This window comes from Arachis hypogaea, chromosome 19 (assembly GCF_003086295.3).
Source record: "Arachis hypogaea cultivar Tifrunner chromosome 19, arahy.Tifrunner.gnm2.J5K5, whole genome shotgun sequence".
Lineage (NCBI taxonomy): Eukaryota > Viridiplantae > Streptophyta > Magnoliopsida > Fabales > Fabaceae > Arachis > Arachis hypogaea.
Genome location: NC_092054.1, coordinates 133,505,560 through 133,577,648, shown reverse-complemented (window position 1 = coordinate 133,577,648; position 72,089 = coordinate 133,505,560). Strand labels below are relative to the sequence as shown.

The 72,089-nt window shown below is 36.5% G+C and overlaps 3 protein-coding genes across 6 annotated transcripts; 2 read left to right on the top strand and 1 right to left on the bottom strand.

Annotated features, from left to right (window-relative positions):
* Positions 1–14,682: 14,682 nt before the first annotated feature.
* Positions 14,683–16,712, top strand: LOC112778797 (uncharacterized). The gene is made up of 5 exons (XM_025823083.1): positions 14,683–14,996; positions 15,109–15,730; positions 15,826–16,001; positions 16,074–16,420; positions 16,531–16,712. The coding sequence occupies exons 1-5, from the start codon at positions 14,683–14,685 to the stop codon at positions 16,710–16,712; spliced, it is 1,641 nt and encodes a 546-aa protein (XP_025678868.1).
* Positions 16,713–22,369: 5,657 nt separating this feature from the next.
* On the top strand, positions 22,370–27,788 carry LOC112778796 (uncharacterized). Its single transcript, XM_025823082.1, has 3 exons — positions 22,370–26,855; positions 27,181–27,584; positions 27,723–27,788. Exons 1-3 carry the CDS (start codon positions 22,370–22,372, stop codon positions 27,786–27,788), a joined length of 4,956 nt encoding a protein of 1,651 aa, XP_025678867.1.
* A 593-nt stretch (positions 27,789–28,381) lies between these two features.
* On the bottom strand, positions 28,382–39,959 carry LOC112775831 (DNA mismatch repair protein MSH1, mitochondrial). 4 transcript variants are annotated; one of them, XM_025819719.3, is made up of 22 exons: positions 39,787–39,959; positions 38,840–38,981; positions 38,599–38,696; positions 38,089–38,164; positions 37,778–37,897; positions 36,906–36,953; positions 36,707–36,771; positions 36,443–36,528; positions 36,123–36,287; positions 35,866–35,975; positions 35,664–35,769; positions 35,512–35,587; positions 35,086–35,144; positions 34,798–34,865; positions 33,779–33,952; positions 33,246–33,452; positions 32,068–32,324; positions 31,824–31,967; positions 31,165–31,222; positions 30,432–30,731; positions 29,607–30,326; positions 28,382–29,072 (listed from the first exon to the last, which is right to left on the bottom strand). In XM_025819719.3, the coding sequence occupies exons 1-22, from the start codon at positions 39,906–39,908 to the stop codon at positions 28,845–28,847; spliced, it is 3,429 nt and encodes a 1,142-aa protein (XP_025675504.1). In that variant the 5' UTR covers positions 39,909–39,959; the 3' UTR covers positions 28,382–28,844. The 4 variants fall into 4 exon arrangements, with proteins under 4 accessions (XP_025675504.1, XP_072083489.1, XP_029151364.1 ...); XM_072227388.1 differs by having other exon boundaries at positions 38,089–38,488; positions 38,824–38,981; positions 39,787–39,939; XM_029295531.2 differs by having other exon boundaries at positions 38,824–38,981; positions 39,787–39,939.
* Between the last annotated feature and the right edge of the window lie 32,130 nt (positions 39,960–72,089).

The window sequence follows — 72,089 nt, the reverse complement described above, 5'->3', positions numbered from 1 at the left end:
ATCTGATCTTCTATATTTATGTGTTGGCTGTTTTGCACTACCGACCAATTCAGCTAATATTAATTTTTTTAAGGATTTTGTGATCCAATTCAAGGAAAGTACTCTCACTTTTCTTTGACCAACTTCCTTTCATGAACCTTTTGACTAAAGAATCAGATTTAAGGTTATGAAATGTCATCAGTGGTCAACAAGTCAAACTTTGGATTATATTAATTATTATTATATCATCACCTCATTCAAAATAAGCTAGCCACACGCTTGGGTAGGCTTACATAGCCATCATCCTCAACGTAATCCACTTTCACTATCTCTTGTACATGCTTGTTATTTGGATGTCAAGAATCATTTAAAGGAGCTAAATAAAATTATGTTTTCCTATTCATCGTTAATTTATTGGTCGTGATAGTTTATTCTATTATACTATTTTCTTTGCGGCTATGAAGCTTCATCATTTCATTTAGAATGTGTGTGGAAACTACAAGAGTTTAATATTCTCAAAAATTAGAATTCTTTTTTATATTTTGACACTAAAAATAGCGTAAAAAAATCTACTAAGAATTCCAATTCGAAGCAAATACGGAAAGGGAAACAGTAGGGATATTTGATATCAATAATGTTACGTATAAATAAAAAATTAACAACTAAATTAATTATATGTATTTATTAAAGGTGTTTGTTACGGTACGATAATAAATTTATACGTACCAATACGTTTAAAATATGGACAAGTAGTAACAAACCATGTGAAATTTATTTTCTAAATTAGTATTTAATTTTTTCTTTTTAAATATATATTATATCACCATTTTTATTAATACACTCTTTTAATTAAATAAAAATAAAAAAATTTTTTATTTAATTTTATAAAAAATCTTAAACATCCTTACTTTATTTAATTAGACAAAAATACATTTTTAAATTAATCAAATTTTAGAATTCAATTAATCATAATTTTATAATTTCAAATAATTTAAACAATAAAATAAAAACATAAAAAAAAACCAAAAATTAATATCGTTCTTCATCTTCTCCAATTTCCCTAATCATTGATGCCCCTCTGAAACAAAACATTAAAAGTCCCAAACCAAAATGACAAAATCCTAGCCCTAGGTTCGTTGCCGCTGCCGTCCCCAGGTCCATAAAACCAGCAAAAGGGTTTTGGTGAATTGTGATTGAAAAGTTGAAAGAGTGACATGTTGAAAATTTGGCATGCCCAGATCAAAACCCATGAACGAAATTGAAATTGAAAGAGAAGGGTAAGTGGAATTAGTACTAGAAGAGCACCGAACAATTATGGAAGCGCGTTTGTGTTGTTTAGGGTGAAACTGAAAGAAGAGTTTGTTGTTGTTGTTGTTGAGTCAAAGCAAGAGGAGGAGAAGGTTGCAGAAACAGTGTTCCTCGAAGGTGGGAGTGCGATGATGATGATGATGATGGAATTGTTGAGTGAAAATTGAAAGGTTTAATGCACCAACAAGAAGACATTTTTTCGTGCTTCGTATCAAAACATATTAAATTTTTTAAATTTTGATTTTTTGTATTTTTAATATATTTTGTTTTGTTGTTTCAATTATTTGAAATTATAAAATTAGGGTTAATTAAATTTTAAAATTTGATTAATTTAAAAGGGTATTTTTGTCTAATCAAATAAAGAAATGATGTTTAAGTTTTTTTATAAAATTAAATAAATAAATATTTTTTATTTTTATTTAATTAAAAGAGTGTTTTAGTAAAAATTGTGATATAATATATATTTAAAAAAGAAAAAATTAAATGCTGACGTGGAAAATAAATTCCACATGTGTTATTATTATTTGTCTATATTTTAAACGTATCGGTACGTATGAATTTATCATCGTACCGTAGCAAACACCTTTATTAAAATATAAAATACACATTATAAATAAGACAAATTATATATTTAAATAAGAGTAATTATTTAAATCAGTTTTTGAGGATTTTAAAAGCGGACATTTTAGTCTTTAAAAAAAATAATACATATATCAATTTCTAAAGTTTTATTCCGACAGATAAATTAGTCTTTAATTTATTTTCTGGCAGAATGATTACCAAAATCAATCTCTAAGGATTTTAAAAACGAACATTTTCGTTCCCAAGAAAAATTAATATACAAATCAATCCCAACGTTTTTTCTCTATAAGCCATAACAGTTCCCCGTCTATTTTACTTTTACTATATGTCGACCTTTATTATTATTAACTTAGTTTTGTGCATGTAGTCAATGACAGTAGCATATTAATATACTCTTTTCGTTGGAAACAAGTAAGGTGAATAATAATGTTTTGAAATCTAAATTAAAACATTTTTTTTAATACAAACATGTTTTTTAAAATAGAACATCTTTTGAATATATTAAATACAAGAGTAAAGTATCGTTTTTGTCCCCAACGTTTGGGGTAAATCCTATTTGTGTCCCTAACATTTAAATCATCCTATTTGTATCCCTCACGTTTGTAAAAGTGATTCAATGTTATCCTACTATCAATTATACTAACAAATCAGATTATATTTTTCAATTATTCTCACTTGGATGTATTCATTCTCAATTAGGTCTCATTTGGATGTGTTCGATTTTAATATTATACCCACTATTTGTGTTTAGATTCAATTATGTCCATAGAAAAGTGAATTATGTAAATATTGTAAGAATTAGTTTCAACTTTTGATGAGCTATTTTTCGGAGTAGATCATCGATTCTATCTCAAACATTTGTATTCTAACTTCAAGAAGAGATTTTTAAAACTCAAACTAAAGCGTTCATGATGTGTAATTGACGGCAAGATAACATTGAATCACTTTTACAAACGTTAGGGATACAAATAGGACGATTTAAACGTTAGGGACACAAATAGGATTTACCCCAAACGTTGAGGACAAAAACGATACTTTACTCTAAATACAAAACTATCAAATAGTTTCAATCTTGAATTTCTTATAGAATAATCTCTAATAATTTTATTGATTATTATTATTATTATTATTATTATTATTATTATTATTATTATTATTATTATTATTATTATTATTATTATTATTGAGTGACTATGCATATATATATATATATAAAAGAATCTAACAAATAAATTTATCATTATTTTTGTTCAAAAAATACAAAAAATTATGGTATAGTATTATTGTGTAATTAATAATAATAATAATAATAATAATAATTTTATTTTACTTTTTTTTACGGAAGATTATTATGTCTGATGGAGAAAAACATTAAGAATTGATATGTGTATTAATTTTTTTTGGGACTAAATGTCTGTTTTTAAAATTCTTAGTGACTAATCTGGATAATTACTATACCAGAAAATAAAATGGGGATTAATTTGTCTGTCAGAATAAAACTTTGAGAATTGATCTGTGTATTAATTTTTCTTGAGGACTAAAATGTCCACTTTTATAATTCTTGGAGACTGATTTAGATAATAACTCTTTAAATAAAGTGCAGACCAAAATTACCCAAATATAATTTTAAAATGATTACATTTGTATCCTGTAGCTAATTTATATAAACCGCTACAACATATGTAAAATTTCAAAGTTTATACATAAATCCCTGCAGAGAATAGAGGTTGATGTAAAAACTAACCAGAAGCAGTAGCGATTTATGAACAAGCAATTTAAGGTTTTAAATTAAAGTATAATTAATTAAACTTCAATTAGCTTAAAATTGGATAAAAATATTATAACTTTTTTAAACCAATATCAATCGAGTGAACTATCAATCCGTTCTATGTCCATTTTTTAAAATGATAACGCGATCTTTTAAAATAAAAACGATCCACTTCGACTCCTGTCTCTTACTTTCATGACACAACGCGATTTCTGCAAATATTTCTCTATCAAGTGTCGACAGAAAATGCTAACAGGTACTCTAACCTGGCACGTTAGCTGGATGACGTGTTCGTTAGGTGCTTAATTGGATAATGTGAAATGCATAGAGGCTAAACTTTCCACATTCACATCGTTAAAAATGACGTCGTTTGGAATGGAGGAAACCTTTATATAGCCTCTTATACTATTGGTTTCTGGTGCGGTATTTGTAACCCACTAACTTACCGGCAAGTGCACCGGGTCGTACCAAGTAATACCTTACGTGAGTAAGGGTCGATCCCACGAGAATTGATGGATTAAGCAACAATAGTGTTTGATAAGATTAGTTAGACAAACAGAAAATAGTGTTGAGATGCAATATAAAAGACATTAAACAATATAAAGAATATTAAAGAAAGGCAAGTAAATACTTTGGGAAGAAAATATGGAGAAGATAGTTAAGGCTTCAGAGTTATCTATTTTTCTGAAATTATTTTTCTTACTAACTATTTTAATCATGTAGGATTTAATTTATGGCAAACTATATGTGACTAGACCCTAATTCTTTAGACCTTCCTAGTCTCCTCTAAAATTTATCAAAAAGCCAATTTCTTGGTCAATTAATTCCAATTAGAGAGTGATGATCAAATTTCAGTTTATATGCCACAAAAACTCTAATTACCTAAAAATAAAAGGATTATATGTCACATATCCCGTTAAATCCAGATAATTAAAATTTAGGAGAATATGTTTTCAAGCTGTTGTTCAAGTAAAGAGCTTTTCCAAGTTTTACAGGAACTCAAATAGAAAGAGGGTCATACTTCCGTTCCACCTAAATTCATAAAATAAAGAGCGAAAACAATTCTTAAATTATAAATCCATACATAAATTAAAATAAAAAAGTAATTAAATTAATCCATAGAAATAAACAGAGCTCCTAACCTTAACAGTGGAGGTTTAGTTGCTCATGGAAAAGAGAAAATAAGGATTCAGGTAAAATATACTCCTTAAAAATGTTCTGTTGGAACCACCCTATTGGGATCCCTTTTATAACTAATCCTAATAAATATAAAATCTAATTTTTTAAAATTAAAAATAATATCTTTTTCCAGAATTCAAATTTGAATTTAAATTCGAATTAATTTAAATAATCAAGTCTTCAATGGATGGATGGGGACCACTTGTTTCGTCCATTCTGCAGCTTCTAATCTGTGTTTTCTATGCTGAAAACTGGGTCAAAACAGCCCAAAAATCGCTCCCAGCATTTTTTTGCATTTTCTGCACGTGGCGCATGTCACGCGTACGCGTCGGTCATGCGCATGCGTCGATGGTCTTTTTCGCGAGTCACGCGGACGCGTCAGTCACGCGGACGCATCGCTTTTCAAATCTTCAAATCACGCATACGCGTCAATCACGCACAAGCGTCGCCATGGAAAGCTCCAAATCACGCGTACGCGTCAGTCACGCGTACGCGTCGCTCCTCACTGCCATCTCCTTTGATTCTTGTGCTGCAGAAACTCCATCAAATCTAGCCGAATGCTACCTAAAATAAACAGTATTGTACAAAACTCAAAATAGCATCCATAGTGGCTAAAATATAATTAATTCTTGATTAAACTCAATAAATTACATGCAAATTTACTAGGAAAAAATAGGAAAGATGCTCACGCATCACAACACCAAACTTGAATTGTTACTTGTCCTCAAGCAACCAAAACTAATATAAGCTTAGGATGTGAATTTGCATGAGAATGAGAGTTCGATTAAGCCCATGTCTCCTCTTATAGTGGGGTTTACACTGCAATCCTGAACAGTTTTGGCATCTCACTTTATCCTTTGATGTTCAGAATGATTGGCATCTATAGGAACTCAGAATTCAGATAGTGTTATTGATTCTCCTAGTTCAGTATGTTGATTCTTGAACACAGCTACTTTATGAGTCTTGGCCGTGACCCTAAGAATTTTGTTTTTCAGTATTACCACCGGATACATAAATGCCACAGACACATAACTGGGTGAACCTTTTCAGATTGTGACTCAGCTTTGCTAGAGTTCCCAGTTAGAGGTGCCCAGAGTTCTTAACCACACTCTTTTTGCTTTGGATCACGACTTTAACCGCTCAGTCTCAAGCTTTTCACTTGACACCTTCACGCCACAAGCACATAGTTAGGGACAGCTTGATTTAGCCGCTTAGGCCAGGATTTTATTCCTTTGGGCCCTCCTATCCATTAATGCTCAAAGTCTTGGATCCTTTTTACCCTTTGCCTTTTAGTTTAAAGGGTTATTGGCTTTTTCTGCTTGCTTTTTCTTTTTCTCTCTTTGTATTTTTTTTCGCCATTTTTTTTCTTTTTCGCAAGCTTTGTGTTTTTCACTGCTTTTTCTTGCTTCAAGAATCAATTTTTTAATTTTTCAGATTATCAATAACATTTCTCTTTTTTTCATCATTCTTTCAAGAGCCAACAATTTTAACATTCATAAACTTCACTATAAAAAATATGCACTATTCATGTCATGCATTCAAAATTACAGAAAATACCACCACATTTAAGTAAATAAGACTATTCTTCAATATAGACCCACTTTCCCATGCAATATATCACTCCTGTATTTTTTTTAATTGAATTTAAGCTCAGTGAGTAATACATGAGACATCTTTTTAGAATTAAAGCAATAGGGAGAGCTAAACTAGTCCTAGGATTCTAACTAATAAAGGATCATGCAGCAAACAAAGCAAAATAGCAGAAAACCGGAACATAACATAGAAAAAGAGGGGAGAAAAAAATGAAAGGAACTCAACAACCTTAGTTATCCTAGCGGTCGTTTATTCTTCAGGTTGTGCTCCTCAGTGAAGATGATTCACCTTCCTTTTGGTGCCATAGGAATAATAGAGAACCCTTAAGCGAAGGGTCAACACCAAACTTAAAGGTTTGCTTGTCCTCAAACAAAGAAGAACTGAAAATAGAAATAGACAAATATTATTATGAAAGTAAAAGGAAAGGGTAAAAGAACAAGAGAGAATTAGGATTGGGAGAAGGAGAAAGAAAATTAAAACTGGGCGGCGATGGCGACGTGTACGCGTACGGCACGTGTACGCGTGGGTCGCAGAACTTCCTTAATGACGCATCAGCGTCTGGCACGCGTCCGCGTGCCCTTGGTTTTGTGCGAATCACGCGAAGCCAGCCGCACGCACGTGCAACTCTCTGTTTGCATGGCTTGAGAACCAATATTTGCATACGACGCGTGCGCATTATGCACGCGCACGCGTGGATGGCCGTTTGGTCAATTGACGCGCACGCGTCAGGGACGCGTACGCGTGGGCACTTTTGTGCTTTTAGTACACTTTCAGCCCCAAGCCAGCATAACTCTCTGCCCAAACACCTTTTACGCCAATTTGCGAGGTCACGCGTACGCGTCGATGACGCGGATGCGTGGGGTGCCAAAATCATGATTGACGCACACGCGTGGGGTACGCGTACGCGTGAGTTTGTTTGTGCTAGAGGCATCATTTTCGCGTCATTTCCGCGCAAGTCTCTGTTCAAATTTATTTTTCACGCACACCCATCTGATGCGTACGCGTCAGCAACGCTTGCGCGTCGTGTGCCCCTTTTTTTTTTGCTCCTGTTCTAAAATAGTTGCATGATCAGAAAATTAGTAATAACTTAATAAAAATCAAATAAGTAAGAAAACTACTACTACGAAAAATAACTAAGGATACGAAATTATCGGGTTGCCTCTCGACAAGCGCTTTTTTAACGTCACTAGCTTGACGGTCAGCTCCTCTAAGGAGGGGGATCATAGGGGCTCAGCTCTTCACCTGTTACTTTGAACTTCTTTCCCGTGTCTTCATAAATTAGCTCAATATGCTCCAGAGAGAGGATTCTGTTTACTGTATAAATCCATGCTAGAGTCTTAGTCAACACCACCTTCATTCCTGGGGAGAAACCTTCAGTGGGGATCTTTTTGTTTCTCCATCTCCTGGGTATTTTCTTCTTTTTGGGAACCTCCTCGTTGGTAGATGATGCATTTCCAACACTAAACTTAGGTTTGATGTCAGGAGGAATTTTTCTGATTGTCACCAAAGGAGGTTTGAGTTGCAGACTCTGCTGTGCATCATCAGGGGGTTCTTGAAGGTTTAGATCAATAAGCTCAGCCTGCATGCACCTCTCTTCTTCACTTGTTGAATGTATATCTTTGAAGACATGAAAGACCAGTTGCTCATTATGCACTCTAAGCACTAATTCACCCACTTCTACATCAATTAGAGCTCTTCCAGTGGCTAGGAATGGTCTTCCTAGAATTATAGAGGCATTTTCATCTTCCCCTTTGTCAAGAATCACAAAATCTGCTGGGAGGAAGAACTTACCCACTTTGACCAAGATATTCTCCACCAATCCGTATGCAGGCTTCATAGATTTGTCTGCCATCTGTAATGCTATCTTTGTGGGTTGTGCCTCTTGGATCTGCAGCTTCTTCATCACAGACAAGGGCATTAAATTGATGCTTGCTCCCAGATCACATAACGCTTTCTCAAAGGTTGTGCTCCCAATGGTGCATGGAATTTGAAAGCTCCCTGGATCTGGCATCTTCTTTGGTAAGTTATTCTGAATGATGGCACTGCATTCTTTAGTCAGGACCACTGTCTCATTTCCCTTTAAAGACTTCTTCTTTAACAACAGCTCCTTCATGAACTTGGCATAGAGAGGCATTTGTTCCAAAACCTCAGCAAAATGAATATTGATTTGCAACTTTCTGAAGACTTCCAAGAACTTTGAAAACTGCTTGTCCTTGGTCTCCTTTTTAAGTCTCTGAGGATATGGCATTTTTGGTTTGTACTCAGGAGCCTTTGGCAATGTAGGATAAGTGTCAAGAGAGTCTGGAAATGGGTTGTCCGCACGCTTTGGAGGGGCGTGCTCTGTTTCTTCCTTCTTCTCCTCCGGAGCTTCCTTTTCAACTAGCTCTTCATTGGCCTTGGTCTCAGAGCCAGCTACTTTACCACTTCTCAATTGAATAACCTTGCAATCTTCTCTTGGGTTCACCACTGTATCACCTTGAAATAAACTCGCAGACCTCTCAAGTATTTGCTTGCTCAGTTGGCCCACTAGCACCTCTAAGTTTCTAATGGAGGCTCTGGTTTTCTGCATAACTTGTGCTTCCATACTTGCCACTTGTTCACTTATTACGGTGATAGCTTTGCATTCCTCTCTTGGATTTGGAATTGTGTTACCAGGAAGGCTATTAGTGGTCCTCTGATCAATTTCATTAACTTTTGTGGTTAATTGACCCATTTGAATCTCCAGGTTCTTGATGGATGCTCTGGTTTCCTGTCTAAAACCTGTCAATATTGCTTCCAAATCATTGTTCTGCTGGAAACCGCCCTGAGAACTATTGTTGAAATTCTGAGGTCTCTGAGGTTGATCTCTCCATCCAAAATTTGGGTGATTCCTCTACCCCTGATTGTATGTCTTAGAATATGGATCATTGTTGGGATTTCTAGGATCACTCCCCATGTAATTGACCTGTTCAGAAGAAGATTGAGCATAATCATAATTATCATTTTGCATAAAGTTACCTGCCATGTCATTGGAGACTTCCTGTGGTGGATTTTGGGTGTTGATAGCTGAGACTTGCATGCCACCCATCTGTTGAGTAAGTAGATTTATTTGCTGAGACATTAGCTTGTTCTGAGCAAGAAGAGCATTAACAGCTTCTACTTCCAACACGCCTCTCTTTTGAGGGGTCTCAGAGTTCACAGGATTCCTGTTAGATAAGTATAAATATTGGTTGCTTGCAACCAATTCAATCAGTTCAATAGTCTCCTCTGGTGTCTTCTTCTTGTGCAGTGAACCGCCTGCAGAAGTATCTAAGCTCATCTTGGACATCTCACCCAAACCTTCATAAAAGATATCTAGTTGGGTCCATTTGGAGAACATGTCCGGAGGGCATTGCCTAGTCAGTAGCTTGTATCGCTTCATAAAGAGTTTCACCCTCCTTTTTGCCTGAAAGTTTGGACCTCCAATCTAAGCTTAGTCAGCTTCTTTGGTGGAAAAAATTTAGTGAGAAACTCTGTAACAACCTTTTCCCAAGTATTCACACTCTCCTTTGGTTGAGAATCTAGCCATAGCTTTGCTTTATCCCTCAGAGCAAACGGGAAGAGCATGAGTTTGTACACCTCTGGGCTCACTCCATTTGTCTTCACAGTATCACATATTTGCAGAAAATCAGATATAAACTGATTTGGATCTTCATGAGGAAGTCCATGATATTGGCAGTTTTGTTGCACCAGGGTGACCAATTGTGGCTTCAACTCAAAATTGTTTGCAGCTATAGGAGGCACCACAATACTTTTTCCATAAAGATCCGCAATAGGGGCAGAATAAGAGCCAAGCACTCTCCTTTATTGATCATCCCCATTCGAATTTACCACATTGACATTAACAGCGTTATTATTTGCCATAGTGGACTCTGCAGCCTTGTAAAGTCCTGCTTGTTGTAAACGTCGCCTGAAAGTTCTTTCAGGTTCAGGATCAAAGTCTAAGAGATGTTCTTTGTCTCTATTCCTGCACATACACAAGCAAAAAACAAGAAAAAATGGGACTCTCTATGTCAGAGTGCAGAGAAGTCCCTGTGAGGTAACCTGTGTAAAATAATAAAATAAAAAAATCGAAGATTTAAACAGAAAAAATAAACAGAAAAACTAAAATAAAATTAAATGGGTAACACCAAACTTAATTTCAGAAATTAAAAAAAAATATTAGTGTTATTTATTATATTATTTTTTTCTAATAGAATATAAAAATTAAAAATAAAAAAAAAGAAATAAGGTAAAACGAAGAAAAAAATGAAAATAAAAAGAGAAATAAAATAAAAAAAATCGATGAAGTTTTTTTTTTTTTAAAAAAAATTTTAAACGGAAGTAAAAAAGATAATAAAGAAAACGGGGACAGGGGCGCTAACGAAAAAAACAAGGAAATTATATTTTTTTATTTTTATTTTTATATTTTTTTTTTTGAAAAATAATAAAATAATATTTAAATAAAATTAAAATTAAAACGCTTAATCTAAACAATCAAACAACTTAATAGTTGTTAATCACAGTCAATTTCCGGCAACGGCGCCAAAAACTTGGTGCGGTATTTGTAACCCACTAACTTACTGGCAAGTGAATCGGGTCGTACCAAGTCAGGGACGATTCTACATATAAGGATGTGGGGGCAAGCGCCCCCACTACAATTTAAAATTTTTTGAGTAGTATATAATAATAATATTTATTTGCCCCCATTAAATTATTGATTTTGACCCCACAATAAAATCTATTCAACTTTTAAAATTTGATATTCAATTTGAGAATTTCATATTGAATGTGTTATAATAATCAATGAAGAATTCTAGGGGCCAGCAATTTTGGTATTTTGTAACTATCAATTGGTCATCAATAGTATTTTTAATGGTGTGAGATTACATCTAATGGTGAGAAATCACTCACTTTTGTTTTGATGGTTAAGTGCTGGCCAGAAAATACAAAAGTTGCTGACCCCCTAGACTTTTCCATAATCAATTTTCAAATTTAAATGAGATTAATATTCTTTTTTAGAAATCGACTTGAAAAAATATTATTGATCCATTGATATTTCTTCTTTTGAAGATAGTTTTAGTTTTTTTATGACAACTGCATTAATTGAAAGAACTTTTTGAACTATGAATATCATTAAGACCTAATTGTATGGGATGTGAATTTTTAAATGATCATTTAGTGATATATGTAGATAAAAAGATATTTCAATTGTATTGTTAAAAAAAAGATTATTCAATTTTTTTAAAATATAAAACTTAAAAAAAATAAAATTTTAAATTATATGTTATTATTTAAATTAGTATTTTAGTATTTTAATTTGATAAATAAATATTTTAAAGATTGATCATATTCTATAATAATAATAATAATAATAATAATAATAATAATAATAATAATAATAATAATAGTTATAGTTATGCTACACGTGCATAAAAAATAATCATTCGTAAGAATATATATTTAAATATAAAATATATATTAAAACTGAGTTAAAAAACACATGCATTTATACATAAATAATTTGGTAGCTAATTTTTTATGTATATATAATATTTTTTATAAAAATTATTATCGTATTATATATATTCTGCCCTCACTATCAAAATTTTTTGGATCCGTCACTGTACCAAGTAATACCTTACGTGAGTAAGGGTCGATCCCATGAGGATTGATGGATTAAGCAACAATAGTGTTTGATAGGATTAGTTAGACAAACAGAAAATAGTGTTGAGATGCAATATAAAAGACATTAAACAATATAAAGAATATTGAAGAAAGGCAAGTAAATACTTTGGTAAGAAAATATGGAGAAGATAGTTAAGGTTTCAGAGTTATCTATTTTTCTGGAATTATTTTTCTTACTAACTATTTTAATCATGTAGGATTTAATTTATGGCAAACTATATGTGACTAGACCCTAATTCCTTAGACCTTCCTAGTCTCCTCTAAAATTCATCAAAAGCCAATTCCTTGGTCAATTAATTCCAATTAGAGAGTGATGATCAAATTCCAGTTTATATGCCACAAAAACTCTAATTACCTAAAAATAAAAGGATTATATGTCACGTATCCCGTTAAATCCAGATAATTAAAATTTAGGAGAATATGTTTTCAAGCTGTTGTTCAAGTAAAGAGATTTTCCAAGTTTTACACGAACTCAAATAGAAAGAGGGTCATACTTCCGTTCCACCCAAATTCATAAAATAAAGAGCGAAAACAATTCTTAAATTATAAATCCATACATAAATTAAAATAAAAAAAGTAATTAAATTAATCCATAGAAATAAACAGAGCTCCTAACCTTAACAGTGGAGGTTTAGTTGCTCATGGAAAAGAGAAAATAAGGATTCAAGTAAAATATACTCCTTAAAAATGTTCTGTTGGAACCACCCTATTGGGATCCCTTTTATAACTAATCCTAATAAATTTAAAATCTAATTTTTTAAAATTAAAAATAATATCTTTTCTTAGAATTCAAATTTTAATTTAAATTCGAATTAATTTAAATAATCAAGTCTTCAATGGATGGATGGGGACCACTTATTTCGTCCATTCTGCAGCTTCTAATCTGTGTTTTCTGTGATGAAAATTGGGTCAAAACAGCCCAGAAATCGCTCCCAGTGTTTTTCTGCGTTTTCTGCATGTGGCGCATGTCACGCGTACGCGTCGGTCACGCGCATGCGTCGATGGTCTTTTTCGCGAGTCACGCGGACGCGTCGATCACGCGGACGCGTCGCTTTTCAAATCTTCAAATCACGCGTACGCGTCAGTCACGCGTACGCGTCAGTCACGCGTACGCGTCAGTCACGCGTACGCGTCGCTCCTCGCTGCCATCTCCTTTGATTCTTGTGCTGCAAAAACTCCATCAAATTTAGCCGAATGCTACCTAAAATAAACAGTATTGTACAAAACGCAAAATAGCATCCATAGTGGCTAAAATATAATTAATTCTTGATTAAACTCAACAAATTACATGCAAATTTACTAGGAAAAATAGGAAAGATGCTCATGCATCAGTTTCCATAAAACCCCATCAATAAAACATCACAATTACAAGAAAATCCTAGGAGAGAAGCTTGTGATCGTGGACACTGTTGTTGATGCTTGGTAGGTCAAGGGAGGCACTAATGTCGCTGCTGACAAGGGTGCTGACGGAACTTGTTTGACGACGGTTGGACGGAATTGTTGACGGAGCTTGACGGAGTTCATTGACAACGTGTCACACGGTAAAGGTTAGTGATTTTCTCAACGCATGTGCTTGTCTCTTGTGCCTTGTGTGGTCTTACAACGTGATTCTGATTCTGACAAGTCACCATTGTTGTTTGCAACCTATTGTGGTATCAGTTATAAAAACTATAAATACAAATAAATATTGTGTAATTTAATAGAAAATAAATTAGTCTACAGTTCTGTGGGACAACACATTTTTTTAATAGGAAACTAAATAATGTTATCATAGTTAACTATTTGTTAAGATATATGTTGTTAGAATTTGTTATTAAAGTTGAAATAAATAAAAATTGTGCTACTGTGCTGTACTGCAGATGGCCGAATGTATGGTTATTCATGTGTTTCATCATGGAAGAAGGTTTTGTAGAGACCCTGAGGGAAGTCTCTACTACCTGCATGGTAAAGTAGAATGATTTTTTTCTTTGGATCTGAATTATATAAATTTTTTTAATTTATTGGTTGACATGAGAACACCTAATATGGAGTCTGAATTTTGTCATTAAAGGAGATTCAGAGATTAATCAGATGAGGGAAGCTAAGTTGAGGGACAAGAAAACTGATGAATTGTACATTTTTTTGTCACCATGTAGATATGCCTAAAGTGGTTGGCAAAGGTTTGGCTGAGAAGACTGTTGTGGTAAGTTCTTCATCTTCATCATCTAGAGATGGCTATGAGACTACAGAAAATGAGCCATACAAGTCTTCTCCACAGGATATGAGACAGATTCAAGCAATAGTGATGAGAAAAAAAGAAGAAAAAGAAAAAAAAAGGTGCCGAAGAAGGGAGTTTCAGGTAAGAAGATGTGTGATGAGGCTGCTGGTTATGAAACAAAAAATAAGAGTACTAATGAGAAGCTAAGAAGTAAGAGGAATAGTGTGTCAAAGGATGGAGTTCCACCTAAGAAGAAAGGGTGTAATAAGACTGGTCCATCATCTAGTACAAGGCCAAGGTTGTCACCAAGGACTACTAAGAAGAGGGATCTAGGAGATATTTTGGTGCTAGAAGAAGACATATCTTAAGGGATGGGTTGCCAAATAAAAGGATGGAGGGTCAGAACAATAGGCTTGGGCATAATCTTGGGGTTGGATCAACAGAGCAGAAAGCTGGGCCTATAGGTGAGTCAGAGGAGAGTGACGCTCCTAATGAGGATGATGGGCTTAATAACTGCAGTTCAGTCCCAACTAATGTGGAGATGGATAGCGATTATGATAAACCATATGAGTATGAGAGTAAGACTTTCAATAGTCCAATTTCTTTTGAGGATGAAGGGAGGACAGCTTATGACTCATTTAGTGAGGATACTAAGTATGGAGAAGTTGTATTTAAGATTGAACATATGTTTTCAACAATGAATTTGTTCATAAGGGCATTGAAGGACTACTTTATTTTTGAAGGAAAGAATGTGTTATACATAAAAAAAATGAGAAGCAACATGGTTGATATTAACATCATGAAATAGTGCTAATAGGTGTTTTCAAGTAAAGACCCTAATAGATGAACATACATGTGCTAGAGATTATGGTAGCAACATGGTTGATAGGGGTTGGGTTGCATCTAAGTTGATTAAAAAATTACTCATCTATCCTGACATGAAACCAAGACAGGCAATGGACCACATGATAGAGGATTATAATGTCCATCTTAATCCAAGGATGATTGCCAAGAAATTGAAAGTTGCTAGACATGTGTTTATGGATAATGCACGGGCACAATATAGCAAAGTCAGAAATTATTTGTCGGAACTGCATAGGAGTAACCCCAAATCTACGATACTAATGGACACAATTCCACAGCCTGAGTCCTTACCATTGTTTGATAGATTATATATTAGTTTAGACGTTTGCAAGAGAGGTTTTAAGCAGGGTTGTGGGCCTCTAATTGGTCAAGATGGTTGTTTCCTAAAGGGATATTATGGAGGTCATCTCCTTAGTGCAGTAGGAAAAGATGCCAATAACTACTTTTTTGTCATAGCATATGTCGTTGTCTTGAATGAGTGTAAGGAGACATGGAACTGGTTCTCAACTTTCCTGCAAGAGGATTTGGGAGACGTAACTCAACATGGATGGAATTTCATAAGTGATCAGCAAAAGGTAATTTATTCAACTTTCCATATAATTCTTATATACTATTTCATGGAAATATCAACTAATAATTGTTTTATTTTGTGGGTGTATGATGATTGCAGGGGCTGAAACTAGCTATCAAATATATAATGCCCAATGTCCACCGCAGAAACTGTGTGCTTCATATTTGGAAGAATTTTAAGAAGTACTTTAAGGATCAACAGGCCAAACAAATGGTGTGGGAATGTGCAAGGTGTACAACTTTTCAAGAGTTCAATCAGTCGATGGAGAAAATAAAGTAAGTAAATTTCGGAGCATGGGAGTATCTCTAAATATTTGATCCTACAGTGTGAACGAAAGCCTATTTCAGCCATGGACCCAAGGTTGATAATATAACCAATAATATATGTGAGGTGTGGAACGCCAAGATCGTAGAGTATAGAGGAAAACCAATCCTTACAATGTGTGAAGATCTACGATGCTACTTGATGAGAAAAATGGCCACACATAAGAAGAAACTAGAGACTCATCCTGGACATTTGGCACTGGTACAACAGAAGAAATTGGATGATATTATCAAGCCTAGCACTAACAAGTGGAGAGAAATATGGGCCGGAGACAGTGATAGAGTGTTGCTTGAAGTACATAGAGGAGGTAGCAAGGTTGGAGTCAACCTTGTCCAACGGACCTACACTTGCAATGTTTGGCAACTCACTAGTAACTTGCATTCAGATTTGGTTCATACTCATGTTAATATGTTAACTCCATGGGACTAACTTATAATTCACTCTCATTTTTAGGAATGCCTTGTTGTCATGCTATTGCAGTCTTGTACAAGATTGGTCTCAGGCCAGAGGAGCATGTGCATAAGTGGCTTACCATAGACTCTATTAGGGCAACATACATTCACTTCATCAAGTCTGTTAATAGTGAGGAGTACTGGATCCCTTGTGATGCTCCAAGAACAAAACCTCCCATCATTAAGAGACCAGCTCATCGCCCAAAATGAAGCAAAAATAGATCCAGTGGAGTCTGAAATTCACACTAACAAGGCTAAGAAAACCTTTGAGGTGACATGCAGAAAATGCGAATAAATTGGCCACTATTACAAGAGTTGTAAAAATGCCCCAAAAGATCCAAACTAGAAACCATTGACAAAGAAGGAAAGGGGAGCTGCCAAGGAAAAGGACTTACAGGTTGTAGCATATGACCTGAGTTAGAATATCCCACAGGTTGTATAGGGTTCGAATTGTGCCACTTAGTAGTTGCTTAAGGGTTTAAGAGTCATATGTTGAATTAGTGAAGGGTTTATATGTCTCATATTAAAATAGTCAGGGTTTGATTTGTCTTACTAATCTTGGGTTATCTTGTGCAGGACCAAGAGCCTTAGGGAAATAATGATCCAAATCAACCTGCACCAACCATAGATCCCCTGATAATATCTGTTGTAATGTGCTTTGTTAATGTTGTTGTTAATATAATGATATTTGATTATAATTATCCACTTTGGGATGTTCTACTGTGATAGACTAAGACAAAGAAAAACAAAAAGAAGATGCCTAAAACACTACCAAAGAAGGATAATTCAAAGTCTCAAGAACAGAGAGAGAAAATTCTCCTTTCACAAACTGCACCCCAAGCAGAAGAGGTATAATTTCTATTGTTACTCTTTTTTCACTTATCCAAATAAATAAATCATTGATTTTTTCTTACAGGTTGCAACAAATTCAATCAACCTCAATCAATCACCCCCTAACTCCAACTCCACACCCAACTTCAATCAGGCCGAAAGAAGGAAGTATTCCCTTGTTAGGCTCCCCAAATGCTCCTACATCAATTTCACCAATATTTGGGCAGTCTGCTCTACCTTCTGCTCCTCAAACAATGGGTCTGAGGCCCTGTGTTCTAATCACCCAACATGGGCACCCAAGGACAATTACAACTAATACTCCTAAGCAATAAAGTGGTGTTTCTGCTAAGACCATGGCTGCAGTAAGTACTAGAACTGCAGCAAGACTTTTTAAGTTCATTTCTATCCCTGGTTTCAGGCCTCCTAGGAAGACATGATCTCCACTGTTGAAAGATGACTTACATGACTATGAAACTAAACTCTTTCTTTTTGTTAAATTGATCTCACTATTTATAACTTTATGAGAAATAATGTTTAGTTTAAGTGCTTTGAAAGTGTATTTTTTCTATATGAATATATAGTAGTATAGGTTGGATGCTGTTTTTGTTCAAGGCTATATGTTGGCCTTCTTTTTGTTACTAAAAGGGCTATATGCTTTCCTTTTTCATGCTAAACATGGACATGATTTGGTTGTTTTCTGCAGGTGTTGTATATAATACATATGTCTGATTTGTTTATCTTATATTGGCCACTTACAACTTTCTGCAAATATACTCAAATACATCAAAATACTAATATATCATCTCCATTGTATCAAAACAATGTCATAATTTATCAATGTACAATCTTTATACCCAGACTCACATCAGGTTTCATGCTAATCAAATACCTTACATACATTTGAGATCGCAATTCCAAATACAAAAGCAACAATCAGATACTTAACACAAATGCAGCTAATGCCACTATTGACCTTACAATTCTTAGCTACAGATTCTAACACAGCTACTCTATCTTCTAGTCCTCTGAGTTTTTCAGCATCCACAACAGTCGATTCAAGAATCTGCTTTTAATCTGCCTTCCAACCCACTAAAAAATGAGAATTTTTTGTATACCTCATCAAATGATGCAACATAATCATCCAACCATGTAAAGTATTTGCAATGACGTGATGAACTCTGTACAACATACAAAATGCTAAGAACATATTACCACAGGGAGTCAAAATCGAAAAAAAAAAGTTAATCAAAATTTCTTATTACCTTGAAGTGTGGACATCCATAAAATCATAAAATAGTCTATTAGAGTTTAACTCTGTTGAGGAGATGAGCAAAATTGCATACGCTCCACAATGGTATTGTGGAGCAACAAACATCTTCTTCCTTCTCGTGCCAACACTACCTACAGAACAGACTGTTACACTTCTGCCTTCTTCATTAACACCTTCTCTTTCACTCTCGCAAATGGATGTCGACCGATGCTCCCTGCTGCTCCTCATGGCGTGTTAAGGTTCGAATTGTGACACAATAGCCGCAACGACCAGGCAGAGACAATTGAAAGACTTTCTTCCATTACAAACAACGTTGTTTTTAACGACGTGGATGTGGACAGTTTATCCTATGTCCATTTCACATTGTCCAATTAAGCACCTAACGAGCACGTCATCCAGCTAACGTGCTAGGTCAGAGTGTCATCGTGACATGTCAGCGTTTTTTATCGAGACTTGACAGAGAAATGTCTACAAGAATCGCGTTCTGTCATGGAAGTAAGGGACAATGGTCGAAGTGGATCATTTTTATTTTGAGGAGTCATGTTGTCATTTTGAAAAATGGACAAAGGTCGGGTTGATAGTTCACTCAATATCAATCAATTGAATAAAGTGGGATAAGAAAAAATTATGTAATTAATTTAAAACCTTATATTTTTATAATTTAAATAGATTTGAGGAATGTCAAAGAGCCATCAAATTTTATTATTTTTGTCCATCAATTAACCATCAATGTTTAAAAATATGAACTAAAGTATGTTGTTGAATTACTAAACTAAAGGAATTTAATTAATGGCTAAAAGTGATGGTCAAAAATAATAAATTTTTATAGTCTTGTAGTATTTCTCTTTTTAATATTTTATTTTAATATTTAAAATTATTTATCTAATTTATGTATGCATTTAAATTTAAAAATAAAATTTAAATATTTTCGTAACCGCTACTTACCTTTAGTAATTTATGACTTGGTCACTTTTTTACATAAATCTTTGCCTCTGCAGTAGTTTATGTACTTGTAAAGGTTTATATAAATTGATTACAGGACTGAAATATAACTATTTTAAAAATATTGTATGTGGATAATTTTGACTTTTATTTTGTTTAAATGTGTAATTTTTGTTCTTAAAAATGAATTAAAAAATATGTGAATTGAATTTATATACAAATATATAATAAATAATTTAATGATTAATTTTTAATATGTATATAATAATTTTTTTTATAACGGAGATTTTTTTTAAATAACTATTTTAAATTATGTCCAAATTAATTATGCCTGTAAATAAACATTTAAAATGTTTATTTAAAAAAAAAGTCCTTTGATAACGTACTGGAATACTTAAGGAGACTTAGCAGGGTTTTTTCCTCTTTCGTAATAGGTAGTTTATCTGGAGACATTATATTTTTAGGTAATTTTAAATGGACACCAAAAATGTTGGAGTGTATAAGCAGATGCGTATAAAACTCTTGAACCGTAGGAAAAAGAAAAACAGATTGAAGGAGAAGGGACGGTGAGGTAAACGAGGTGGGTATGGAATGACATGGGATGGGGTGGCTGGGTGGAGTAGTAGATGATGGTTTTGAAAGCAACAGTGTCAATGGATAGGATTCGGATGGAAGAATGGTTAGGGTTTCAGCTACATTCAAATTTTATTCTATCTTATTTTTATAAAATCATATCCTATCTTTATATGAGTTAAATATCCCTCTCTACCCAAACCCTATTGGTAAGAATAACTATTATTCACCCGACCCAACCCAACCCAACCCACAACATATCTCTCACCACACCCATATTATAAACAGCTATAAGACCTGCAAAACACAACAAATACTGAGCAACGTACAACATGAGCAGCATAGAAGGAAAAGTTATCAAGCTGAATAAACCAGGAGAGCTGGGATACAAGAAAGAGTGCTTAAATGTAGTAGGCAAGGTAATAAGTGATAAAGAAATAAGCTTCAATACATGCAAGAATGCCTTACTGGGAATGTGGGGAAACCCACAGGGAGTGGCAGTAAGTGATATTGGTTCGAAGAAGATGCTATTCAGCTTTAAGGACAGAAAGAAAGGGCTACAGATAATGCAAAATGGGCCATGGAATGTAAGAGGAAATATGGTGAACCTGAGACTATGGAGGGAGGGTGAATCAGTGTTCGAGGTAGATCATGACTTCATGGAATTTTGGATCCAAATACATGGCATCCCGCTTGACCTCATGGATAGAGAAATAGGAGTGCGAATAGGAGACATGTTGGGAGTTCTAGCCGAGGCGGAAGACCCAAAGATGGATGGAATTCTGAGGAGATCATACCTGAGGATAAGGGTCAGCATCAACATCACCAAGGCGCTACCAACAGGTTTCTGGTTAGACAGGGAGGACCTGCCCCCTCTGTGGGTCTTCTTCAGGTACGAAAGGCTACCGGATAGCTACTGTTTTAATTGTGGAATCTTAGGACATGAAAAGAAGACTTGCAAGAACCCAACAGCAATGGCAAGTTGGGATCCTACCAAGAAGAGGTATGCACCAGGCCTAGGAACAGGAAATGGACAATCAAGATCAACGGCGGGGGGAGGGAGCTCAAAACAACAAAGTTGGAATGAGGAGGGAGAGAGGTTGGCGCGTGAGCAACAAAACCAGGAAAAGGAGAGTGGGGAGAAACATAAATCGGAGGAGAGCAGGATAAGGGAGGAACAGGCGTTTCAGCAGAAAATCAGGGAAGAAAGCGTCCGGGAAAACCAAGCTGAGAGAGAGGAAGAGATGGCTGAGGCAGAAGAGCAGGTACAGAAAGTACAACAAATCCCTGATTTTCAGGGAATTAGGAATAGGCAGAATGTCCTAGAAGCTGCCTATAAATTTAAAAGACTCATTGAGGAGATAAGGGAGAGGAAAGATGATTGGGCCAATAGCAATAAGGCCCAAGAGGAAGAGGAAATGATTGGCGCAAAGAGGTTGGGAAGAAAGGGCCCAACAAAGGAAAATGGGGCAAATACAGAGGCAAACATGTTACATGGAGAATATGGGGAAACAAATGGGCTGAAACAACATATAATAGAGGAGGGGGAAGTAAACAGCTACAGCATTGCGAAGGGGAGGTTGGGCCTGGAAAATGAAGTAAGAAAGGAGACCATAGGCCAGGAATTAAAAAGGCTGATGTTAGCAAGACACAAGGGCAAACAAATCTGTGAAGACAGATTAGGAGGCAATGATAATCTAGCCTTACTGAAGGGTGACAGGAAAGATGACAAACAAAAGAAACAGTTAAAGGAAACACAGAGGAGGGATCATAAGTATGAGAATCAGCAGGCTCACTCAGGGGGGAATGACTACTACGTTGAACTAGCAAGTGATGAAGATCAAGAAGAAGGAATGGAAGCTCAGGGAGATTGGGAAACACAGCTTGCAAGGAAGCTGGAAATAAAACTGAACTTGAAAAGGAAGAGAGAACTATCACAAGTGCCTTTGCTAACGTACACAGAAGGGAGGGAGGAGTGCGAGGACAAGGAAGCCAAGAAACTGAGGAGCAGCAACACGGCTCGGGATTCATGGAAGTGTCAACCAGCAACACAAGACCCTGAAACTCTCAAAGAAGGACAGAAGGCTGAGGAGGCGGGCCTTAACATGCCCCAGCCTCAGCCATGAGTATTATAAGTTGGAATTGTCGGGGAATAGCGGCTGCCCCGACAATTTCTGAGCTATACAATTTATGTAAAAAAGTAAAGCCGCTTATAGTATATCTAATGGAAACTAGGGCAAGTAGAGACAGAATGAATAGGATTAATAGAAAGCTGAAGTTTGATAATATGTTTTGCGTAGAACCCCGAGGCCTGTCCGGTGGACTATGTCTTCTATGGAAATCTAATGTGAATGTTAATGTTTATGAATGGTGTGACAACTATATTAAAGCCAATATTAACATTAATAATGATTTGAAATGGCAGGGCATTTTTGTGTATGGAAATCCTGTTTTTAAGAAGCGAAGGAAACTATGGCAGGAGCTCACGGTAAGTAATATAAGCAAGGAGGAACCTCAAGTTTATTTGGGGGACTTCAATGACATTCTAAACCAAGAAGAAAAGGCAGGTATGCTCCCACAACCTAAAATCTGTTTAGAAACGTTTAGGAGGTTTGTAGATGAAAATGGATTGATGGATGTCGACTTAAAGGGAAGTAAATATACCTGGTTCAGTAATCCTAGAAACAACTTCATAACTAGGGAAAGATTAGATAGGGTGTTAGTGAATTGGAATTGGTTGCAGATTTACCAGAACGTTAGCCTAAAAGCAGCTCCGGCCATAAGCTCGGATCATTGTGCGCTCATATTGGATTTACAACCGAGAGGGAGGATAAAAAGAGAATTCAAGTTTGAGGCATTTTGGGCTGAACATGAGGAGTGCAAAGAGGTGATCAAGAAGGGCTGGCAACAAGATGAGGGAAATAGGAATTGTTGGGGCAAATTCATTAGAAAGAGAAACAGATGCATAAGGGAGCTGATGGAATGGAGCAAACGAAAGTTTAAGAGAGCAGATAAAGAACTAGAAAGAAAGAAAGCAGAATTACATCACATCCAAGAGAGCGATATGTCAGAAAGAGACCAAAGAAGAGAGAGGGAATTGAAGAACCAAATATCAGAACTATGGAAACAAGAGGAGAAATATTGGGGGCAAAGATCAAGGCTGAAATGGCTAAAATGGGGGGAAAAAAACACATCATTCTTTCATGCAACAACCATTCAGAGAAGAATTAGGAACAGAATTGACAAAGTGAAAGATGAAACAGGCCAGTGGATACAAGGAGAGGCAAGCATAATGAGGTTGGTGGAAAGGTACTACACTAAATTATTCACCTCCGAAGGGGACAGAAACTTGGAAGAGTGTGTAAAAGACATACCAAAAAGAGTTACTAGAGAGATGAATGAGGAGCTAATGGCAAAAATTAAAGATGAGGAAATAAGGGAGGCTGTTTTCAGTATGGGAGGACTGAAAGCTCCAGGGCCAGATGGTTTAAATGGGCTTTTCTTCCAACAACACTGGGAGATCTTAAGCAAAGAAGTCTGTGGAGTAGTGAAGCAAATTTTTGAAGAAGGATGTATACCAGGGGATCTAGGGGAAACTACTGTTGTTTTGGTGCCCAAGGTTAGCCAACCTGAAAGCCTAAATCAGCTCAGACCAATAAGTTGCTGCAACTTTGCATATAAAATAGTAACTAAGGTCCTGGTGGGAAGGCTAAGGAAAGTGTTAGATCAAATCATATCTCCAGTTCAGAGTGCATTTGTCAAAGGAAGACTCATACAAGACAATATAATTATAGTGCAAGAAGCTTTTCATATGCTAAATAAAAAAGGAAACGCTGGAAGTCAGGACCTAGCGATAAAATTGGACATGAATAAAGCCTATGATAGATTGGAGTGGAATTTTATGCAAAGGGTCATGGAAGAACTTGGATTTAGTAATGAATGGGTGAGGCTGGTTATGAGCTGTGTTAAAAGCGTCACTTACAGATTTAAAATAAATGGGAAGCTATCCAGTAGAATTACCCCACAAAGAGGACTTAGGCAGGGAGACCCATTATCACCATACCTCTTCATTTTGGCAGCTGAAAGCTTCACTATTCTGATGGAAAAGGCGAGAAGGGATAGGCTGATTTCTGGAATAAGATTAGCTCAATCTGCACCGGTCATCACTCATTTGTTATTTGCTGACGATTGCATAATTTTTGCAGGTGCGGAAGAGGAGGAGATATTTCAACTAATCCAGATTTTAAACAAATACACGGAGGCATCAGGACAAAGAATCAACATTGAAAAATCCGGGCTAATCTTTGGAAGCCAAGTATCTATACAAAAGAGGGTGAACATAGAAGAGATAACTGGAATGGCGTCATGGGATGATCCAGGAAGATATTTAGGGCTGCCTGCAAGATGGGGAAGATCCAAAAATAGGGCGTTGGAGTGGATAAAGGAGAAAATACTTGACAAAATGCAAGGATGGAAAGAGAAGCTGCTAAACCAAGCTGGAAAGGAGATTTTGATAAAAGCAGTAATTCAAGCGATCCCGGCTTTTGCTATGAACATCATCAAATTCCCAAAATCATTCTGCAGAGAAATCGAGGCTGCAATAGCGAGATTCTGGTGGGCAAACAATGGGAGGGAAAAAAGTATCCATTGGAAAAGCTGGAAAAAGTTGACTAGGAGTAAAACAAACGGAGGCTTAGGGTTCAAGGATTTGGAGTGTCAAAACATTGCGCATCTAGCGAAACAGACTTGGAGGCTGCTAAAAGAGGGGGAAGCTATTTGGGCAAAGACGCTAAAAGCAATTTATTACCCTAATTGTAGCTTATGGGAAGCAAAAGAAGGAAGAAATGCGTCATGGATATGGAAAAGCTTGTTGGAGGGAAGGGATTTTATTAGGAAGAAAGGAAGATGGAGCATAGGGAGTGGAATGGAAATAGATATATGGGAGGATAATTGGGTGGCAGGAATTGGGAAATTGAGGAGATATGGAGAAGAACAAGTCAGAAAAGTGAGTGACCTTATAAAGCATGGAGAGGGCTGGAATGAAAACAGAATCAGAGAAATATTTCCGGGGAACATAGCAGAATCTATCACAAGAACACCTATAAGCCTGATAAACAAAAAGGATAATCTGATCTGGCCATACACAGCCGAAGGACATTACACAGTGAAATCAGGTTACCGGGCTGCGAAAGAGGAGAAAGATGCAAAAGAAGAGGAAAAATTAAATGAAGCTTCATCAAGTCAGAATCACAGGGAGATTTGGGGGACTATATGGAGACTACCAGTGCCACAAAAGATCAGAATGTTCCTATGGAAAGCAGTGGAAGGTATTCTACCAGTAAATAGCAATTTGTACAAGCGCAGATGTGCAGTTAAGCCTTCATGTAGCATTTGCCAGGATGAGAATGAAACTGTCGAACATGCCTTACTCTTATGTCCGTGGACGAGGGCGGTTTGGTTTGGATCAAGTATTCAAATAACACCTACAGCCTATAATGTGGCATCGTTTGGAAGATGGATATGGGATACAGTACAGAAAATAAGAAGGGAGACAGGGAAGGACCAGGAAAGGATACTATGTAAGCTGGGGTGTGTGTGTTGGTACATTTGGAAGACAAGAAACCAATACATATTCCAGCAAGCAACAATCAATCCAAAACAGGCAATAATCAATGCAGAACAACTAGCAGCAGAATACCACAACACAACAAGCGGCAGTAGCACACAACATAATTCAAGCAAAGGCAGGATTGGGGATAAGAAGAGAGTTACCTGGAGACCCCCACCACAAGACAGGTTGAAGGTCAATACTGATGCAGCGTTCCAGAAAGATACAGGTAAGGCAGCTTCAGGCGTCGTCATTAGGAATTGGCAGGGCAAGTTCATTACTGGGACAACAACAAAATTTACCACAACTTCAGCAACAGCAGCAGAAGCTCAGGCATACAGAGAAGCTCTAATACTAATAAAGAATTTACAAATAGAAAATTGTATAATTGAAACAGATTGCTTACAACTGGTCCAAGTTGTCAAGGCGAGAACGCCAATAGTGGAGGCAGACGCAATTCTCAGAGACATTCTGCAATTGCTTGAAGAGGCGCCAACTGTAGGAGCTACCTGGACTCCAAGGGAAGGCAACATAGTAGCCCACCAATTGGCAGCGATGGCATTGGGGAATGTTCTCACGAGCCAGTGGACTTACAATATGCCTAATCCAGTTAGAAATTCAATTAGAACAGAAGCCACATTCGCAATCTCTCACCATAATCAATTGCCGCAAATTCAACAGGTTGGGCATTCGTTCCCTACCAATCAGCAAAGAATACATAAAGAACGGGACATACCTCTGAGGGGAGGAATGGATACACGAGACATGCATCAAGCTGAACGGGCAGAGAAGCATCAACCCAATGCGGCGCAGGGGCGAACCATGGAGAGGAGCAACCACATTGGCAGAGATGAGGGAGCAGATCGACGAAGGAGTGCAGATGGCTATGATCCATGGCGGAAAGGTTCAAGGCAGAGGATTGTTGAGGCCGAGACAACCCAACCAGAAGATCCATCGCGGTTACTCCAAAAACGGCGGCAGTATCGGACGGATGAGGAGAATATACATGAATGCTCCAGACAACAAGAAACTCGACCAGGGAGCAAAGCGACGAAGAAGAGAGTAGTGTTAGGGTCGAGTGTGAGGGAGACTGGGTTTGGGGCGAATCGGGTTCTGTTTGAAAGGCCGGGTCAGTAATCTGACCTTGGCCAGGTCCAAAAAAAAAAAAAAAAAAGAAATAGTAAATTTACTTTAAAACAAATAAAGCATCTTTTATACCCAAAAAAAATAAATGAAATAAAGCATCTAATTCTTTAATATTTTACAAACCAATTATATTAGCTGAATACTAAAATCAGTTACTTATGTAAAATATATATTAAAATATAAAATACATAATAAAAAAATTTTGTTAAGTAGACAATGAAGTGCAAATAACGTGAACAATAATAGACTGCACTCCAGACCCAATGAAATAAAAAACATTTCATCCCATTTATCCACTACATCTCTAGCCTCTCACCTTCCACCTTTCACTCCCCTTTCCCTGTCGAGCCGTCACCAACGCACTTCACCGCCGTCGCCACCGTCTGAAGAAGCAACGCGCCGCACTGCCGCTGCACCTTCTTCTCCCATACGTCGCACTGTCCCTGTGCTCCCTACAACCGACGCCGCTACTGCACCTTCTTCTTCTTTACATCACGCCCCCTACTCTCAACGCTACTACTGCACCTTCTTCTCCCATGCGTCGTGCCGCTCCTGTTCTTCTTGCAAGCAACGCTGCTACTGCTCGCCTTCTTCTCCCCTCTGTGATGTCGCACCATCGTCGAGGCAGAGGCCTTGTTTCACCACTGTTCCAACGCTGCACCTCTGCCCTGACTTCTACGCTGTTGCGTCGTGTCTTCGTCACTTCCATCACGTGCCACTTTGCTCCGTTCACCCAAATGATATAACCCAAATAAATATACACATCTTAGTGAAAAGAACCATCCACATACATAATAAAATGAACATCTAACTTATTTATAAAAAACAAATAACGAGACAACGCCTGCAGGAGAAACCAGAGTCACAATACAGCAGCGGCGGCACAGGATTGCGAGAGCGGTTGCGGCCAAAATAAAAAAAATATTTAAAATTATGATTAAATTTAATTAATTCAAAATTTGATTTTTAAAATTAAAATTAACTCTCCTTTTTAACCTATTGTTTAGGTTGTTCAGAAAAAGCATTATTCCCCTGTATTTTAATAAAAATAAGTTAAACTATACATTTATACACAATACATAATGACTAATTTTAGTAATTAATTTTGATATGCACATAATATTTTTGTTTACAATAATAATAATAATAATAATAATGATAATAATAAAATTAAATATATACTAACATTAAAAACTAACACAATTATAACATGAAAACTAGAAAATTATCAAGTCCATTCTAACAAATAAACAACATAAACAACACTAAAATATACACTAAAATATTTATTCCTTCAACTCCGAAATGTGTTTCTATATCAAATATTATTTTTATATATATTTGGCAACATACATACCTAATTCGATAGTCCAAAATTTTTAGGCAAAACGAGCTAAATTTGAAGCCCCTTCCTTCATTATATTTATATATGACACAAACACAAAACAACCATAGTTCAGCACTTGAAGAGTGTAGGTTGGAGATATAATTTTAAAGAAACAGATTCGATGACAGATTACAGAATATATTTCATATTGCCCAGATAAATTACTAATCAACAAAGTGCTGTACAAAACAAAGGTTATATCACAAATTTCCACCCACTTGCAACTATGGACTCAATGCTGCAGCAGCAACCAAATCTAACAAAAACGCTACAGCCATCCCATCCTAAATTAAATTTCATTCACTTGATATAAACCTCACTATGTTAAATTTGGATCTGCCGTTAATGTAAAACTCTTCTACCCTATCATTCAATTATTTGTTGTCACATGAAGAGTTTGACAGCAGGAAGTGATTCTTGTCAAATTTCTTTAATCATGTGACAACAGATAAATAGATGATAGTGTAAGAGTCTAACAATAACAATAAATACCAAATTAAATCCCCTTACATAATATACACATCATTATAGTTTCCCACCTCTAACAAAAACTCAGCAGTGGGGATTTTTGAATTTTGTCCTTTATCAAGAACTGGTAGCACATTCTATGTAAAGGTTGGATGTGCCAAAATTCCGATGCTTGCCATCGGCCACATTGGCTACCTGAAAGCCATGACTAGGAAGCTGGTTGATGAGTAGAGTTTCAAACTGGCATGCCAAGCTCTTTCCTTGGACAAGAAAATAAAGGAACAATGCATTCTGCATTCCTTCTTTTGATCGATGCGTGGAAACTCGGCCCTCAAGATCATCCGTCTATATCCCCAGTTAAGCAAATAAGAGATGAAAGCCAGTCAATTAGATTGGTAAATTTTCATAATAAAAGGGGACAGAATGAAATGAAGATAGAATACAAATGATTTCAGTATTACTAATACTATTTTCTATAAATTATACAAGGTTTATTTGTTTTGTGATTTTGGATAAAAAAGATTAAAAATTTGAACAACCTTCTGACAATGATATAGATCCTTGGACACATGGACAATTGTATTTGAAGGTTTTTTCGTAATGCAATAAATTACTATCTTTGGAGAAAAAAAAAATGATATAGATCTTTGGTACTAATGTTTATAGTGTCTAATAGACTACGACTATCCGAGCTGAAGAACTTGTTTACATTTTAAACAACTGAATCCCCCCCCCCCCCTCCTCCTCTTCTCTTATTTTTTTTCTCTTTTTCAGGTACTACATAGTGGTATGTCATATTAGGTTGCTATTATTTTCAAAGAAGGGGAAAAAAAGAAAAATAAATCTACAAAATTAGGGAAAAGAGTGAGAGGATTGTACCTGTCCTACATAGATTTTGTTATCTGGTCTGAACATCACATAGACACTCGAAGAACCTACTGTCGATGGAGGTGGTTTCTCTCTTGCATTAATTAGGACACATTTTATCTCCATCAACTCTGATGAGATCTTCTTTCTTCGGAGCTCCATCATCTTCTCCTGGCATATTACAGTGACAGCATTCTCAACCTCCTGCTGTAAAACTTCCACTTGATTAGCTATCGATATTTCCTCAGGAGAATTTCGTCTTGAATCAAATTGTTCTTGATCAAAATTATTATTTTTCATGGAAGAAGAATATTGTTCCAGCTTTGGGAAATTCTCTCCAGAAAGTCGGTCCTTTGCATAAACTGACAGATAAAGATCTTGTGCTCTTTGAATAATAATCTCAGGAATCCCTTCCCTCTTGGCCGTTTCAAATGCAAGACTTTCTTTGCATATTCCATCTGTCAGCTTCCACGTTGGCTTTGTTTGTCCATCAATGCATACCGTCCCCATCGCTTTTTGGACAGTATCCTTGAGGTTGAGTGGCAGATTAAGTATTCCATGCAAGTGAGTAGATACAATACCCAGACAACCAATTTGATCAAGAGATTCAATGACGCTGCCTGCAATACAAGTGCCTTTTGCAATTTCTGTTCCTCGGCAAATTTCGTCAATAAGCACAAGGCTTCTTTTAGTAGTTCCGGTGATGATTGTTCGAAGCTCTGACATTTCTACCTGAGACAACCAATACATGACGAATGAAATTTTTAAGACACTTGTGAATTTTTTAATCTAGATACTAAGAAAGAGATCATTGAATACTACAGACTACTAACAAACCTGGAATGAACTTTTTTCATCAGCTGGGCTATCATAAGATTTCATATGAAGCATGATAGAATCAAAATAAGGAATCAGGGCTGATTCAGCTGGAACCATAAGACCACATATCCCAAGTAATGCAGCAGCACAAACTGAGCGAAGAATACTTGATTTACCACCCCCATTTGGTCCTGTCAACAGAAACAATGATTTCATATCAACGGTATTCTGCACGGCACTTCCTTGTGCTATGTTCAACCAGTAAGGTACTAAACCAACTATCTTCATCCCTTCGTATCCCTCCAATGGTTTCACATCCTGCACAAAGAAAGTAACATAATAGTCACCACACTGCGACAAGTCATTCAACGATAAACAAGATGACAGCTATCAAAGATTCAATGTTAACAAGTCCATTGGAAATCTAAAGACCTTCATGAGGTTAAGCCTTTAGGACTTAAGATTAATACAAATGACTTGTTACAGATTCACTGGGGTTCACTGCTCTTTCTTGTAATATATACATTATGTGCTGAGCTAGTTCACAAACAGCATGCCATCATATTTTGCATATTACGGTGGTTTTTTTCATCTCAGACAACCTTATTGCCAGTTTTGGTAAGAACTGGTGGCATCCTACATTGGAGCAGGTTTTAAAGGTTTTGGTGAAAACAGGGAGGCACCAATAGCAGAACAATAGTAATAGCAAATCTTACATCATGAAGGAGAACCCGAAGTTGTTATACATTACCTTAAAACTATGGGACACTGCTAGTGTTGGAAATGTCCATTTCCTTCTTCTCCCTTCACTGCAAGATAACAATGAGAGAAATTTAGGGTATAAACCGCTCAACTGCAAAGAGAATGCTTGTGACTTCAGTAAGATAGTATTAAAATATGACAGTTTACAACCAATTTCAGAACACAATAGAATGCTGTTACATAATTGCATTGAATTTAAAATTGTTGACAGCAGCTTTTGAATCAAATTTATTTGCAAAATTTTCCATCAAATGTTATATGACCAAAGTGGATCAATAATCTGGTATAATTTCATCAATTTAAGTAATAGACAAAAAACTTAAAGTGATCTGGTACTGTTTTTCATAATTCATACTGCCTTCCTATTCCCAGATAAATGCTTGAGCAAACAAATATTGCAAAACCAGCTTTAAGATTTACACTTCCATATTATTAATTTCAAAAACAATTTGAATGCAGTCATATACCATATTTCAACCAAGGATAATACGTATAAGAAATAAGAACATTTCCAATCAAATTGATGATGATAGCTTAGTATCCAACAAAGAGCCATATCAACTTCTAAAATGGAATCAGTGGCTATGACAAGTACCACATAATGTCATCCTCATAATACAGCAGAAGCAATCAAAATTGTTCACAAACCTCACATGAGAAAATAATGCTTTCGCTATGACAAGCAACATGGAAGAAAAGACAATGATGTTTATATTTGATTGTAACTCTGTAGAAAGTTCCCTTAAAACTTCCAGAACTCTTGCTTTGGCTTTGGAACTTGCTTCATGATACCTGAAACAAATTTACCATCATAAAGATAAGTATGGAGATTATTTGAGATTTTATGAAAAGACAATAGCAAACTGATAGCAAGGTAACTATGAAAGCACACCTTGTTAAGGCATCTTCCACCTTCATTGTGGTATACCATTCATCACCTACCCTTTTACCCTTAGAATCAAAAGCAGGTTTAAGCTGTTTGATTTGTTCCTCCCCAGGGCTACCAGCCCAAACAGTTGGAGTGAAGCGTTTGCCCTTAAACCAAATTGCTTCATGCTCACGAGCATATAATATTTCTCCCTTAGGGCCTCCAAGTGAAGCTGACATAGCTTTTATTCTAGAAACAATAGGACCAAAATCTTCAGTAACCTGCAAGAATATTCAAACCACAAATAAAACAAGCACACTGAACAGATATCTCCAAATATACTGTGCATACAGAAATTTAAAAACAATAAACATAAAATGATGTACAAGGTACCACTGGAGTAATGCAACAACTAAAATAAGTTCCTTTTTGTTTTCATTTGATCACCAAAATAAGTTCCTTTATATTTCTCTCACACATCTCACTAAGCCCTTGGGCCTGATGTGTGAACAAATACAGAAAGAGACATGAGAACCAGGCATTTTAGATGCTGAAGGGTCCTCTATGGCCAGGAGTTTTTATCTTCCTATGTTATTTTCAGACATTTCTACCTATTGAACATCCAGAAATATACAAGGCTTAGGCTTCACTAAGAAATTTGAATCAAAGGCATATTCAGTTACTTGTTCTTTCTTAATTACTCGTTTGATAACAGTTGGTAACAGCTACAGATACGTAATTTTTCATGAAACTCAGAATCTGTCAAGAATCAATCTTCATAAATATTCATACTATTATCAAGAGGTACATGAATTATTTAAAATCTATAACCAAAACCATCAAAAGCACTTGAGAATAATATCACATCAGAAAGTTAGCTATGATGATACCACTTGAGAGTGTACATCTACCAATATAGTACATTGGCCTATCATACAGAGAGTAATTTCAAGAACTGTTGTAAAAACTGGTGCACCCAGCCAATTATGCACTGATGTGGGATGGCAACCAGCTTGCTGTTGTAGATGGCCTGAGCAAAGGGATGAAATTTGGAAAGAAGATCTACAGTGGAATGAACCATAATTTTCACATATATTTAAGGAACTTTTTAACAAAGAACTCACAATCAGTTAGCAAGGGCTTACATCCACTGATTTATATTTTCAACAAAAAGGGAACAATGTTAAGTTAAAGTGACGTACTGCTAAATATAAGGCCTCAGCTGCTCTTTCCACTTCAGTAAATACATCATCAATATGGATTCTTTTTACTCGACCTTTCCACGAAGACTCCATATCCTCAAAGAATTCATTTGGAAAGCCACGAAATGAACTGAATTTCTGATCACTCTCACCATCCAGAAAAATTATTTCACAAATCTTACCCGATGCTAATTCACATCCATCAACCTGAAAAACAGAAAACATTATGATGGATTATGAGCCAATGCAATTGAACACAGATAAATTAACCAACAGAAAAGGGAAATGGAATTTAAGAAATATATTCATCATATTAGAATTAATCTCTTTCATTGCTTAAACAACAATGAGAAGAGAAAAACAAATCAGCCGAATGTCATGATATTTATATTAAACAATTCAAATAAGGTATAAACAGCCCATTATGTGTTTTTCAATTTGTCTGTCCTAAATACAAGGTTGGAAATAAGTATCCCTACTTTAGGACATATTAATTAAGGAGGGGAAAATGAAAAGGACTTGCTCAGACTAACCAAGGTCTCAAAGTCCAATTTTAAACCAGTTGCCACCCACGTGGGATCAATTAAAAGTCTCAATATTTCATTAAGTTCAGAGGCTCTGTGCATCTGCAAAATTTCGTCAAGAATATTCTTGATTCTACAAAATTCAATATGGTTGGTCTCCCGCAATTCAAGTAGTTTTACCAGCTGCACAAAAACCGTTAGGAATCAGAACAAAAAGATATTGCAAAAGGAAATAGCAAAAAATTATTGACAGAAAAGGAAAAAAAGAAAAAAAGAAACAGGCCGGGGGGGGAGGGGGGTGGTTTAATAAATTTGAGAGCTTGAATGGTTTGTGTCCGAAAGCAGAGGCGTAAAGGAGAACTCTTGAAACCAGAATCAGCATTTAGGGATTGAAATTCAAATCTAGTTTCACTGCTTTGTGCACACAAGCAATAATGCAAATAAAAGCATTGCTATTTTTCTATTACAAAGAGATTATTTCCCCTTAAAACTTCATCTTTCTATCGACAAGAAAAGAAACAAACCTAGCTCCAGGACCTGATATTCCCCATGGAGACAATGGGTATATTGTAGAGTGGAAGATTATTCCAATTAGATACCAAAGGTTGTCCATTACATGGCTGATCAAAATGTAGCTATTGTGTTTTCCTCAGTAGAAAGATGATATCTTTACAGAGACACAAAATGTGATGCAAATGTTGAGAATAGGAAATTCTTGAGCTATGGCACATAGAATTTAGATGAACTGGAGGGGAGAACACCCAAACTCATACTTTTTGGTGCTTCAGGTAACCATAACCTGCTTACATAAGTAAAGCAAGCACCTTCTTCCAGCCTAGTTTTACAATTAATAAAGTTATACTTGCAGAAGTTCAGCTTACACTGGAAAAGTTAAACCTGGGCCTTTGTAAGGAGTAAAGGCAGAATTATTACGAAGAACCAGCCTATTGGCTGTATTTAAAAGGATAACATGCACCAAATAGTATTAGAGATTTAATCACACTTTACCAAAGTGATGGAAATACAACCTTTGCTGATGAAACACAGGTGAATTCAGGAATTGAGCATGATACACTGCTCATAAGTTTGCATATTGCTGCCAACAAAATTAGCAGAAAATTAGTATATAACTAAACACAAAATAGCCTGTTTTTCCAAAAGGGGCTTATAAAATAATTGATGACTATAATAAAGCAAAAGCAAATAAAAAGATAAATGATGACTAAAACAATGGTAATGTCATCATCTGTCAATGATATTGACATTAAATGGTAATGTTAACAGACACATCTCAAATAACTTGAGATATAAATCACCTTGAATCGTGGAGCCAATCTCATACGAGGGAGGATTCAAAAGAAGATCTCTTATATACCTGACAACCACAATAAAAAATATAACATAAAATTTCCAAACATTGCACAGGATCAACCACTACAGGCTGCAGATTATATTTACAGCTATTTATAATAGGAAAATTGCAAAATTTTGTCTCTTTCATGACTACAAATGTACAACTATTTACACCATTTTGAAATTGCAAAAAGCCATATGCGGGTATACATTACCAACCAGCCTACATTATGCTAAATAATGTATACTGAACCAAACGAGAATACAGGATAAACCAGTAAATATTCAAATTTTAAGGAGATAGTTATTAGTCAGTAATTAATGTGCAAAATCTCAAGAAATATCACATAATAAGTTTATTTTAAAAAAAAAAAACAAAAATTACTCACAATACAGGCAACCCAGTGCAATTTGGTGGAAGTATCACTTTCAACAAAGAAGGTATTCCTTCAGTTGGTATGGCTCCTGAAAATGTAGAATCAGCATATTGAGAAAGAAAATAACCGGTTGGCACAATATTTTCTTCAATATATAGGCTGACCAATTTGTGTTGCTGTTCCTAGAGTTAAAGATTGTGGCCGGTTTTCTGAATGAACAGTCTTGTTCCTAAATATGACCTCATTGTCAAGATCATAAAGCTCCTTCACCTAGTGTTCCATAACAAAATATAAATATAATATACCCATATCGAATGACACAGAGATTTAAGAGTTAAAATGTATGTATATATATCTTATTCATACCTTAGACAAAATTTCAGATATAGCATTTCCATCAAACCATTCAACATGTCTGGATCTGCATTCCCCCCATAAAAGCCCTCCCTCACCAAATTCTCCCCAACGGAAGGTTCCTGTTAAAACCCAAGTTAACTAATAATGAGAATGCATATAAAACTACAAATGTCACAACTATAAAGAAAGTTTTCCAACATGATGGGATTATCTACATAAATCAAATATTATTGTGGGGTAAAATAAATAAATAAATAAACACAAACCAGAAGAGTTCTGTCTTAAAGACACGTGAAGGAATAAGTGATGGTATCGACTAGTACGAAGTTTTGTCACTACTGCTTCCTCTGTCAAACCATCTTCTATAGAGTATGTCTTCATGGTTTCAAGGACTAAAATCATGCAATAGCCCCTTGCAGAACGTGATATTCCTATACAAAGATGTTATTAAAACTTCATGCTGTAACCATATGCAAAACATAAGGAATAAAGCACAAACCTAACAGGATAATAAACAAAGTAATCCATTAAGCATTGGATTTTCAAGGCATTGCAAATAGAAAAATGAAATAAAACGCTTCCATACCTATTACAGGCATTGGTTCTGGGAAGTCCAGGTCATGATCAACCCCAACAAGTCCATATACATATGGATTTCCAGGATGAGCATGTCTACAATATTAAGATTAAGTCAGCAAGATGACATGCTTTGTAAGTCCTAAGTACCTATGCATATACATAGTATGCTGGTTGGCTCCAGTATATACCAATAGTACCTAAATAAAGCATTCTCAATCAGCTAAAAAAGAGAGATCACTGATCACCAGCTTTTAAAAGAATTTGTGATTACCCAGATATGAATCGACCTTTCCTAGATCGAGCTTGAGTTGGACCCTGAACTTCCTCCACAATGCACTGTTAAGACCGAAATGTAGACATTCAATAAGCTAGCATACAGATTATACAATAATTTACTAGAAGCACATAAGCATAGCCTGGGAGTGTGGTCAAATTCATGGATGCAGAGATCATTAAATTGCCATACTCACCACTGAAAAACCATTATTTGTCAAATCATCTAAGGTCTGTCGAAGATTCTGTGACCAAAGCAAAGAGAAATGTCATCCAATATGCATGTGCTTGTGAGGGAAAAAAAGGAAACATTGTTGCGCACTAAAAACTAGAATGGTTACATATCTATACTTATCTTGAGCACAACTCTGTATTAATTAATTTAAGGGAAATTGGATGCACTTTGTGGAGGTGTGTGCATGATGAAGAAGGTCTTACTTGTGTGGAAAGTTCTTATACCCTCCACCGAGGAAGTCAATCTCTCCCTCCACGTAAATCTTATACCATTGAAGTGTTTTGGAAAATGTGAAAAGTAACAGAAGTTTACATAAAGAAATGGTAGTGATGGTATGTCTAGTAAAAGACATTTCCTCCACGGAGGAGAAAAGAATCTCTACATTTGTGCACAGACTTAAACGTTGCTATCTGAATTGAGTTTTGCAACCATGAAAAGTTTAACCAGAAGTCACATGGCATTTAATGCTTCCCATTTCCTTTTTCCTTTTTGAATTTATAATAGAATTCAAAAAATACCTATAAAAATAATATTCAATAGAAATACTCATCAAACCTACAGAACTGTTAGCAAAAGCCCAACAATTTCCCAAATGCTTCATCTATTATAGAAAGGCATCTAAACCATAATTACTGTTGCACATGCACTGGACCTAAAGTCAAAATACTCAAAAGATGACAGAAGTTGAACCATTTTCTCTTCTATTTTTCTGCATTAACATTCTTATATGTATAGCTATGCTACTTGTGATGAACATAACACCATGTTGTCAATAATAAATTCGTTAACAGAAACATAACAGCACAATAGGCACAAGCATAATAATGGCAATACCACAACTGGGCAACCAGCCTTAGGAATACTATCCGATCGCAGACCACCGAAGGGGTTTAAACCCGCGTATTCAACAAGAATACAAGCATCTATTCCAAGTGCTTCATAAAAGTCACCAACCTGAGGAAAAATAAGGCGATAAATTTATACCAAAAACAAAAAACTGAATAAAGATCCAACGTCAAAGAAGCGTAAAGCAACAAAATTATCAAGAACCATTGAACCAGAGACTGCTGCTATCACCCCAAATGTACAGGACTGTCAATGCTGGACCAAACTTTCAACAAACAGGATAGATAAATAAAACATACTCTGCAAAGCAAAACTTCTCGTGGAAATCTTGACTTGAACTGCAACATTTCCCAGTTGAGTGTTCCTTCCTTGAGACTACACATAAACAAGAAAAAAGGGTTTTGATAAAATTCTCATAATAATGCCATCCATGGAAATATCAAGTATCATTTCGAAAGGACACCCAATGATATGCTGCTCCAAAGGCAGAAGCACACAACCACTATCCTCCTAGAACACCAAAAAAAAAATATATTCGTAGGGAAAGTAACAGTCCAACCATGTCGTTGGCATAGATTCATAACCCATTTGATTAATTGATCTCATATTTGAAAGCAGAATGATTATCAGCAGCTACAGATCACAACCTATCAAGGCCAGCTACAGATCACAACCTATCAAGGCCAGCTACATCACAACCTATCAAGGCAGGATGCTTACACTGTATATTAAATGTCATCACATATATGTAGCGAAACTAGACAAAAGGAAAGGCAAAAAACACTGGCTTCAATTACGTAAGTGCTTACCTTCCATTTCTCAAGTTACAGTCCAAGCCCAACAGGTTGGAATATTCGAGCCTTTTCAGCAACTGAAGAGTTGAAGGCTTTTTGCACACATCCATTCTCTGCCACATTTTGAAGGGGGGAAAAGAAGAAAGAAAAGAGAGAATGCAGAGCTTATCAATAGATTCCACAGTTTAATCAACATAATAAAATAGTTTAAGAAGTAATGGCTATGTTTGAAACAACTACATGTGAGAAAGCAAACCTCCTTCCACCACAATATGTGAGAAAGATCTTTATCATCTAAAACATTGTTTGGTACTCTCTGCTTCTTAGTTGCTTTAGTGCTACCCCTGAGGACCTTCCTATCTTTAAAACCTGACACTTTCTCCAGATGTCTATTTGTTCTGTTCATTGGCATGTTACAAAATACATGAATTGATTGAATTCTGACAAGAGTAAGAAATGTACTGAAAAAAGTAGAGCAAATTTACTAAAATTAAGGTAACAAATTTCACATTGAGTCCTACTTTTCATGAAACACAATAAAATTTCATGAACCTCATCTATTCAGTTCATATACCAGCCATCTCAATATCTCAATCCTGATTCTTGAATATTGCATTATGCACCAGATGTCCACGGATAAAATTGTGTCATATGAACAAATTAAGTGAGACGTAGCTCAAGGTAATGAACTACCTTTTTCTGTGCAAAATTATTGCACATTTACAAACTATAGCTAGATATTAGTAATTTCTTATTGTTCACCAAGGATAACAAGATTAATGAAATACAAAACAAAACCTATACTTTTTTATTTACTATTCACCCTGATTCCATATTTAACAAAATCTATACAAGTCACTCAATAATATCTTCTCGAAGTCTATACTTTGGTATAGATTGTAGAACACTTTTCCCTCGTGTTCTATCAAAGTTAATCTCATCAGAATCAAGTAACACCATAACTTCTGTTGACAAAGCTCAACCCTTTTCCACTCAGCGAATTTCTAAGCTTTCCAACGCAGCCATAATGGTAATACATTTCAGCAAAAAGCTACTGCTACTACTGCTACTACTATTAATCAGAATAATAGTTACTACATAGTTCGAAAGTAAAAACCTTGAAGCTTAAAACGCTTGAAGAATAAGAAGAAGAGTTTGAAGATCAAAGTACATATCCAATAGAAAGCATAGATTAGAACTCACATAAGCGTTCTCGAGGGGAGGAATGAGGTGCATGGCGGTGCAGGAGAAGAAGGAGGGAAGTGAGGACGGTGGAGCCATCGGGGTAACAAAACGACGATGTTTCGAGCTGACAGAGCGCGCATGTTGCCGTGAAAGCTGCAAAATGGCGCTCTCGAGGCAGAAAATACAATTATGAACCTTTTTGTAGGGCTAGATTACAAGGATATTAATATATTATTACAATACAAAATTTGTTAAGCCAAAAACTAAAACATAAAAGTACACAAAAAAGAATTTGTCATAAATAAAAGTACATATTAAAATTTATAAATACCAAAAGTATATTTTAAAAATTGGTTTTTTTATAGATAAAAATGTCAAAAATAGTAGTATATATATATATATATATATATATATAAGATTTCGGGTGTACTTTTATCTAATAAAAAAATTTAGAGTGTACTTTGATATTTATAATTTTTGGTGTGTATTTTTATTTATCTTAAATTTTTTATATGTATTTTTATTTATTTATTTAAAATTAAATTATAAAATAAATTACATTTTTTTATTTTCTTTTTTTTCATAATTTTAATAAAAAATATATAAATTAAATATATAAAATTATCTACTAAATTTGTTATTTAAAAAAAAATACTATGTGCTATTAGAATTTATTATTTTTTACTATTACTTTTAATCATTAACCTAATTAGCTAATCCTTTAAGTTTAGTAACTAAACAACATACTTTAGCCCATATTTTTAAATATGATTAATTGATGGTCAAAAATTATAAATTTTGATGGTCTTTTAGCATTTTTCTCAAATATTATATGGACATAAAAAATAATTATCAAATTAATTAATATATTATTTGCTTGTATGTTATAGTTAAAAATAAATTTTATATCACAGTTATCATAATTGAATCGATAATTAACCTAATAAAGACACTAAATGACAAAATATAGATTTTGGTATCCAAAATATTTTTTCAATATTGTCCTTTATAATTAAATTCTCTACTTAACATTAGTTATTAAACATTTAAAAAACTTCTACCTGTTTTATCTCGCTTTTATTTCAAATTTTCTCACCTCATTTTCACGATATTAATGGTATTTCAAATTTTCTCATTTGACGAAAGTTCTACCAATTGTATTTCTTTTATCTTATTTTCTCTCACCCCATATTCATGTTATTAGCATTACAAATTTTGTAAGTGTTTCTCTGTATAAAATAATTATTTGGATGAGTTTCTTTGATTTCTTAAATTAGATAATAACTATGCCAAAAATTAGTTTTTGAAATCATAAATAAAAGAAAAAAAATAATTATGATATAAGAAATAATTCAATTAGTAGTGATAAGTAATTTTTTATGAATCTTAATATGTTATGAAGTATTAATTCAAATTATGCTCTGTTTAATTTTATATTAGTCTTAGTTTTATCATTTTGTTTCAGTGAGTATTATGATCTTATTAGTCATTTGGTTTCACTCTAATTATTTTATTAGAGTTTTTTTATAATAAAAAAAGTTTATAATTTCTTCAATTTTTGCTGCACCTTCTCTCACTCCTTGATGCACTTTTTTATATTTCTCTTGTCATTATCTTTCTTCTTCCTTCCACACCCTTAATTATATTGTCTCCATCCGTCCCTCACCTCATCTATTGCAATTATAAATTTCATTTAATTTTGTCACAGTTACTAATTTCATGTATAACTTCTACCTCTATCTCCCTTCTCTTCAATTTTTTTACTCAATCTAGATTTTTATTTATTTATCTATTTTATTAAATTTGTCTCTAACGTTTCACCTATAAAGATAGTTCTTTTTTTTTTCAAAAATAATAGGTTATATTTCATTAATTATTAAAAAATAAAATACAAAGATGTCCAAAAGCAGAACAGCATAATAAAAGATGGGGATTTCCCAAAAACACTACACTAAAGGTATTCATCCAACGGTGCGTGGTCGAAAAACAAAGAAAAATCTTAAAGAAGAAATAATGATAAATCAAATTGAACGCAACTAAGAGCTTATCTCATGGAGATGACGACCTAAACTGGGAGTTTTTTGGATTTCACGAAGCAACTTGACAGAGCTTGCTAGAATGGCAGACGGCATAGAAGTAGAACCTTCAAAAATCAACTGGTTGCGAGCTTTCCAGCAGTTCCAGCAAATGATGGCAAGCAATTGAAGATTACGGTCAGCATTCTTCAACGGGTTAAGTATCTCTGTTGATACAGTCCACCATGTCTAAAAGTCGTTAGAACTCTGAGGGGAAAGACAGTCACGAAGATAACTCTGAGACCATACGTCTTTAATTCTAGAGCAATCGATCAAACAATGAGTGACTGTTTCCGTTGCTTCATGACAGCAAGGGCATATTGATGATATAGATGGGATGCGGTGATGAATCTGAGCAAGCACCGGAAGTCGGCCATGGAGAGCTTTCCAGATAAATAGCTTAATTTTGTGAGGCAAGTTCAACTTCCATAGATCAATCCACGGCTTTTTCTGCTGCATATAATTAGGGCAAAACTCCTGAGGCGGATGGTAAAATAAATAGCCAATTCTGTAACCTAAAGCTGTATCATATTGCTTGGATTTGTTCAAATCCCATTGCAATTTGTCCCTACTCTGCTGAATTTTAACTGACAAAATCCTGTTTGCAACGTCTTGAGAAAATAATTCTTGAATGAGATTCTGATTCCAATTTCTATCTTCAGTAATTAGTTCTCTTCTATCTTGTTTTTCACATAATTTGATTTAAAAAGAAAACTCTTTTTTAATCTGATATTAATTTATTTTTCCGCGTCTTACACGGAGATATTAAATTTTAAATTATAAATATTATTTAGTATTATTATAAATTATATATACAATTATTAAAGTAGGTTCTACTTTGTGATTTCACAATATTTATTTTCACAAGTTTTTTTGTCATCTCTATTTATGAGTTGATTTATTTTAACTTTTCAAAATTATTAAGAGTTTAGTTATTGAAATTTTGAGTTACAACAAAAAATACTAATTTTGATTTAATGTTTATATTCACAATATAATAAATTATTCCACATAACTCATTGTTTTGAGTAAGTTGTTTCTTTTTTTAATCTTTAAAAATATATTTTTATATTTAATTTCTCATAATAAAAATTATAAATATATTTAATTACTTTAAATTAAAATTTAATTTTGGTCTTTGTCTACCACATTTATTAAAATTAGATCTTTTATATTTGAGTAAACTACTATTTATACCCACGAAAGTTGAAAACGCTGACACATCTACCCATAAAGAAAGGAAATTACCATTTGTACCCATAAAACATGAGTTCCATATAACAAAATTATCCAAACACTAAAAAATCACATAAAAACCCCAAATTACCCTTATCATTATCTGCATCATCTTTTTCCCTCCACCACCACCACTACTAATCCCATCATTTCTCTCTCTCCTTCCATTTTCTGAGCTCGTCGCCGCCGCCAAAGTCCGTCAAATCTGCCAACTCCTTCCTCTCTCTCTTTCTCTCTCTTTCCTTCTGTATTTTGCTTCTCTCTCTTCTACTTCTTCAAATGGTTATGTGATGTAGGTTCAATGGTCTCTGGGTTTGTAGACTGGAAAAGAGCGGGTGAAACCGCAGACTGGACAAGGGCTGGAGCTCTGCGTCAGCGAGAGATGAAGGGCTAGCTAGAACGGGTTGGGGCAACGGTAGCGATCAGGCAATGACAGTGGCTCTAGGGTTGTAAAAGGCGGCGAAAACAGAAGGCGACGGTGGTCCTGGGCTCGCGGAGGTAAGGCGAGGGGAAGAAGAAGAAAGAGAGAGGGAAAGGGTGGAGGAGGAAAGAAAGAGGGAAAGGACGCGGCGGCGGGGAGTGGAGGTTGGGTGGGACTTGACGGCGCCAGCGACTGTTGAGTGCTGCGGCGGTGGTTACGCAGAGGAGCTAAGAAAGGGTGAGAGAGAGGAAGAAGAGTGGAAATCGGGTGAGGGGAGACAGCTTGGTGTTCGTCGGTGGCGGTGCGGTGGTCTCAGACAATTTGCTTTTTCTATTGTTGTTGTTGTTGCTTTATGTGAAGAAGATGATAATAGAGGTATAATAGTCGTGGTGGTGATGGTAGTGATGAAGGAAATGAGGTGGTGGTGTCTTTGAATTGAGTGATGATGGTAATTAGGATTTAGAGTGGTGGTGAGAAAGAATTTCGGTGGTGGGTTTGGGATTGAAAAAGTGGTGGTGTGGAGTAAGTGGTGGTGGTGGGGTAATTTGGGAATTTCAAATAATTTTTTAGATTTGGATAGTTTTGTTAGCAAAAGTTTATATTTCATGGGTACAAGTGGTAATTTCCTTCTTCTATGGGTAGATATATCAATGTTTTCAACTTTCGTAGGTACAAATGGTAGTTTACTCTTTATATTTTATTTTAAGCTTTTAATTTTATCAAAAGAATTTATGATTTAAAAAATTTAATTAGTAAATAAATTAACAAACTATCAATTTGTGTACATTAAATTAAGTAGAATTTTTCTTTCAAATAAAATATGTTAGTGTTATTTACTATTTTAACCCATGATATAACATACAGTGATAAATTTAAATAGGGCAAATTAGCATATTAATAACTCCGTCATGTGTGTAAAATTCTTAATTAAAGTGAAATGGTAATATATTTTGCAACAAAAAAAAACTAAAATAACAATAAATTTTATACCAAAAGTAAAGGGTCAGATGTCATTGGAGTGAGGGTGAAGCAGAGGTGGAGATGCCTTCGAACTCTTCGTCCCTAAACCTTGATCTTCTTCATGTCCTCGTCCTCAATTCCTATCGTGAAAGAATATTTATCCTCATTTTTCGTTCTCTTGCATTTCCTATAGTTTTCACAAGGCCCTATTCTCTATTTACTTTTTATAATTTTCTATAGAAATTCTAATGAAATTAAAAAAAAAAACACAAAATATTAGAACAACTTATAAATACATCTTGTCCAAAATTATAAATTAAGTAAAATTTAATATCATATTTAAAAAAATAAAATAACATACCATAAAATTACTAAAATATATATTAGAGGTGAAATTACTAAAATACTTATAGTAGCCCTAAAATTTTAAGGACAATTAAGTAAATTCACCTAATTCAAGGACCACAAGGAACGGGACGGGAATTCCACTCAGGTCTTCACGATTGTCTCTAAAAAATTTCATTTTTCATCCTTGGCTCAGCAGAAAAAATTATCTATCTTTGCGTCTCTATTCCAAGCCATCTTTACAGTAATTTTCGTACCTTGAAAAGTTTTGCCAAACCTAACAAAAAAGAATAATATATTTTTTGTTCGAATTTTTTAAGTGATAGTTGTTACATAAATCTACGTTGCAAATGAATAATAATTAAAGTACACCAAAAAATATAATAATAACGATCAATAAAAACATAAATTTTAAGTAAGAATGGAAGTAATCTTCATGGTAAAAGTAAAATGAAAAACAAAATTACTATGTGTACACAAATAATTAGTTACCATGTATTTGTTCATAAATATATGTATTGTTAAATTTATTTTTAACGTATATTTTATATTCTGACATATATGTATTTTATATGTGTGACTAATTTTGTGGCTAATAACCACTACTACTGCTACTACTCAGGTAGGTGTTTATAAGCTCAACATGGAGCAAGTGGGTTGTGGCTCAGCCCCACTTGCTCTATGAAGGGTGTTTCTGTCCAAGGTTAGCTACCAAGACATGTCGGATTAGCTATATAACTGACAGATGATATCATCAGCCATAGGTCAGACATACATCATATGCATATGTTTGTTTTGTTTAATTGTGCATTATTTGGGTTTGCCTTTGTGAATCAATATGCTTATTTGTCATACTTGCTACCTGCAATAACTGTACTCTTTTTTTTATGAGCAAAGGGGGCATAAAGCCCAAAAAATAAAGAACTATATAAAAATCACTCTGGGAAATTTAACCCCAGAGGCATCCTCCATAAGCACCGCAGAGAGGAATGCCAGAAGAGAAGAGAAATATGTGAGCCCAATCTAACAGAGATGAGCCTTCTTATCCAACAGATCTGCACAAAAATTCCTTTCTCTATATACATGGGAGACGCGAACATCCCATCGGTAGGCAAGAAGCAGCTTTATGGCATGCAGTAGGAGGTTCCTGCAGTTCTAGAGGAAGCCATGTTCTGGACTAAATTGGCAGCACAGAGGGAGTCCGTCTCAACCAGAAGCTTCTTAATGCCTAGGTCATGAGCCAGCTTAATCCCTATGTACAAGCCCTATATCTCAGCCAAGGTGATCGAATAATTCCCCAAATTCATCATGAATTCTGCAATCGTTCTGCCCTGACGGTCCCTAATCAGACCACCACAACTCGCCATGCTTGCGGGAGTATAACTGAACCATCAACATTCAACTTAAACCAGTCCTCAGTTGGAGATTCCCACCCAATCATATCTTCTCTACTGGTACTCAGCGTTGAAACCCCAGCTTCAGAAATGGCGAGACAGTTCTCGTAGTTCTTGGCCAGGTAAATAGCTTGATTAAGTAATATATCTGGGTTAGAGAGGGAGTTTCGAAATATGAGTTCATTTCTATTTCTGTTATGAGGACTCCACAAATTCTCTTTCAGCCAGGCTTGGGTATCTGTCTGAAAGAAATTTTATTGTGAATTTCTATTTACCAAACTCTTCCAAGTTCTACTTATGAAAGGGCAATCCCGTATAACATGGAGCAAAGTCTCGGGGTTATTTGGACATCTGGGACAATCCGCTACTTCAGTAAGCCTTCTTCTAGCTCTATTTTCATTAGTTAGGAGAGTATTTTGAGATAGAAGCCAAGTGAAGGCTCTCGGACGTTGGAAAAAATTGAGTTTCCATATTTTATCAAAAGGAAACTCACTGCTTGGGTTGGATTGGTGTATTGCTATATATGTAGTTTTAATAGAAAAAATTCATGTAGAAGAGGGCAACCAACAAATCATATCCTCTCCTAAATCCCATTGGGGTGCTTTAATTGATCTTATCATATCAACAACTTTACTAGGTAGAATTTGGTTCAGAATGCTAAGCTTTCTAGTACCGTCTGAGTTCGCATAATCAACCACCTTGTCTTTAATGATGGAGTGGATATCTTCTAGTGCTAGATCACTTAGTTTAGGAATCCCTGCTATCCATTGATCTGTCTAGAAGGCCACTTCTTTACCATCGCTTATCCTCCAAATTAGGTGAGGTGTGAAGTCATTCCATATTTTAACGATACCTTGCCAGGTATTAGAGCTACTATTTTTCAACTTTACTTTAGGCACCAGTGCTTCCCCGCAACCATACTTACTGCGAAGAACTTTCAGTCAAAGAGATTCTTTGTTATTGATAAACATCCACGCTAGCTTCATAAGGAATAGATTGTTCTTCTCTTTCGCCTTCCTAAACCCTAGATCCCTTCACTCTTAGGTTTGCAAATATTGTCCCAACTGATGGGGTGAATCTTTCTCCTATTAACATCCGACCCCTAAATAAAATTGCGAAAAATTTTATCAGTTTTCTCACAAACAACTACTGGTGTAAGACCCATAATTTTCGAAAAATATTATTATGAGTTAATTTCAATTTATTTATTCATTAAAGACTTTATTTTCAGAAATTATTTTATTAAAAGTAATTAAATCAAGTTTTGACAATTAAATTAGAAATTTTACTTAATTTTATAATTATTGAATAATTTTCTATATTTAAGTTATACAGCTTAACAGTTGCAAAAGAATAAGAATTTTAGCCAATGAGTAATAGCTCAAATGGCATAGTCTCCCCATACTCAATTAAGAGGTTACGGGTTCGAGTCTCCTATCTTTGGTAAAAAAAAAAGAATAAGAATTTTATACAATTTAATTAAATAATACAGATTCTAGAATTTAATACTTTAATTTTTTTACGTTATATTTTAAATTAAGAGTATTAAATTGAAAGTCAATTAATAAATTTGATAATTAAATAATATTTTCTTAAAATAATTTTAAGGGGATAAATTAGATTTTAAATTAAATACTATATACCCTAATTTTATTAAAATTTACCAAACTCTAATTTACCCAAAATTTCGAATTTCACTTTTGTCCCAAATTAAACCCTAATTCCTAAATTAAAACCCACAAACCCTAACCTCCACCACCTCACCGCCACTCACCCACCGCCACAGCCACCACTCAATATACACAAACACACCCACACATAGTAGCAATTAAGAGAGAAAAGAAAGGAGAGGAAGAGATGACTGAGGGAGAAGTGAGTTGCACCGCAGGGGAGAAGAGAGAGATCGAGCCGTCGCACCTACCGCCATCCATCTCGCGTCGCTGCCGTTTCGTCGAGCTGCTTCATGGCGTCGTCCTGCCCCGGCCACCGCCATCGGGCCGCCGAACCAGTTGAGGAGAGATACCAGATCTGGTGGTGTGAGAGAGCGACGCACGCGAGGGAGAGGAGGCACCGCTGCTGCTGCTGCCTCGCCGTCGCTGACTGATGGAGGGGGAAAACGCGTGACTCAGGGATGCACCCAGGAGGGGCCACTGCTGCCACCGACGATGCGAGGAAGAGAAGAGCCGCCGCGCTCTGCCGCAACCAGCACCATCGTTTTCTGCGCCGCCACTGAGTCAAGACGTCGCTGCCTAAGTCTTCGCCGTCCTTGCTGCTAGAGCTGGTCGCTGGAAGAGAGGAGGTGACGGTGGTGGGAGTTGCCATTACTGTTCTATCTTTGCTCATTGAAGAACACTGAAAAAATATTGCTGCAGTTGCAGTTCCAAACCCCATCTAGTTCTAGTTTTGGTTCTGTTTCGAGCTGCGTTGCCGTCTGGGTAGTCACCAACAATAGCTGCCGCTGCTGAAGCTCACCGGAGCTGCTGCTACACCGTTCCTTCTTTTATTCTTAACTTCAGTGAGTTGTTCTCACCTTGAAACCCCTTAGGTCGCTATTCTGTTATCTTACGCTGAGGTTTTGCGGTGTTATTTGTTATAAGTTTGAATTTTGGTTATTATATGTTGTGAATAGAGTTGTTGTGGTTGCCGCAAAAGTGGTTAGGGACTGATGTTGTGGTTGCTGCTGATCACGGATCGAGAGAAAATGTTTTCTTTGATGCGTTTGGTTTATGGGTTTTGACTTTCCGTGGTAGGGGCGCTTTTCTTAAACTTGTTTTACTTTCCAGAGTTGTTTTAAATCGATATTAATGCGTAAAATACATTTTTGTGATTTTGTAAGTCTTATGGATTGAATTGAGTTGAGTTGTTTTGGATGAATGAGATTATTAGTTTGATTGATTGGTTGATCGATTGAGAAAGTTGAATATTCTGATTAGTTGACTGATGCTGTTAAAGTGGTTTTCCTTGAATTATTGGAAGAGATTTAATATTGACATTTAGTTTAATTTTGGAAACGATTTGATTTTAGAAAAGATTTAATATTGAAATTTGATTTGATATTGAACCCGATTTGATATCGGAATTTGATTTTAAAATAAATTTGAAAAGGACTTGATATTTGAAAACGATTTGTTTATTGAGAATGATTTGCTATTTTGGAAATGATTCAAAAAAGGTTTGAGGAATGGTTTGGTTTGAAACTGTTTGAGAAGACCGAGAATTCTTAATTATTGATTGATGCTGTTGATTGAAGTTGGTTTAAATTACGATTTATAGGATTGGTTGATTGAATTCTGGATTTTGTAATTTTCTTGGGTTGAGTGTTGTTGTTGTGATATTGGTTATTGGAAGTGATTTGAACGATTAACAGGCGTTTGGTTTGGTTTAGTTGGGACCCGAAAAGGGTGGCAGAATCCGATTTTTAGTAGAGATGCTGCCGAAATTTTATAAAATTGAAAGTTTCATTTGAAGTAATTACTTAAAAAGATTTGGTTTTAAACGTTATATGTTTTAAGATTGGTTTATTTATTAAAGAAAGAATCATGTTTTGAATTGAGGTTGTTGATGAACGGAATGGAAAGAAGGATGATGAGGATTGACTTTGAGATATGATTTTTGAATGAATTTGGAGATGAGATATGGATTGACGAATATTGATGATATTGAGAATGACTTAGATATTGATGAATGTTGAATGAATTATTCATATGGCTTATGAATTTGAATTATCTGAGACACGAGTTTTCCTGGTAGACGTAGTGGCTTGCCACCACTTGCTCCAGGTTGAGACTCGATACTCTGTTGACTCTACGACGTAAGGGTGATCGGGCACTTATAAATTCCCGGGAATGGTACCTCCATTGAGCGATTTGATATATATATATATATATATATATATATGAGAAAAAGCTATGCATAGACTCATGGGGATGCGTGTCGGGGGACAATCCAATGGTTTAGCAAACCGGACTTGTCGGGTTGGCTGTATAACCGACAGATGAGCTCATTAGCCATAGGACAGGCATGCATCATATGCATTTGTATGCTTTGCTTGGGTTTGGATTTGTTTTGGTTTGCCTAATTGCTAAACTGTTATTAACTGCTATCTGATCTATTTGCTATAACTGTTATCTATACCTGTGTTTTCCTTATCTGTTTTGTCTGTGTTTGCTTCTGATGTGGTACTTTTGAGATTGAGTATTGATGATGAAATAATGATTGTGTTGATTGATTATGTGATGGCCTGAAGGCCGTGATTGGTTTCTGATTTGATTGGTTTCTGATTGAGATATTAGTAAAGTATGAAAAATTAAGCTAGTTCAGCATAGACTTAATGAACCTATGCTTGGAACAGGTTGATTATTCATACTGTCTAGGAAATTGATTAAGATTTTCTTATAAGAAAAGAAAGGTTTTGGATTTCTGAAAGATTAAATATTGTTTCTTTGAAAAGGTTTTGAATGATTAGCTATTGGTTTTTAAAAGATTCATAAGGCTATGATAATCACTAAGCTTGAAAACAGTTTTCTTATTAAATATCTTCTTATGACAATTTTGAAACTCCGTGGGGAGACCGTGTGGTTAGGTTCTCACCCCCTACAGCTTTACCTTTTCAAGAATCGGATGAAGAGCATTATGAAGAGTTATACTGCATTTTGGTTTATATGATATTGTATTAATTAGATAATTTTTCTTCCCTCGTCTTTGTTATTATAATTTTATAAGAGTGATAGGAGTTGTATGCTTTATATGTATATTACATTATAAGCTATTATGTAAGAAGTATTGTATATGAATCTATGCCTGTTTGTTTTTTTTAGGTAAAGTATTTATTTCCAGTTTTCAAAAAAAAATCAGCAATATGGTGTCGAGTCATAGGCTCATATTTTAATATTAAGTATATAAAGTAGTCGTAATAATTCTTACTATCAGGGTGTCGCAACCAGAAGCGTGACATTCTGGTAGTGAGAGTATTACAACTGGGATCTTCATGGTTTGCATCACATAGCTAGGGATAGATGCAAGAGCAGAGTGTGCCAAAGTGCACCTACCTGCTAGAGATAGGGACTTACTTTTTCATATGTTTAATCTTTTTTGCATTTTGTCTAAAATGAATTGGAAATGGTGTTGACCACAACGCTCATGAATGAGAGGAACACCTAGGTATTTTCCTAAATTAGATGTTAGGGAGATACCTAGGTTGTTACCCAAATCGGCTTTCATAGAGTGATGAATGTTGTTGGAGAATAAAACACAAGATTTTTCATAGTTGATGCTTTGGCTTGAACTGTTGCAGAAAATTTTCAGAGCCTTCTTGATAACTCTAATTTGGCTATTATCCGCTTTGGCAAAAAGGTTCAGGTCATCTGCAAACACACAAATGAGACAAATTAGGACCGTTTCTAGAAAGCTTAATAGGATTCTATTTTTTCTCATTCACTAGATTAGTGATAAGTTGAGATAATCTTTCAATGCAAAAAATAAATAAATAAGGGGATATAGGATCTCCCTAACAAATTCCTCTTGAAGGAGTGAAAGTTTTTGAATGAGAGCCATTCCAAAGGACATTGAAAGAGGAGGTAGTGATACAGACACCAATAAGATTGATAATGTTAATAGGAATATTTGCATCTGCTAAAGCTTCTAAGATGAAGTTCCAATTCAGCTTATCATAGGCTTTCTCAAGATCCACTTTTATCGCCATAAAGCCTTTTTTGCCTTTCTTGATTCTCATAGAGTGAACCACTTCCTAAGTGATGATGATATTGTCAGCACAAGCTCTTCTAGGGATAAAACTGGATTGAGTATTCGAGATGAGTTTTGTCATAAAAGGCTTCAATCTGGTAGCTAGCATTTTGGTTACTATTTTATAGCAGATGTTGCACAAACTTATGGGCCGAAAATGAGCAAAAGTCTTAGGAGTATTAATTTTGAAAATCAGAGAAATAAGAGTTTGGTTGACACATCTTATGCTAGAGGCTTAGTGAACACCTCTTTAACCCAGCTACAAACAGTAGGTCTAACCTTATTCCAAGAGTGCTGAAAAAATTTTAGGAATAGACCATCTGCTCCCAGAGCTTTTCAGCCACCCATATAAGAAACAACAACTTTAATTTCTTCATTAGTAGGTTCTGTAGCAATAAGCTATCTCTCTTCCTTAGATAAGGCTGGAAAGTTACCTGAGATAGGAAACGACGATAATGAATAATTATTAGTGCCAGCTGAAAATAGATTTTTAAAAAAATCCACTCCTAAAGCTTTAAAAACAATAACTATACTCTACTTGTGTTTGTCTTTGTCTGCTTTGTTTGTCATATTTACTACCTGCAATAACTGTACTCTACAAGTGAGGCTCTCTCTAGCCAATGTAGTAACATAGTTGAATAAAAAATTATACAATTGGTTTGCTTAATTTAGATAATTTAAATTAACAAAAATCCAATAAATAATAATTTAATTAATATTTTGTAATTTTAATTAAACGTAAAAAATATTTACAAAAATTATCACCATAAAGCCATCAAATATGTAACAACAAAAATAGGTAACAAATCAGTTTTATATCAAAAGATAAAAAATTAAGATTGATGAACAACAAAAATAATCATTCTAATTTCTTTTTTCATACCTACATTAAAATATTACATATAATATAATTAAAAATAATTTGTATTACTATTAGTATAATATCTTTTATACTAAATTAAATAATTGTTAGAATTTATTGCTATAATTAATTATTCAAAATTTGTTAAGTTGGATTAATAAAAAAATCACCAAAAACATGTTATGTTAGCATAAAATTAATGGTAAAAATAATCCAATTTTAAGTATATATAAAATTAATAGTTATTAAAGTTATCATAAAATAATATTAGATTTTATCTACATATAAAAATTATAAATAGAATCTAATTATTTGTAACTATCGCATTAAATTTTAATAATGACCACTTATTCTACAATAATTCAATTGATTCCATTATCTATGTATGATTTTTTGAAAAGATACATAAATAAACCTAATATAATACACAAAAACAGACAACCAAGCTAAAAATAACCTAATATAAGACTAAGGTTGCAAGAATCGGACCGGTCAATAAACTGGTGAGGTGATTGGTTTACTGGTTTAATGGTTTGATCGGAGTTTAACTTGAATTTAATCAGTTTAAACAAATATTAAATAAAATTATTAAAAATTTAATATATAATTTTAAATATTTAAATTTCAATAAATTTTAACTTAATAAAATTCAAAATTTAAAAATTTAATTTATAACCTAATAATCAAAACTAACAAACAAATCAATAATAACCACCGACCATTAAATTTGCAAATATAATCATAATTTAAATTTGGAACAAACATAATCATAATTTGGAACAAACAAATAGAATTACAAAAACATATAAAATCAAACAAACAGACTATGAAATCAAATTGCAGTAACAAATTAAAAACATAATTAACAAATTAAAAATAGAACAAAAACATAATTTAATACTTACAAAAACAGAATTACAAAAATTTGATTAATTCATTTAATTAACAAAATAAAAAAAGCTAAAAACAGAAGACAACAATAAACATAAATTAAATAACATAAATTAAATGCAGAAGACAGCAATAAAAAAATAACAATTAACCCAGAAAAACAAGCAACAATTAACATAATTAAATCTAAAAAAAACAGCAATTAACTCCCAAAAATGAAACTGAAGCAGGGTAGGAATGGATGCTTACAAACTCAGAAATTCAGTAACTCAGAATAAACAGAAATTAGCAACCTCAGAATCAGAAATCAGAAAACTAAATAAAAGTACAAAACAAGCAAAATTAAATTGAACACCGGTAGCAAACGAGGAATCCAAATGATGACGATGGAAGAGGATAAGTGAGCCGGGCACAGAGGAGATCGAAGACAGGCTTGACACGCGAGAGAGAGGGATCGACGATGAGGACGGAGACATGATTTCAAGGTGGCCGACGATGACGAGGACAGAGGCAGCGACGACAACAGCGAGAATACCTGGCGACGCGAGGTGAAGCGATCCATGAGAAGAGAATCGCGACGGCGGGGTTCGACGCTGGCTGAGAAGAAGAGTTCGTCGGTGACGGCAGCGCTGGTCGGTGGCTGCTATTGCTGCTGGCAATCCAGAAGAGAGAGCTGCTAGGGTTTCGTGTGGAGATGAGAGAGAGAGGGGCTGGGTGTGACTGGGTCGTGGGTGTGTGCGAAAGAAGAGGGGGTTTATATATTTTTATTTTATTTTTTTAAATTAAAAATCGAAAAAAAATCATCCAATTCAAACAGTTCACCGGTTAACCATTGGTTTGACCGAATTTTTTTACTGATTTTTTGCCAGACGATTTTTCACTTCAACTGAACTGACTAGAGAATCGGTTCCAAATTAACCCAGTTGAACCGATCGGTCCTATTTGATTTTCAAAACAATGTATAAGACATTGTTTCATCAATTAATATTATTTGTTATTTTTCAAAATTAATCATAAATATAACACATCAAATTAGATAATCAATTTAAAAGAATTAATAGGATAATAAAATATTAGTGCAAATTTTTACTCTGACAATTAAGTGGTGACAATTTAGTTAACCTAAATTATAAAACAAATTAAATAATTTTAATTAAGATTAACATTAATAATTAAAAGATTAAATTTGTTTGGTTAAATATTTGAACAAATTAAATAATGATTAAAATTAGAAATAATGATGACATTTAGTTTAATATAAATTACAACAATTATATAATAATAAAATATTAAAATTAGATAAAATTAGACCAAATTCTTTATTTAATAATTAATATAATCACAAATTCATTATTTTATTCCCACTATTTCCATAATTGATAGCATTTTTATAGAAATAATAATAATTATTATTATTATATAAAAATAATATATTTCTTAAAATTAAAAAATAAGATCAAGTCGTATCTAATTATATATAATATATGACCAAGTGACATACAATATATAGAATCTTGTTATACATTTTTTTTTTGCTACCAAGTCCAACAAAATTGCTTCAAACCTAACAAAAATAAATTTGATTATTGAGAGTGTGTACATACTCCAATTATCCTAACGTTCGTATTCCGCATTCCTCCTCCTCCTCCTCCTCTTTATCGTCATTCTTTTATTACTGATGTTGTTGCGTTTTTTGTTCTTTTCCTCATTTTTCTAGTGATTTTACAGCATTATGTATTTTTTCTTCTTCTTTATTTAATTTTTCTTGTTTTTATTCTTGTTAATAGAGTAAAATAAAAAGAATAATGAAAAAGTAAAACAAAATGGAGAAGATGAACAAAAAAAGAAGAAAAATATGATGATGATGATGATAAAAAAGAAGAAGGAGGAAGAGGAGGAGTTTGAGTTATACAGACTTTTCTGGATTTAAATTTACATGCATGTGTTTTTGGGTTGATTGAGTCTTGTTTGTAACACCCTAATATTCAAATCCTTATACTCGAGTCATAAGTCAATGATATTACGGTGGTACGACTCTCAGGTGGATTTTTAATATATATAAAAGTAGGTAATTTCGAAAGGAGTATTAATCGAGAAGCCTGAAAAGAGTAGAAATAAAATCGCGAAGACGTATCACTCACGTTTCGACAACAAAAGATAAACCGTGAAGCCGAAAGCGATATACGGACAAGGCGTAGAGGAGATTAAGAGGTAGATAGCAGATAGATACATATAACATAAGTAAATAGCCACTAGTCGCGACCCGCGAAGTTTAGGCCGGCTAGGGTACAATATGAAAGTAGTTGACAACAGTATATCCTAATCTCTCCCGAAGGAAACATGAGAGCCTCTATAGGCAAATTCAAAAGAGTTCAATACATAATATAATCTTTTCAAAATAAAGGTGGAGAGGTTCTAAGCAAAACACAAAGTAGAGAAAATAAAGATCTTCGCCGTCTCTCAGACGACCCACAACTCACTTCTGAGTACCTGGACCTGTATCTGAAAAACAAGAGATATATACGGAATGAGAAACCCGGGCCCATGGGTTCCCAGTACGGTAAAAGTGCCAAATAAATACAATGCACTGCAATAAAAACTCACTAAGCATCCTAAACTCCTTCACCAATTATCCATCCTAGGTTCTCGCTAATCCATGAATAGGCAACTGTCAAGAGGGAGTGCTAAATCTAATTCATGTTTCACATGTTTTCCAACTCGCTGACTCTTCCATGAATCAGACTCAGAATCATAAGCAAAACCATCACCAGTTGTTTTACCTCAACAATTCTATATCAATACATCATACCTTCACCTGGAGCTAGTGAAACCACATCACTGCGTCTACCCAGGGAGTTCAAATTATCTCATTCAATGATCATCATCATCATGCAATCGCATCATCGATTCATCTCAACAAGAACAGCCCTCAACATCCACCGACACCAGTATGAGGGCCTCCCAGTTGTACAAACACAAGCAATACAGGCAAGTAATACACAAATAAGGTACAAGTAGAACAAGTAGTACATAATCAGGTAACATAGCATATGTGATGTAGAAATCCAAAACAAATAGGCAAACCCAAACAATTCAAACATATGCAAATGATGAATGCCTGCCCTATGGCTGATGATATCATCTGTCGGTTATATAGCCAACCCGACATGTCCTGGTAGCTAACCATTGGACAGAAACACCCCTTGCGGAGCAAGTAGGTTTGAGCTACAACCCTCTTGCTACTGCCCGCTCAACCCAGAGCCAGTGAAATAACCACTACTGCGGCTACTACCCAGGCGGGTGTTTAAAAGCTCAATCTGGAGCGAGTGGATTCACCACTACTGCCGCTACTACCCAGGCATCACAATCTATGACCTGGAGCAAGTGGGACAAACCACAACCCTTGCTACTGCCCAAGATCTCAAAACATATATTCGTTCAGTTTAAAAGCAATCATCATTGTTATCAAATCTCAAACATTAACCTGGAGCAAGCGGGATGAACCACCACCCTTACTACTACCCAGGTATCACAAATACACATTTATTCAAAACTCCATAATTATACTCATTTATCATAAACATCCTTTCCCGTCTCATACCCGGAGCAAGTGGACAACGCCATTGCCTACTACCCGGGGTCACACATCACATTTCAACATTTTCCATTATTATCCATTTAACACATTCATTCATTAATCATATATGCTTTTATACTCAGCCATAACCAATAATGGTTTTGCCATAACCCGGCAATAACTCAGCCATCCGGCTCATGGTTCAATCAAGAACCAGCCATTTATCAATAAATATAGCCCTTCGGCTCATGGCATACACGGTACTTCCACCGTCATCCTCCATATCTCATATAATCATCTTTGATCATCATTGATCATAACTTTTCCCCTTGTTTCTCTCGCAAGTTACTACATCTCCTAGCTCCTTTCTCATTGCTAGGCATATCATAATGATTTAATACATAAGGGGTGAGATCGGAGGCTTAGAAGCATGAGATTTGACTTTTAAAACTCAAAAATCAACTTTGGCATGAAAACAGGGCCACGCGTGCGCGCACTCCACGCGCACCCGTGGATGACCACAAAACTCATCGACGCGCAAGCGTCATACGCGTGGATTGAAAAATAGCCAAAAGGCGCGTATGCGTCAGCCACACGTACGCGTGGGTGCACTTGCGCCCCAAGCACAAAACTGGCACAACTCTGGCACAACTCTCGGGAAAATGGCTGGGCTTTTGGTGCAGCGCATCGACGCGCCCGCGCTCACCACGCATACGCATGGATGGTGCCTTCTTGAAGAACGACGCGTACGCGCCAAGTGCGCCTACGCGTGGAGGGTCATTCTGCTAAAACTTTTCTAAGTTAAAAGCTGCAAAATTCACAGATTCAACTCCCAATCTCCCGACGGACATAACTTTCTCATTTTAAATCGTTTTTCGCCCGTTCTTTGAACGGCATGGACATCCCGGATCCAATTTCACTTCTAAACAAGTTTGGCACAAAACGGAAATCCACAGTCCAAGGTATGTCCCATCAAAGCATGCCCTAAAACCATGTTTTCACTCAAAATCACAAAGTGCCATTTTCAAAACAAGCAATTTTCAACTCTTTTCAAAATCAACCAAAACATGCCAATTTCTTCCCTTTTTGAAATCAATCAAAATATACCAAAATCAACATCAAGCCTCCTCAACTCATACATTAACACCTTACCACAATTTACAAAACCGCCATATAACCATTTTTACCCATTTCAAACAAATGGCTAAATTACAAACACATTAACATGTCATACATCCTTCCTCATCCCAATTTCCAACAATACTATTTCCAATCAACTATCATTATACATAATCAATATTATACTCACTATCACGTGGTTTCACCCACAAATCAACCTTAATCATTCCTCAAGCATATATCACAACATACATATCTCTCATGCATCATCATGCCATCAAGGCATCAATAATCATAATCACATATATGACCACATAATATATCTCAACCAAAACCAAACATACCTCATCTACATAATTTCACCCAAAATTACCAAATTTCACACTTCAACTCCTCAAACCTTATTATTCAATAACCAACCCAATCATTCATATATTCATTATCTGAAATTCATCCAATCACTTGTTGTAACACCCTACCATACAGAGTCTTATGCTTAAGTCATAATTCAGAGACGGCAAGGTATTACGACCTCTAAAATAAAAATTTAGTACGTATAGTAGTATGAACAATTGATTATAACTAGGAGCCTTTGTAGAAAAAGGGGTAAACAAAAACCGTAACTCGAACGCGCAACACTCCGATCGATAACGTAACGAGCAAATGATAAGCTAACGCAAGTTCATATATATACAAAGAGTGTCAAAAACGGGAATATCAAGACTCAACATCCGGCTGCGAAGATAACCGGTCCGAGCATAGCAATATATACATATAATAAAATAAGGAAAACCCCAAAGGAAACCTAAAGGGACACAAATACAGAAATCTATTCTCCAAAATCCCCTCTAGAAGGAGTAATCACAGTTTGTATTATTTAATGGAGATAAAAGTATCTAGACAAGATATATAAATTAAGACGGAGTCCCGAGAACAAAGGATCTTCGCTAATCCAGAAGTCTCCAACATGCCTTAACGAGAAGTCTCGCGTCCTGCATCTGAAAACCATAAAATCCGCATGGGTGAGAACTAGAGGTCCCCAGCACGGTAACAGCTTCCACATATATAATACATAATAATAGAGGAAAGCCGAAGGCAATCCTAGAACTTCCTCCAGATAATATCAAAGCTTATAAACAAACTAAACCGTAAGTGGCAACTGACTAAAGATCCTTCAGTCTAACTAATACTTCCCTTTCCAATTCCTTCAGACCTCCCAACCACCAGCAGGAGTATAATATAGCAAACACAGTTATATCAGATAAGAGATTTACAAATAGGAACGAATAAGGCATTTAGACAATTAGCAAGTAATATTCAGTCAAATAGGCAATCTCAAACAATTCATGTAGTATGCTTATGATGCATGCCTATCCCTAGTGGCTGATGATATCATCTGTCGGTTATAGAGCCAACCTGACAAGTCCTGGTAGCTAACCATTGGACTGTCCCTCTGTCGCGCATCCCCAACTCGAGTTATACTCATCATAAACTTGATCATAATCATGATCTATATCCATCACCCTCACTGGTGAATATTTACGGGGGTGAGCTCATCCGGGCCTTTCACAGTGCCCGGCCACACTTACGACATAGGGTCAAAAGAGCTTCGAGTCTCAACCTGGAGCACGTGGTGGCTAGCCACTGCTTCCTCCCAGGGAAACCCTCATCTCCGATGGTGGAAGTGCAAATATTCACAATTCATTCAACAACATATATGCATTTATACTTAGCCATAATCATGGCTCCGCCGTAACACGGCAATAATCTAGCCATCCGGCTCACGGTTAAATCCATAACCAGCCAATTCATTAACAATTACGGCCCTTCGGCCCATGGCACAACAAGCACTTCCACCGCCATCCTCCGCATCTCACATAATCATCTTTGATCCTCAATGATCATTCATTTTTCCCTTGCTTCACTCGCAAGTTACCACATTCACTAGCCCTTTTTCTCATACTAGGCATATCATAATGATTCAAGACATAAGTGGTGAGATCGGAGGCTTAGAAGTATGAAATTTGGCTTTTAAAACTCAAAAATCAACTTTGGGATGAAAACAGGGCCACGCATACGCGCACTCCACGCGCACGCGTGGATGGCCACAAAACTCATCGACGCGCAAGCGCCATACGCGCGGGCGCGCGGGTTGAAAAATAGCCAAACAACGCGCAAGCGTCAGCCACGCGTACGCGTGGGTGCTCTTGCGCCCCAGGCACAAAACTGGCACAACTCTGGCATAACTCTCTGGAAAAAGGCTGGGCATCTGGTGCAACGCATCGACGCGCTCGCGCACACCACGCGCACGCGTAGATGGTGCTTTCTCGAAGAATGGCGCGTACGTGCCAAGTGCGCCTACGTGCGGGGGTCATTCTGCTAAAAATTTTCTAAGTTAAAAGCTGCAGAATTCACAGATTCAACCCCCAATCTTCCGACGGACAAAACTTTCTCATTTTAAATCGTTTTTCACCCGTTCTTCGAGCGGCATGGACATCCCGGATCTAATTTCATTTCTAAATAGATTTGGCACAAATCGAAGATCCGTAGTCCAAGTTATGTCCCGTCAAAGTATGCCCAAAAACCTTGTTTTCATACAAAACCATAAAGTGCCATTTTCAAAACAAGCCACTTTCAACTCTTTTCAAAATCAATCAAAACATGCCAATTTCATCCCTTTTCTTTGAAATCAATCAAAATGTATCAAAATCAACATCAAGCCATCCTCAACTCACACATTGATATTTTACCAAAATTTCCACAATCACCATCCAACCCTTTTAACACTTCTCAATCAAATGGCTAAAGGACAAACACAATATCATGCCATACATCCTCCCTTACCCCAATTTCCAATAATACCATTTCCAATCAACCATCATTATACATAATCAACATCATACTCACCATCAACATGGTATCACCCATCAATTCAACCTCAATCATCCATCAAGCATATATCACAACATGCATTTCTCATATATCACACAATCAAGGCATCAATATTCATAATCACATATATGATCACATCATATATCTCAACCATTCAACAACATCAACAATTCAATGCCTATCTTAGGGCCTCTAGCCTAAGTATTTCCTACCACATTACATATTAGATACGGAAAACCGAAACCATACCTTAGCCGATTTCCCACGCTCAACCGGAGCACTTCCAAACCACTTGTCCACAAGCTCCAAGGTATCAACACCTCCAAGAACAGATTTTATCACACAAAATGCTTTTCCAAGCTTTCTAAAATCACCAATCAAGCTCCAATATTCACATATACACAACCTAAGCCACAATCATCATACCCATACACAACATCTCAATACCCAAACATCATAGAACAACAAATTACACTAGGGTTGAGAATCTTACCACACCCAAGGTCTAAGGAGACAAGATTAACCTTCTTCAAGAGAGTTGGGTCCTATAACATCAAAGAACCCAAAATCTCAACATTTCACCCATGAATCTTGAAAACAAGGGCTGGAATTTCGAAGAGAAAAACGTGGCTTACCTCAAGATTTATTGTATGGGTTTTGTAGAGCTCTCCGCAGTGAACGCGTGGCCGCAAATGGTGCAGCAATCGGAGCTCTAGATCAAAAGTTATGGTGGTTTGAAGATCAAGTGAGAGAAAGAACTTGAGAGAGTGTTCTTCCCTCCATGGCCTCCATTTCAGCGTGTTTAGTGTCTCAAATGAGGAGAGAGAGTGCTGAAATGAGGATTTTAGGGTTTAGTTATGTTGGGCCAAGGGCCCACTTTGGGTCCGGTTGGACCGGTTTGGCCCGTTCGGTCCAATCTTGGTCCGTTTTCTATAAAATTGGTACCGAAATTCTCGTCCTAATCCCCTCTATCATATTAAGCCATAAAAATAACATTTTTGGCTTTCTAGAATAAATTCTCATTTATGGGTTAATTAGCCGTTAATTAACCGGGTCTTACATCCTACCCACCTAATTGGGAATTTTGCCCACAAAATTCGAATTCAATTACCTGAGAATAAGTGCGGATAATCCGTTCGCATCTCCGACTCAAGTTCCCAAGTGTGTTCTTCAACACCGTCTCGACTCCATGCCACTTTGACTAATGAAACCTCTTTTCCACGCAATCGTTTGATACTAGTATCATCAATTCTAACTGGAGCCACTGGAAGCGTCAAATCTCCTCTTAACTGAACCGATTCAGGTTCTAACACATGGCTAGCATCAGGAGTGTACTTCCGAAGCTGCGACACGTGAAACACATCGTACAGGTTCGAAAGATGAGGTGGTAGAGCCATCCGTTACGCCACCGGTCCAATCCTCTCCAAGATCTGAAATGGACCAATGTATCGAGGATTCAACTTCTTTGCTTTAATCGCCCTACCTACTCCTGTGGTTGGAGTAACCTTCAGGAAAACATGATCTCCTTCTTCAAATTCCAAGGGCTTCCGCCTCTGATCGGCGTAACTCTTCTGGCAACTCTGCGCCGTAAGCATCCTATTTCGGATTTTCTTAACTTGTTCAGTGGTCTCAGCTATCATTTCCGGCCCCAACAAGCCTTTCTCTCCAGCTTCATACCAACATACTGGAGATTGACATTTTCTCCCATAAAATGCCTCATACGGAGCCATTCCAATGCTCGCATGGTAACTATTATTGTATGCAAACTCCACTAACGGCATATACCGATCCCAACTCGCCGGTTGATCCAAAACACAAGCTCTCAACATATCCTCTAGTGTTTGGATCGTCCTCTCGGATTGACCATCTGTTTGAGGATGGTAAGTTGTACTCAAGCTTAATCGGGTTCCAAAAGCTTTCTGAAATGCACCCCAGAACCTCGAAGTGAAATGAGGATCTCTATCAGAGATTATAGTAGCAGGTACACCATGGAGTCTCACAATCTCCTTTATGTATAACCGAGCTAGCTCCTCAAGGGTGTAAGTCATCCGAACGGGTAAAAAGTGGGCTGATTTCGTCAGTCGGTCCACAATCACCCAGATAGCATCAAAACCAGTCCTAGTCCTTGGCAATCCTGACACAAAGTCCATTGCAATACTTTCCCACTTCCATTGCGGAACCTCTAAAGGTTGCAACATTCCGGAAGGTCTTTGATGTTCAATCTTTACCTTTTGGCAAGTTAAGCACTTTGAAACGTATTCCGCCACATCATTCTTCATGCCTGGCCACCAAAACATCGCCTTTAAATCATGGTACATCTTAGTACTTCCCGGGTGAATGGAGAATCCGCTTTTGTGTGCCTCCTTTAAGATATCTTGCCTCAAAGTGCCAACATCCGGCACAATGATCCTACCCTTGAATCTCCATAACCCATCTTTTTCTTCCGACACTCTCCACTGTTTTCCTTGCTCGATAGCCGGTAACACCTTCCATAACGCTTCATCATTTTCATGAGCCTTTAGGAGCTCGGACTTAAAATCACTCGAGATTTCTAATCGGCTCAAACACAAGGTTCCAGATACTTCTTGAGCACCAATTTTTAGACTCTCAAATCCCTTGAGCAACTTCTCCTCTTGAAGCATCATCCAAGCCGCATATAACGACTTCCGACTTAACGCATCCGCCACTACATTTGCCTTTCCCGGATGGTAATTCAACTCAAAGTCGTAGTCCTTCAATAGTTCCATCCACCTCCTTTGCCTCATATTATGCTCTTTCTGATCAAAGAGATATTTCAAGCTCTTATGATCGGAGAAGACTTGGAACTTAACCCCATAGAGATAATGCCTCCACACTTTCAAGGCAAACACAACCGCAGCGAGTTCCAAATCATGCGTAAGGTAACTAACTTCATGAGGTCTCAACTGTCGTGAGGCATACGCCACCACATTACGATGCTGCATCAGCACGCATCCTAGACCCTTTAGTGAGGCATCACAGTACACCTCAAATGGTTCGTTTGGCTCAGGTAACACTAACACAGGTGCAGTGGTCAACTTTTTCTTCAATGCCTGAAAGCTTTCCTCACACTCAGGAGTCCAAACAAACGGAGTGTCTTTGCGGGTTAATTTTGTCAACGGCAAGGCTAATTGCGAAAAGCCTTTGATGAACCTTCGATAATAGCCAGCTAAACCCAGAAAACTCCTTATCTCGGTTACTGTGGTTGGTTGCCTCCAATCCATCACAGCTTCCACCTTAGTTGGATCTACGGCTATTCCCTTCTTACTCACTACGTGACCCAAAAACTTTACCTCATCCTTCCAAAACTCACACTTAGACAGTTTCGCATAGAGTTTCTTCTCCTTTAGAATTTGCAACACGGTCCTCAAGTGTTCCGCATGCTCTTCTTCAGTCTTGGAGTAAATTAGTATATCGTCAATGAAGACAACAACGAATTTATCCAGAAACGGACGGAACACTCTATTCATGTAATCCATGAATACTGCAGGAGCGTTCGTCAGCCCAAAGGACATTATAGTGTACTCGTAATGACCATAACGAGTCCTGAAAGTAGGGATATCCTCACCCCTCACCCTTATCTGGTGATAACTGGATCGCAAATCGATCTTGGAGAAAACCCCAGCTCCTTGTAACTGATCCATGAGATCATCAATCCTCGGCAATGGGTACTTATTCTTTATGGTGATCTTGTTCAGCTGCCTGTAATCCACACAGAGTCGTATACTTTCATCTTTCTTCTTTACCAGTAACACTGGAGCACCCCACGGGGAAACACTTGGTCGGATAAAGTTCTTACCCAACAATTCCTCTAACTGAGACTTTAGCTCGGCCATCTCTAACGGTGACATTCTATAAGGAGCACTTGAGATTGGTCCCGCCCTAGGCACCAATTCAATAGCAAACTCGACCTCTCGGTTAGGTGGAAATTCCTCAATATCATCGGGAAACACTTCCGGAAACTCACACACTACCGAAATCTGATCCAACCTTTGGTCATCACCCGAAACACCCGCGGTTAACAACAGGATACCCTGACATTCGATTCCGGAACAGTTCACCATCATCGAATTCAAGTAATAATTATTTACCACGACCGGCCCTTCTGTATCTTCCGGCATAAAGTACACCGACTTTGTAGAATAATCAAGCAGTACATGGTTCTCAGATAACAAGTCCAATCCCAAGATAAGGTCAAGACCGATCATCGGTAAGCAGATTAAATTATGGATAAAATCACGCTGCTTGAACCTAAACAAAACTTTCGGGCATCCTAGCCTAGTTACCATGGCTTCATGGGTAGCATTATATACTTTTAGGTCATAACCTAAGGTTACGATCTTCAACCCTAACTCATGGGCTTTCTCAAATGCAATGAATGAATGCGATGCTCCCGAATCAAATAAAGCATTTAAAGTTTGACCAGCCATTTCACAGTTACCTCGAATGAGTGTCTCGGATCCCTCTGCACCCCTAGCTGAGGTGGTGAACACCCGACCGGTCTGTTGTGCTTTTCCAGCACCTTGCTTCTGCTGCTCTGGACAACTTGCGGCTCTATGCCCCGCCTTTCCACAATTGTAGCACAAACCCCATCCGGCCTTGCATGGTACTCCCAGATGGTGACTCCCACACCTAGTACAAGCTTGATCATTCTGAGGCTGCTTCCTAAACCTTTTCCCTTGTGAGTAGTTATTGTTGGGCCTCCTAAAGGAACCTCCCCTCGTGAAAGGCGGACCTCTAGGTGCAAAACTCTTCCCTCGGTTCTGTGAAAATGATCCTTTGTGACTTCCTTTCTCAGTGGCTGCCCTCTACACACACTCTTCAGCAACCCTACACTTGTTCACCAACTCGGAGAAAGTCCTAATCTCCATTGGCCCCACCGAACTGAAAATATCGCTCCGGAGTCCTCCTTTGTACTTAAAACACTTCCATTCCTCATATTCCACCGGAGTCCCTTGACACATACGAGAGAATCTGAACAGCTCCTCAAACTTGTCAGTATACTCAGATACGGACATAGTACCCTGCTTCAGCTGCAACAATTCAAGCTCTTTGGCCATCCTAGCAGAAGTCGGAAAGTACTTCTTATAGAACTCCTTTTGGAAGACATCCCAGGTGATATAATCATCACCCTGCTGCAGGAGGTGTCGGATACCCTACCACCAATGCGACGCTTCACCAGTGAGCAAATAGGTAGCGAACTCCACACGCTGCCCTTCAGGTACCACCTGCGCTTGCAGTGCTCGTTCTATAGCCTGAAACCATGTATCAGCTTTAGTCGGGCTAGTAGATCCCTTGAACTTCGGGGGATTAACCTTCAAAAAGTTCGCCAGTGTCATCGGGCCCTGAACTCCACCTCCGTCATTACCATGGTTGTTCATCTGTTGACCAAGAGCCTCAGCAGTAGCTTGCATAGCAGCAGCCATGTTCTCCAACGCAGTCATAAAGTTCACCGGGTCAGTAGGGTTATTCTCCGGCGCACGAGCATTATTACGACTCCTCCCACGACCTCTATTGCGTCCACGAGGCGCCATCTGGTTCCTATACACACCAAACAATCGATATTAAGTTGATCAGTCTCAATATCGGAAGTCTAGTGCTTCAAAGTCCCAAATGTATGCCCATGAACGTTTATTCTAATTATATCAAGTAGATATACTAACAGCACATAACACACATACAGAGAATGCATAGAAGCATAGTCAGTCCGTCCCTCAGGCTCTACAGGAACAAACTGCTCTGATACCATAATGTAACACCCTACCATACAGAGTCTTATGCTTAAGTCATAATTCAGAGATGGCAAGGTATTACGACCTCTAAAACAAAAATTTAGTACGTATAGTAGTATGAACAATTGATTATAACTAGGAGCCTTTGTAGAAAAAGGGGTAAACAAAAACCGTAACTCGAACGCGCAACACTCCGATCGATAACGTAACGAGCAAAGGATAAGCTAACGCAAGATCATATATATACAAAGAGTGTCAAAAACGGGAATATCAAGACTCAAAATCCGGCTGCGAAGATAACCGGACCGAGCATAGCAATATATACATAAAATAAAATAAGGAAAACCCCAAAGGAAACCCAAAGGGACACAAATACAGAAATCTATTCTCCAAAATTCCCTCTAGAAGGAGTCATCACAGTTTGTATTATTTAATGGAGATAAAAGTATCTAGACAAGATATATAAACCAAGACGGAGTCCCGAGAACAAAGGATCTTCGCTAATCCAGAAGTCTCCAGCATGCCTTAACGAGAAGCCTCGCGTCCTGCATCTGAAAACCACAAAATCCGCATGGGTGAGAACCAGAGGTCCCCAGCACGGTAACAGCTTCCACATATATAATACATAATAATAGAGGAAAGCCGAAGGCAATCCTAGAACTTCCTCCAGATAATATCAAAGCTTATAAACAAACTAAACCGTAAGTGGCAACTGACTAAAGATCCTTCAGTCTAACTAATACTTCCCTTTCCAATTCCTTCAGACCTCCCAACTACCAGCAGGAGTATAATATAGCAAACACAATTATATCAGACAAGAGATTTACAAATAGGAACGAATAAGGCATTTAGACAATTAGCAAGTAATATGCAGTCAAATAGGCAATCTCAAACAATTCATGTAGTATGCTTATGATGCATGCCTGTCCCTAGTGGCTGATGATATCATCTGTCGGTTATAGAGCCAACCCGACAAGTCCTGGTAGCTAACCATTGGACAGTTCCTCTGTCACGCATCCCTAACTCGAGTTATACTCATCATAAACTTGATCATAATCATGATCCATATCCATCACCCTCACTGGTGAATATTTACGGGGGCGAGCTCATCCGGGTCTTTCACAGTGCCCGGCCACACTTACGACATAGGGTCAAAAGAGCTTCGAGTCTCAACCTGGAGCACGTGGTGGCTAGCCACTGCTTCCTCCCAGGGAAACCCTCATCTCCGATGGTGGAAGTGCAAACATTCACAATTCATTCAACAGCATATATGCATTTATACTTAGCCATAATCATGGTTCCGCTTTAACACGGCAATAATCTAGCCATCCGGCTCACGGTTAAATCCATAACCAGCCAATTCATTAACAATTACGGCCCTTCGGCCCATGGCACAACAAGCACTTCCACCGCCATCCTCCGCATCTCACATAATCATCTTTGATCCTCAATGATCATTCATTTTTCCCCTTGCTTCACTCGCAATTTACCACATTCACTAGCCCTTTTTCTCATGCTAGGCATATCATAATGATTCAAGACATAAGTGGTGAGATCGGAGGCTTAGAAGTATGAAATTTGGCATTTAAAACTCAAAAATCAACTCTGGGATGAAAATAGGGCCACGCGTACGCGCACTCCACGCGCACGCGTGGATGGCCACAAAACTCATCGACGCGCAAGCGTCATACGCGCGGGCGCGCGGGTTGAAAAATAGCCAAACAACGCGTAAGCGTCAGCCACGCGTACGCGTGGGTGCTCTTGCGCCCCAGGCACAAAACTGGTACAACTCTGGCATAACTCTCTGGAAAAAGGCTGGGCATCTGGTGCAGCGCATCGACGCGCTCGCGCACACCACGCGCACGCGTGGATGGTGCTTTCTCGAAGAACGGCGCGTACGCGCCAAGTGCGCCTACGCGCGGGGGGTCGTTCTGCTAAAAATTTTCTAAGTTAGAAGCTGCAGAATAACTTTCTCATTTTAAATCATTTTTCACCTGTTCTTCGAACGGCATGGACATCCCGGATCCAATTTCATTTCTAAATAGATATGGCACAAATCGGAGATCCGTAGTCCAAGTTATATCCTGTCAAAGTATGCCCAAAAACCATATTTTCATACAAAACCATAAAGTGCCATTTTCAAAACAAGCCACTTTCAACTCTTTTCAAAATCAATCAAAACATGCCAATTTCATCCATTTTCTTTGAAATCAATCAAAATATACCAAAATCAACATCAAGCCATCCTCAACTCACACATTGACATTTTACCAAATTTTCCACAATCACCATCCAACCCTTTTAACACTTCTCAATCAAATGGCTAAAGGACAAACACAATATCATGTCATACATCCTCCCTCACCCCAATTTCCAATAATACCATTTCCAATCAACCATCATTATACATAATCAACATCATACTCACCATCAACATGGTATCACCCATTAATTCAACCTCAATTATCCATCAAGCATATATCACAACATGCATTTCTCATATATCACACAATCAAGGCATCATTATTCATAATCACATATATGATCACATCATATATCTCAACCATTCAACAACATCAACAATTCAATACCTATCTTAGGGCCTATAGCCTAAGTATTTCCTACCACATTACATATTAGATACGGGAAACCGAAACCATACCTTAGCCGATTTCCCACGCTCAACCGGAGCACTTCCAAACCACTTGTCCACAAGCTCTCAAGGTATCAACACCTCCAAGAACAGATTTTATCACACAAAACCCTTTTCCAAGCTTTCCAAAATCACCAATCAAGCTCCAATATTCACATATACACAACCTAAGCCACAATCATCATACCCATACACAACATCTCAATACCCAAACATCATAGAACAACAAATTACACTAGGGTTGAGAATCTTACCACACCCAAGGTTCAAGGAGACAAGATTAATCTTCTCCTTCAAGAGAGTTGAGTCCTATAACATCAAAGAACCCAAAATCTTAACATTTCACACATGAAACTCGAAAACAAGGGCTGGAATTTCGAAGAGCAAAACGTGGCTTACCTCAAGATTGATTGTATGGGTTTTTTAGAGCTCTCCACGATGAACGCGTGGCCACAAACGGTTCGGCAATCGGAGCTCTAGATCAAAAGTTATGGTGGTTTAAAGATCAAGTGAGAGAAAGAACTTGAGAGAGTGTTCTTCCCTCCATGGCCTCTATTTCAGCGTGTTTAGTGTCTCAAATGAGGAGAGAGAGTGCTGAAATGAGGATTTTAGGGTTTAGTTATGTTGGGCCAAGGGCCCACTTTGGGTCCGGTTGGACCGGTTTGGCCCGTTCGGTCCAATCTTAGTCCGTTTTCTATAAAATTGGTACTGAAATTCTCGTCCCAATCCCCTCTATCATATTAATCCATAAAAATAACATTTTTAACTTTCTAGAATAAATTCTCATTTATGGGTTAATTAGCCGTTAATTAACCGGGTCTTACACTTGTGTCATGATACAATGCACATGTCAACTTACCTTCCTTACCTCTTTCCGGCCTCCGGCCCAAAATTCATGGCCTCCAACCCAATTTCACAATTTAAATGCATAAACCACAAATCAATACTCATTACCCAATACATCAAATTCTCAATACACCAAGCATACAAGGCGACACAATTCTCAACCCAATCATTAATTCACATTACATACCAACTATGCATATTAGCACCAACCATTTACACAATCCAAACTTAATCCTAGGGGCATCTAGCCTAGGAATTCTCATCACACCACACGGTACTTAAATAAAACTTAAACCGTACCTCTTGTAGCTAAACCAATTGAGCTTCTTCTTTGGAAGTCTTTACCAACCTTAGCTCCAAGCCTCACCAAAGCTCCTTAAGCAATACCAATCTCCCAATTGTGCACCAACATCACCAAATACACTAACATAACCAATATCACATACATACATCAACCTAGGGCTCATAAAAATGACAAATTACAAGGGTTTGAGCACTTCTTACCTCAGTCCATATGAAGTAGGGATAGAACCCGTTTAGAATCCATGTTGGAGTATCCCTAAACACCCAAAATCACAAGATTTCAACACTAACTACCTAAAAATGTGTAACAGTGGGGAATTTCGAAAACTGGACAGAGATAAATAGAATACTCACCACAAAACTTAGATAGAATTGTAGAGGATGAGAAGAGCCCGCAAACGGCTCGTCAATCAGAGCTCCGTAGCTCAAGTTATGGTGGTTTGAAGATCAAAGAGAGTTAGGTTTTCTCTCTTCTCTTCTCTCTTCCCAAATCAGTGCCCCAACCCTTCCTTTTAGGGTAAAATGAGCTGAAATGCTCATAACTAATGTTTATATATGTTGGGTCTTGGGCCCACTTAGGCCCGGTTCACTTATTTTTGTCCGTTGGCCCAATTTTAGGCCAAAACCCTTTAAGATTAGCGCTCTAAATCGCACTTTAAAAATTTCTACTTCCCCTAATTATAATTCCTCATTTCTTAATCTTATTTACTCATAATCAATTTCCTCAGCTGTAATACCAGACAGATTTTAGCCGGTACTGCTTGTCAAAATTCTACTGCGCGCTTTTACGCAGAAAACTATGTTTTCCGACTCGGAAAAATTCATTGAATCCAAATATCATATTTAAATTATCAAATTCCAATTGCCAAATCTTCCAACCATATTCGCTCCTATTTAACTTATTATTTAATTAATTTCGGTTAGACCGGGTATTACATTCTACCCCCTAACATAAATTTTTGCCCTCGAAAATTCCATCCATCACTGCGAGTACGCGAGCGTAGTCTGCCTTTATATCCAACGCATAACAGTTCCAAGGTCCTTTTACTCTGCGCGCTTCCGTTGCCGCGCTCTGATTTCTCTATCTCCGAGGGTCTCGGTCATTCGTTCAACGCCGACCAACAGCCTCGTTCCTTACTTTTATCGTCTCATCAACTCACACCCTATTAAATCTCAAATCATGTCATCAATAATATTGCCATCATCGTTAATCATAGCCATCATCCCACCTCACTATAATCAATCAAAGCCTTCT

Excerpts from the sequence above, each read along its gene's own strand:
- LOC112778797 (XM_025823083.1), top strand. The coding sequence starts at position 14,683 with ATGGAGGGTCAGAACAATAGGCTTGGGCATAATCTTGGGGTTGGATCA. Across the intron at positions 15,731-15,825 it reads TCATAAGTGATCAGCAAAAG|GGGCTGAAACTAGCTATCAA; the intron begins GTAATTTATTCA and ends TGATGATTGCAG. Across the intron at positions 16,002-16,073 it reads CAGTCGATGGAGAAAATAAA|CCATGGACCCAAGGTTGATA; the intron begins GTAAGTAAATTT and ends AGCCTATTTCAG.
- LOC112778796 (XM_025823082.1), top strand. The coding sequence starts at position 22,370 with ATGAATAGGATTAATAGAAAGCTGAAGTTTGATAATATGTTTTGCGTA. Across the intron at positions 26,856-27,180 it reads GGTTCTGTTTGAAAGGCCGG|CCTCTCACCTTCCACCTTTC; the intron begins GTCAGTAATCTG and ends CTACATCTCTAG. Across the intron at positions 27,585-27,722 it reads GTCTTCGTCACTTCCATCAC|GAGAAACCAGAGTCACAATA; the intron begins GTGCCACTTTGC and ends CAACGCCTGCAG.
- LOC112775831 (XM_025819719.3), bottom strand. The coding sequence starts at position 39,908 with ATGCGCGCTCTGTCAGCTCGAAACATCGTCGTTTTGTTACCCCGATGG. Across the intron at positions 36,529-36,706 it reads AAAGGTCGATTCATATCTGG|ACATGCTCATCCTGGAAATC; the intron begins GTAATCACAAAT and ends TTAATATTGTAG. Across the intron at positions 36,288-36,442 it reads AGAACCAATGCCTGTAATAG|GAATATCACGTTCTGCAAGG; the intron begins GTATGGAAGCGT and ends ATCTTTGTATAG.